Below are 61504 nucleotides of genomic sequence, written 5' to 3'. Positions count from 1 at the left end.
GGCGCTGTTGGCTTCTGCCTGCGGCTTGGCGCTGGCGAGGGGTATCGGTGCGGCGACAGAGGCACCTGCGCGCTTGTCACTCTGCGCGGCCAAGACCACGGGGCCGTCCGTGGCGCTAGGCATTGGGAGGCTTGCTAGGACGCCACGGGGCGCGCCCAAGGGGTCATGGGGCATGGCTGGAAAGCCGCCCATGACATTCTCCCCCACTTGAGTTGGCGACGTCCTCGGCGCCTTACTTGCAAAATAATCTTCAATGAGGCTCTTGTAGGCTTTGAGGTTTGTTCCCCTCTCCCAAGTATTCTCTTCTGCATCACAGCCCTGCCATTTCACCAAAAACTCTTGGTGATCTTTCCTTGAGGCATGAATCACTCTGTCATCAAGGATAACTTCAACACGCCTTTTCCCGGTTGAATTGGGACCTCGAATACTGAGTATTGTGAGCTGGCTCCTTGAAGGATCCACCGTGTCTTCCCGAAAAGGTTTCAGGAGACTGACATGGAAGACAGGATGAATTTTCCACCAAGCTGGGGTATCCACCCGGTATGCAACCTTCCCAATGCGCCTTTCAATGGACAAGGGTCCAATGTATTTTTGCAATAGGCGAGGGTCATGGACCCCTGCAAATAAGTACCGCTTTGGAATTTTGACCATCACTTTGTCTCCTACTTGATATTCAACAAAGCGACGATTCTGATCAGCATGCCTCTTCATCCGCTTTTGGGCTTTAACAAGATAGCTCCACACTATTCCGCCTCCACTCTTTTGAGAAGCTGGCAGCTCGAGGAGATTTAGCCATGTTTGGTGCATTCACAGTGTGTGGGAGTAGCGGTTGCTGTCCGGTAACAATTTCAAAAGCGCTTTTGTTGGTGCTAGAGCTCTTTTGTGAATTGAAACACAGTTGAGCAGCATCCAGAAGCTTCACCCAATTCTTCTGCGATCCGGTTACAAAGTGGCGGAGATATTCCTCTAACATACCACTGAACCGCTCCGTCTGGCCATCAGATTGCAGATGAAAACTTGATCTGTGACTCAATTTTGACCCGAGGCACGTTGAAGAGTTGGGTCCAAAAGTTGCTAGTGAAGCATGAGTCGCGGTCACTAACAATGTCTTTGGGCAGGCCCCAATATTTGACGACATGAGAGAAGAAGAGTCGAGTTGTATCTTCTGCTGATATATATTATGGGGCTGCAATAAAGGTGGCATACTTGGAAAACCGGTCCACCACAACCAAGATGGTTGTGAGATCTCCGACCTTGGGCAATCCGGTGATGAAATCCAGGGAAACGCTTTCCCAAGGTCTCTTTGGGACAGCGAGTGGTTCCAAGAGTCCCGCTTGTGTCAAGCGGTCCGACTTGTCCTTCTGGCATACTAGACAAGTCTTCACATACTGAGCGACATCATCGGCCATTTGAGGCCAATAATAGGCACGACGAAGTAACGCCATGGTGCGTTCTTCACCGGGATGGCCGGCCCACAGAGTGTCATGACATTCCGCTAGAAGAGTCCTCCGCAAATCTCCTCCTTTAGGAACATAAAGTCGGTTCCCTTTTACTTTCAGAAAACCATATTCCATGTAGAACTGGCGAGTCTTGCCCTGTCCTACCAAATCAACCAAATACTGAGCTGCAGGATCCATGATGAGTAGATCCCGTATTTGGTCCTTGATGGATGTGGCTACTTCGCTCCCCCTTAGGGTGGTGAGTAGGCACACCGATGCTAGATCAGCTCTCCGACTGAGCGCATCAGCAACATGATTGGTCTTTCCACTGCGATACTCCAAGTTGAAGTGGAATTCAGCTAGGAGTTCCTGCCACCTGGCCTGTCGACCGTTCAGCTTCGGCTGGGTCATGAAATGGCTAACAGCTGTGTTGTCTGTCTTGACCACGAACGAGGTTCTCAGCAGATAGTGCCTCCAGAGGCGCAAGCAGTGGACGACAGCCAATAATTCTTTCTCATGGGCGGCATAGCGCCGCTCTGCATCCTTCAGCTTCCGACTCTCGTACGCTACAGGGTGCCCTTCTTGTAGCAAGACTCCGCCGAGGGCATAGTCAGATGCATCTGTTTGTACCTCGAACGGCTTGGCCAAATCAGGAAGGGCCAAGACGGGGCTACTAGACATAGCCGCTTTTAATGCGTTGAAGGCCTCTGCTCTCCTTGGTCCCCAGTCCCAAGGTGTGACCTTTTTGAGGAGTTCTGTCAATGGCACTGCGATAAGTGAGTAGTTCTTCACAAACCGCCGGTAGAAGTTGCATAGGCCAAGGAACGCCCTCAAGGCGTGGACATCCTTAGGTGGCGGCCAATCTGTGATGGCCTGGATTTTCTGTTGGTCCATCTTGATGCGTCCTTCCTCGATGACATGTCCGAGGAAATCAATTTGCTTCTGAGCAAAGGAGCACTTGGATAACTTTGCATATAGTTCATGTTCCCGCAACCGAGCTAGGACCTTCCGCAAGTGTACTAGGTGTTCTTCCAATGTCTGGCTATATACCACAATGTCATCTAAGTAGACCACCACAAATTCGTCGATGTACTCTCGGAAGACTTGGTTCATGAGAGTGCAAAACGTAGCAGGGGCGTTGGTCAAGCCGAATGGCATGACCAGGAAGTCGTACGACCCATATCTTGTCACACAAGTCGTCTTGTGTTCATCACCCTCTGCAATCCGAACTTGCCAATAACCTGTCTTCAGATCTATCTTGGTGAACACCGTAGCACCACCCAGTCTATCAAACAAGTCCGCCATTAGGGGAATAGGGTACTTGTTCTTCACGGTGATTTTGTTTAGAGCTCGATAATCCACACAGAGTCGCAGGCTGCCATCATGTTTCTTGGAATAGAACAGGGGACCCATATGGGGACTTGGAGGGTACAATGATCCCTGTATCTAGCATTTCCGTCAATTGTCTCCGAAGCTCGGTGAGTTCGGGTTGTGACATTCTGTAAGGCGCCCGGGCAGGTGGCTTCGCGCCCGGCACCAACTCAATTTCATGGTCCACAGTGCGCCTAGGCGGGAGCCGCTTTGGCATGTCTTGTAGCATGACATCTTCAAACTCCAGTAGTAACTCCTTCACGGGTTCAGGAATGGGACCCGAGGAGCGTTCTATATCTTCAATGCAGAGGGTTGCCAGGAACGTAGGTTCATTCCTTTTGACTCCCTTCTTCAACTGCAAGGCCGAGATGTTCTCAACGGCCATCTTCATGGGCAGGCACGGGATAATGCAGGGCTTGGCCCTATTGGTACCCATCATCAGTAGCATGTCTGCAAATGGTACAGGCATGGTGTTGGTTTGCCTTAGGAATTCCAGCCCAACAATCAACTCGAAGTCATCTATAATCACCACTCGCAGGTTGAATTTTCCTTCGTAAGGCCCAAGCTTCACCGGTACTTCTTTAGCTATTCCACCCACTGGCTGGGGAGGTGAGTTGATAGCCTTGACGCTACCTTTACCTTTCCCTACAACTAGTCCAAGGCGCTCCACCTGAGTCGAGGCTAAGTAGTTATGGGTAGCACCCGTGTCTATCATAGCCCGAATGGGCTTGCCATTCACCTTCATCTCGACGAACATTAAGGTCCTCTCTTGTTTAAGAGGAGTCTCTTCATTCGCCTTCTTTTTCCCTTTCCTGGTGACGGGACATGAGTCCTTCTTCTTACGAATACCAGCACTGGTCTCCGCTAGTGCCTCAGAAATGGAACCCACAATTGCATTTAAGGCACCTACTGGTTCAGTCTGGTCCGCATCGTCTGAGTCGTCATCAGTCCCATCATCAATAGCCTGATGGGCATTCATCTGTGCATGTGGGCACTCATTGTTCCAATGTGGACCGCCGCAGTGACGACATCCTGAAGGAGGCTTTCTCGTCCAATCATTGTTGTTTGACGCAACACTGTTGCTTCCGGAGGAAAGAGCTCTAGATTTGTTTGAGTTCCGATCTCCCCCATTTTTGCTAGGGCTACCATTGCTAGGCTGGCCCCCTTTGAATCCCGCTCGGGCAGGCGGCTGGGGCCTGTCCTTCCGAGCTTCCATTTGGTAGTCCCCAAGGCATTTAGCTGCTTGGATCGCCTTGGGAAGGGTATCTACCCTCTGTCTTTGTAGCTCCACACGGGCATAGGGTTTCAACCCTTCGAGGAAGGTGAAGATCTTGTCTTTGTCCCCCATGTCGCGTATGCTTAGCATGAGCACGGAGAATTCCCGCACGTAGTCCCGCACTGATTTTGTCTGGCGGAGCTCCCGTAGTTTTCTCCTTGCATTGTATTCAACATTTTCGGGGAAGAATTGTAGGCGTATGGCTGGCTTCAGTTCTGCCCATGTCTCGAGAGTATCTTCACCGGCCTTGATGGCTTCGTACTTCACCCGCCACCAGAGCTTAGCATCGCCCTGAAGATACATGGCAGCAGTTGCTACCTTCTTAGCTTCCTCTAGGCCCCCAATCGCATCGAAATATTGTTCGACGTCAAAGATGAAGTTCTCCACTTCCTTGGCATTCCTAGCTCCACTGTATGGCTTTGGCTCAGGAATTTTCAGTTTCTGTGTCGCGGAAGCAGAGTTCACAGTGCCCCCGATTTGGTTTCTACCTCCTCGGAGTAGGCCCTGTAAAGCAGCGTTGACAACATTGAGCTGGTCTGTCAATTTGTCAATAGTTTGTTGCATGGCAGTCACCCTGTCTGCCTCTTGTGCCCTGTGGGCTAAATCCTCGGCGCGCTCCTGCTGGAGCCCCTCGAATTTCTCAAAAATTTCGGCTGCCTCTGTGGCTGTCGTCTGTCGGTCTCCCTTGGAGTCGCGACTGATGTTTTCAATGTCAACTTCGGCCTGGAGCACCCTGCGGTCCAGGTCGTCCAACCTTTGCCCTAGGCTGGTTCTTAGTTCAGGCACCGTATCCACAATAGGCCGTAATACCTCAACCGTCCCTTCGAGAGCCGCAATGCGGTCCCCATGATTCACCATGGCCAGAAATGGTGGTAATGTCAATACGTTCCCTCGTCCGATGTCGAGCCTAGGCTCTGATACCAACTGTTACGCGGCGCCTTCCTGAGATTCCTTGGAAGGGCGACATAAGGCTAGGAAACTGATGTCAGTGCAGTTGTTGTCCGCCAACTGAGGTCCCCTCCGTACGCTAGATGAGATTGTCAGTGCCGTACGGAAAAACCAATGTCAAGAGCAATTGAGAGAAAGAAATGAGAATTCAGAATGAAAGAAAGCTTGATTGCATTAATGAAAGCTATTACAGAAAAGCAACGCGGTGTCGAGGGGGAGAGACACCAGTACAGAGAATTGCTTGCTTGCTAGAAAGTTTTGATTGCTTGATCCCCCCTAATAATACTTAAGAAAAATAATCCAAAGCTACAAGACTAGACTTGACTAAGCTAGAGAAACATAATGGAAGTACATGAATTAAAACTACTCTATATTTACAATGAAAATGACTTAGTTTTCTATAAGGCAGCAGCAGGTCCGTTGTCAGCAGCAGTGTCTTTGGCATCACGGTCTGCGCGCGCGGCGTTGTCTGTGCGCACGGCGCTGTTGGCTTCTGCCTGCGGCTTGGCGCTGGCGAGGGATATCGGTGGGGCGACAGAGGCACCTACGCGCTTGTCACTTGGCGCGGCCAAGACCACGGGGCCGTCCGTGGCGCTAGGCATTGGGAGGCTTGCTAGGACGCCACGGGGCGCGCCCAAGGGGTCATGGGGCATGGCTGGAAAGCCGCCCATGACAATACATATGTGATTATAACTGCTTTACTTTCTGTGACAGTCGCAGCTTAGTTTTTCCTACTAATAGATATCTAAATTGGAGTTTTCAGTCTCAGCAACTTTACCTTCATGGCTTATGCCTGCTCATGTTTTTCTATTTTAGCAAGGCATTCTAGCATTACCTAATAAGACAAGAACTTGATGAGTTATTTTATTGTCTTGGATTCTTTAGTTGCTGAAAGCACTTTTGTATTTTCTGCACAGTGTAGAACAACATACTGGTTCATCTTGTAGCTAAACATGAAAACCTGTAATCTAGCATCTGTATATCTTTTATCTACAGCATACTACATCAACTAGAGTCTTGATTCTGTTGCAATCATCTTTTCCATGTATACTGCTCCATTGGCCTGTTGGAAAAGAATATATTGTACAGTAGAATAGAAAAAAGGCCTTCAATTCGTAAAATTTTGATAGTTTATGTGCTGTCAGAAATCCTCTTTGCCAACTGATTAATTAGAGGACTTCCACCTGAATACCTTTATAACTGCTTTCATAAATAGATCAGTGAAACCTTAGGTTGAACAGGCTTATGGAAATTGATAAAGCGTTAAGGTTTTAAGGTACTATTTCTCATATAATCGCATAAAGTCTTAATACAGTGATCAAAGCGAAAATTTTCATCGTTGATATCATAATCAATTGTTACAAAGAACTGCAGCCAATAACTTTACATACATAGAAGAAATGCTTTTGTAAATGAAATGGATAGAACTATAAAATGAGGAAAGCAAGTTCTAGATTCTATGCATCGGACCAAGTTATAATCAACTTGCCCAATTCATTTTCAGGAACTGCAACCATCTTTTTTGGACCTGAAGGCCTTCTTCTCCTTATTGATTTTGAATTCATCCTGACTCGTTTAATCCAATTCAATATTAGAAAGCCCCTTGCAACAGATTCTGCGACCTCAAAAACCTGCTTGTTACCTTCTCTGAAATCATCACTAAGCCTGCAGAAAATGGCAATTCATGATGCTGTGTATCTACAAAGTATAGCTGGATCAAACTGATAAAGTATGAGTTAGTGTAAAAATAGTCTAACAGATGCAACCACTGAAGGATATACAAGATTTGTATAGCTGAGCTCAACTAAATTGGTTCTGAAGCCTAGTTGACTGATTGATTGATTGATTGAATGATTGATCTTGGTCAAACTGTTGTAGGTTTAGATTAGCCACTGAACCAAGTCATGTTTTTCAGATTTCACTGACCATGTCTCTTTCATAGGCATGAAACTTATTCATATTTCAATGGCTTCAGAAGTTGATATGAAGAGAATAATTTCATTAACTGTAATTTCACAGCAATAACATGAGAATTAAGTAGTATTTTTGCCACATATTACACATAATCTGATTATATACACGATCCTCATATTCTTACAATACCATAGATACTATAACTTAATGCAACTAAGCATCAGACCATGTGATATCATAATCGCCCCAGTCACCTTCAGGTATACCCAAGGCTTCCCACACTGCTTTAGAGGCATCAACAATGTTATTCGGGCATGGAGGCTGATAGTCGTGCTCGTCGTCACATCCCATGGTAGAGTCACACTCATCTACCACTTTAGCCTTCACACTTTTGCCATTAGCACTTACGGTGATATAGTTAAGGCACCTGTCTCCTCCACTATACCATCCGGTTGAAAGGGCAACAACTGGAGTGTCATCAGAATGGTATTGATTATCACATTCTGATGGTCCACCACCATCTCCACCCTTTTGGAAGCTATTCAGAGTTAAAACAGCTTTTGTGTTTCCAGTCACTGGAGGCGAACATTTGTAAGTGGTGTACATCTTGCCTTGTTTGCAACAATCTGAGTCATTTTCCGGGTTACATTGTCCCGGAGGTGGCTTAGTGCCCCTGATTTTGCCACTCGGCTGACAAGACTGTAATCTTGAATCTGAGCAGTAAGTAAGAGTAGCAAAAACCAGCAGGAATAGAAGTGATGTTCCCCCGCTAGAGTTCTTCATGGTTTTTGTTCCTCTTCCTTTCTCTGGTATTGTATTCAAATGTTAGTTGTGTGAAGACTTATAATAATCTAACTGGTTTATATAGTGTTTTGTCCACACAAAATGCCAATATTCTGCTCAACGCATGAAAGGTTTCTTATGATTAAGTATGCACTTATGGAAATTAGCAGTCAAATGGTCTATTGGAGTTCTTATATATTTTTTCCAGTTATTAGGCTATAGTAAAATTGGACATATGTGATAATAATTTCTTTACTTTCCTCGACGGCCACAGCTTTTTTCTCTTCTTTTCTCTGGTATTGTATTCAAATGTTAGACATCTAAATTGGAGTTTTCAGTCTCTGCAACTTTACCTCCACGGCTTAAACCTAATCATGTTTCCTACTGTAGCAAGGCAATATTGTACCACAACATAACAGGACAAGAACTTGAGGATTATTTTGTTGTCTTAGATTCCTTAGTTGCTGAAAACGACATTGTATTTTTCTGCACAGTAATAGAATAACATGTCGTTTCATCTGGTGACTAAACATGGAAACCGGTATATGCATCTGTTTTTCATTTATGTTCTTATAACATAATAGGCTACAACCATTAGTATTGATCTTGTTACAAGTAAACATTTTTTTTTTGAGATGGTAACATATCATATTTTGCTGTGATATCAATTATACTACTACTGAAATCGTGGAGATCACGACGAAGTTAAACATGGTAGTGATGCATCAGTTACTGATATTTCTCATTGCATGCTGACCAATTTAGCTGTTGGAAAAGAAAATATAGTACAGTACAATAGAAAATAAGCCTTCAATTCATCAAATTTTCTCATCTCTGGGCTGTTTCAGTTTAAAATCCTTTTTTCCAGTTGGAATTGATGGACTTTCATCCTAAATACAGTACTTAATTTCACTGCTTTGGTAAATGGTCAAACACGAATGTTATCTCAGATGATATCAAAATCCAAGGAAAAGATGTTACTATCAACTGGACAGTATGCACTTCATAGTAAATAAACAGTACAAATTTGATATACAAACACTGCAGTTCTCAGCATCTTTGCCTAATCCATCTTACATTCCAAGAGTCTTGACAAAACTGCAAAATGTGCTGAGAATGCAACTAACTTGCTGCACAACATATACAAACAAATCAAACTTCAGACCATTCTTTGGTTTCCAAGTCTTATTTTTCAGGCCCCGAGCTCTGTTCAACTCCATGGCTGGAAGGCAAAATTTTCCTTGAGGACAATGACTACAATCAGATTTCAGAAAATATCACAGAAAACTTTCGACATAACACCAGCAACCTATAGCATACTATCAGTCTTAGCTGGAAGTCGGCGAAAGAAATTTAGGGGTGCTGATGGCAATTTGTGACGGAACCTGGGATGCCTCATCGCGTAAAAGCCAGACAGGACACCAAACACTTGAAAAGGTGTAGCATACAACACAATGGCAGCAAGCAGGCAGAATATAATGAATAGTATGGTGGCACGTGGGTCTCGCCAACTCAGCAGTGCCTGGATTCGCTCCCCTTGCGTGGCCACATCTCCTACTACTGTTTGAATTCGACCAGCCAAACTTCTCAGACGATCATACCTCATCCTAACAAGTTCTGAACTCCGTGACGTAGGGAATGTGTCAAATTCCTCATCAAGCTCATCAGGGTGAGTTGAAACAGCATGTGAAATTCTTGTGTCCATGTGAGGAGGGTACCTCGGCCGGTACTGATAGTTCCAAAGCCCTATTAGGCACATGTACAGAAAAATTGTTGGGAGAATTAATTCTGGGAAACAGACAAGCATAAGGAAGAGAACATGTACTAATGATGTCGTGATAGGATTCTTCCACATGCATACATCTCCGAACCATTTCCCAACAGAGAATAATCCATTAAAGACGGACATCAGCCTGAAAAAGTTTGCTTTGCTGCGCCTCATGCTCCAGAGGTGTGCATCTGCATCACTCATGTATTCAACAACTTCTTTCCTGAGAGGAGGTTCTGCACGGCTTAGCCGTGCAGCCACAATATTTACAGCTTGATATCGCAGCAGATCTTGCTGTGCTACAGACAATGGTTTCACATAATGCATTTTTGGTAAAAGGGGTCTAGAGTACAGAAACATCATGTTGACCATCGATGCACATGAAAATCGTATAGCAAGATGCAATTCTCCCATCTTCTTCACACCTGACGGGTGAAGGACAAGCAATGGATAAGAGTGCGTGTATACTCGACCAGTTTCAAGTGTTGACATCCGAATACGAACCTTCCCAATTTTCATGTCTCTTTTGCCATTTGAATCTTTTTCTCCAAGCTGTCCATTGTCAAAAACCCCAACTGTGAGAACAGTAGCTGGATCATAGACTTCCCAAGTGTATTGCTCATTAAACTTCGGGTTTAAGCTGTCAATAACTGTCCTGGTCCGCACCCACTTGTGACCATACTTTGCCACACAATATGTGTCTGTTGTACCCTTTCCATCTCTTGTTTTTGATGGGTGTAGTGCATCAATATTCAGGATACCTAATTCTAATATACCAATTGATGGCTTCCAAAGCTGCTTTGCTGTCGGTCGAAGATCACTACTATAATGAGTTGACTCATCAAGTACATGGTATCCTCCATCTAGTGATACACGAAGATTGATCCTACTGGAAAACTTGTCTTTCCTCTTTGGCTCTTCGATCTCAACTGAACCGGGATCTTGGAGGTTATACCATCTTGATCGAACAAATCGATCATCTGCACGCCTTTCAACAGTGTTTAATGGGATAATGACCACTCCCAGGGCCTCACATTTGTTGGAAGCAACACGATCCTCAACTGACAGAATCAGATGTTCATCAAATGGTTCAGCAGCAACGAACATCAGATCCTCATTCCACAGAGCATTCATTGTTTGAGTTCTAATTGGTTTTGTCTTCAGCACCTGGTTACCAATATGAGCCTTCACATAGACATCAGGAAAACGATTTTTCTCTGACACAACTAAGTCCTGTGCTTCAATAACATTGACACGAACATACCACAGCCTAGGAGAATGATACACTTTTCCGCGGATTTGTGAGGAGGGCACTGACATATCTATTGGACTAGCTACATCTGTATGGAAAGCATCAGGGAATGCTTCGTCAGCTTGTGTACCAATCCACACAGCAAGCATCAGTTCCCCCTTCTTTTTCTCGCCTTTCTTGTTTTCCAGGCGATACCACTCTGGAGCCAATGGACTATCGGGAGGAACTCGGGTTGGAACTTCATGCAGATCAACTCGAACAATCCCAACAAAGTCATCTTTTACCATATCCTTATCCTTAACCACAACATCCAGAACAGAAGACTGCATTCTTTCTTTAGCAAAAGCAAAAACTGTATTCCATTCTGGATCTTGATTCTTCTCGAAGTGCTGTGTGACTCCTTTGTAGTTCCCAACTCTTACTTCAACATAAGGGTCAAGACTTCCCGTGATATCTTTAGAAGGCAGATCTCGTGCTTTCACAACTCTTACAAACAAGAACTGCATAGGCTCAACAAGGTCATATGTGCTGGATGGCCTGCCACCTCGAATAACTCGGCCCCCAACTATACGCCCTCCTCCAAGGACAGGGCTTGTCTCTTTCAGTGAATATTCAACTGGCTGTGAAGATGAACCCGAGTACATCCGCACTACTTTCGGCCCCTGAGAGGTAGATTTCATCTGATCAGACCCAAATCTTGTTGATTGATGGGAACCTGAAAAGGAAGAATACGGCTCCTGTTGCTGGTGCTTTGAGTTTGGCAGGTGGTGGAATGTGCGTCTAGCCTCTTTTCTACCATTAGCAACGGGTTCAGGTGTGAATTCTGGAATTTGTTGTCTAGATTCATCACTTAGGCTTGAAAGGGAACTGATATGTGTTGAAGAATCCATTGCAGGGAACACGTTTGATACCCTAACTGATGGATCATCAGTTATAAAGACTTTCAGGCTAAGCTCTCCCCTAGCACGGGAGAGCAAGCCTGCCCTTTCCAAAGGGTAATGCAAAAGAACAGCATCAGAGTATGGAACAAAGGACGATCCATTGATCTTAACCTTCCCAAGAGATGATTTAGAATTGCTTGCTTTGTTATTGTTGTAAACAAGAGCTTCAAGTACGAGGCTGGACAAGTCATTAGGATCAGAAATGTTGAAATAGAAAGTTTCATTCCAATAAGGGTCCAGATCGTTTTCTTTGATTGTGGTGCGAAACTTTTGGCCATCAAAGTGAAGCTCTACAAAGGGACTAGATGAGCCCTTCCCATCTTTAGACAGGAGATTGTGGGCACTAACAACTTCAATCCCAAGCTTGAGGTTACTCATGGAGTATGATCACGATAGTTCTGAATCAATTCAAGGGGCAGATCGATCAAATCCAATCAAGCAGGAGAAAACTGCAAAACAACATTAATATAATCATAAGGGAATATTCTCGCAATGGAACACTATAAAGCCAACTTAGAAACTATTCTACATGAATAATTAAATGTAGCAGCAAAATAGAAAAGCAAATGCAGCAGCGGCCAAATTACTAATGAATTTCTTAGGATAAGAGACCTGACACTACTGCTAGGTAATATCTGAGAAAAAACCCCAGTGAAGTCCACAAACATTTTACAAGGTATCTTTACCTGGTGACCAAATAACATACAACAACAACACAGTATAATCCCACAAGTGGGATAGAGAGGCTGTTTCCGATAGACGCTCGGCATCCCTCCCTCCAAGAACTCCCCATCTTGCTCTTGGGGTGAACCCAAGACTAGAGCAACCCACTCTTGTTTCAAATAACACAAAAAGACAAAAATAAAACCTCTATGAATGACATAATCATCGTAAGGACATCGGACCAATATAAAAAAACATTATTTATCAGCCAATCATTTCAAGTTTTAACCCACCAGAGAGGTCTCAAGGCAGGGCACACTACTTAAGAGACATTATACTCTGACTCGACAGAAAAGTAACCATATAGTATATAAAGAAGGAGACTGTCCAGAGGTAGTGTTTGTAAAGTAGCTAAGGCAGGGCAGTTGTCAAAAGGGAGAATTTTTGATTCTGGAGAAACAACATATACTTATAAAAAACCAGTAATAGTACAAGTGTTCATAGAAAGAAGAGATGGTTGGCGTCTACCCCTACAGTGACATATCCGGATAACAATACAACGAGCTAAAAGTAGTCAAGAAGTTCACCTTTTGATTCTTTATCTTCTTTTAACATTCAAATTGTAATAGTAGAAGGAGAGGACTTATGAGTCAAAGCAAGAAAATCAACCATCTTTGTAGTTGAAAACTGGACAACGTAATCTCTAATAAGGATATAACTAATCAAGCTAGCTTAACAATAACAAAAGACACCTTTTCTGAAGAAGTCACAGAATATCCTTAAAGTTCTCTTATCAATCTCCAGCTCAAGATAAAGAGACAAGAAGAATCTGAATAAACCATCTTTGAAACTTTTTACCTTTTCTTTCACATATCATTTTTAGGTAAAGGATTTATTTAATTCTTTATTGACGTGACCCCACCTATAAACTAAGGGCCAAAAACTAATGATCCTTCAGAAACTATTATACTTGCAAATCGTGGCAGCCATCAAAGTTGACCTAAAAACTACTAATTTCTGGAAAAAAAAAAAAATCACTAAAAAGCAAAAAATATAAAAACAATAACTCAATTTACATTAAAAAAAAGTATACAGCCTAGCTGATACCCTTTTAGACACCAAACATTAATTAAAAACAAGAAACAAACCTTTTTTTGTGAAAAAAAAAAAAAGTTGAACTCAAACCTCAAAAGCAACAAGACCATAATCCAATTGATTTTCCACTGTTTTAAACAATTATCAACAAGATAATCTAACCAAGAAGAAAACAAAAAGAAAGTACTGTAACAATTACTAGCACAACTGCTCAAAACCAAACAGATATGAAATAGACACAGAGAAACAGAGAAAGATAAATCAAACATTAGATAACACAAGATTCTAGCAGGATAAATGAATAAAAGGAAAACAAAGGGAGACTTTAAAAAATAAAAACTGCACCTTTTTCCTGGTCAACTGAATCTTGTTCTGAATATCTATATTGGTCCAAAAGAATTTTGATTCTCGGCTTCAAAAACACACCTTTATTTGTATTATCAAAAAAAAAAAAAGGGAGGAGGAAAAGGAAGAGAAGAAGAAAATGAAGAGAATGGTTGAAGATGGTACAAGGAAAGAGAGAAAGGAAGAGACAAAGATATATTCAGAGTCGTGGAAAACGAGATAATATTATTGAATTTAGGTCAGAAAATTAAAAAAAAAAAAATGTGTACCTGCCACTGGTTACAGGTTACATGTACACCAGCAAAAAGAAGAAAAAGATTGAATAATAGAAGTTGTAGTACAAAAGACCTTTTAACAGTATGACATAAAAAGACAAGTAGAAGATGACTAAGCACATAAATGGTCTACCAGTTCTCTATTGGTCCATATGAATATATGATATCAGTTTCTTTCGTCACTATTACCTTTTTTTTCTTTTCCTTTTCTCATTTAATTTTTCTTTTATTCTTGTTAGGAAGTTTACATCAATGCGGTAAGAAAGAAAAGGGACATTTTTCCATTGAAACACCGACCACTATCTATAACATCCTTATCTATACTGTGTGTTTGTATAAACGTAAATTAATTTATTATGATACAATATAAATTGAGATAAAAAAAATATACTTATTAATTAGTAATGGTAAATTATGAAATTGTATGTAATAACATGTATTCACCAGTTGATATAATTATTAAGTGCAAATAAATATTTTTAACTACTATAATCAATGATTACCTCTTCATGTCCCTTATGATCCACTTCACAGAGGTTAACACTTCACTTCTCGGGTTTTTACTCGGAGGCGGAGCCAGGATTTAAAATTTATGGGTTCAGTATTCTAATTCTGTTAAGTTACTGGGTTCAAAATTAATAATTTGTACATAATTCAATAATATTTTAAGACAAATACAAAGTTTAGACAAAAATTACTGAGTTCAGCCATACCCGTATGCGAAGAGCTAGCTCCGCCCCTGACCCACTTATAGTATTTCGCGGTAAAACGAGTAATCTTAGTCTTTTGTCTAGAGTCATTCTTTTTTTCCACTCAAACGGAAGATTTCATTGATAAGTACGAAAATTACAGGGGTGATTGTTAGAGTTGCTACTACTAGTTACATAAAAACTACATGCAGACCATAAACATAACAGAAAACATAGTCTTTGACCCTTCATTATAAACTTATAAAGTCACGAAAATGTGACTAAGATGTGCAAATGAGTTCAGAAAATAGCCTGCACTTAGTTCTAACCAAGAGTTCTTTCTATTTTTCTTTTTAAATAATGAGATATCATAGCAACAAGAACGGCCGCAATCTTATTTCTTTTTAGGTCACGTCGTTCCTGTCATAAGTATAATCTATATATTATTAAAAGGAGCGGACAAAGCCCCCTCTTTAAGCTAAGTGACAGCCTAAAAAAAAGCCACATGGCATAATTAGTTATTTAGTTAATAATAAGTTATTATTTTTGAATTTAAATATCTATAAAAACGAAAATAATAAAAAATAAGAAACTACCATCTATATATATATATATATATATATATATATATATATATATATATATACACACACACACACACACACTTTATTTGAATTAATAAATATAAATATCTTATAATTAGTTATAATAAAAAAACAAAAAATATAAATATATATAAAAATAACTACCAATTCAAATTGGGTGGGAGTAGTTTCAAGTTGGAGTTTTAAAATTATTTAAAAAAATAATAATTAACTATAATAAAAAAACGAAAAAAGTGTATTTACTCATTAAAATTCAAACAATATTATTGAGAAAAATATAATAAAATTTGAAATAAAAAAATATTTTCAAGAGTAATAAAATATATATTTTCTATTATAAATATTGGACAATATAATAAACAGAAATACATAGCAAAAAAGTTATTTGATGACTATATAAGTCCTTTTAATTTAATAGAGATTTCTTTCATTAAAATTCAGACAATATCTATTCTATTTATATAGAATAGGAGAAGCAAAGTATTGTGATAATTCCAAATGTAACATCAAAAACTTAACAAAGTGACAAATTTTAGAATAAAGCTCCAACAAATTTGGAGATTCAAAAATTATTTACAAAAAAAATGATAAAAAATATACAACGAAATTAACTACCTAAAATAACTTTTCAAACATGGGTGATATAATAAAGATAAATATATTTTTTTCAAAAAGTTATTCGGTGACTACATAAGTCCCTTTAATTTAATCGAGAATTTGTTCATTAAAATTCAGACAATATTATTGAGAACAATAGAACAAACTTTAAAATAAAAAATATTTCAAGAGTAATAAAATTATATTACAAAAACAAAGTAGCAGAGAAAAATATTAAATAAAGTAATATGCTAATAAAAATTTCTATTAACAATGTAATAATACTAAATATTGGATGATATAATAAAAACAAATACCAAATAAAAAAGTTATTTGCTGCCTGTATAAATCCCTTTAGTTTAATCGAGATTTTATTCATTAAAATTTAGATAATATTATTAAGAACAACAAAATAAAATTCAAAATAAAAAATATTTCAACAGTAATAAATTATATATCTTCTCTTATATTAAAAAAAGAAAGTGAGCAGACAAAAATAGTAAACAAAGTAATATACTAATAAAAATGTCTATTAAGAACGTAATCATACTAAACAACGGATAATGTAATAAAGAAAAATATAGAACAAAAAAGTTATTCACTGACTACGTAAGTATCTTTAATTTAACTGAGTTTATTGGGTATATCGTATTGACAAATAAGATGACAATTTAAATTTATTAAAGCAATACAGTCTAATAGGATCAAACAAGCCTGATCATAATTTAATTTAATTAATTTTTTTTAATATTTACCGCACATCGCGCGGGTACGACTAGTATTTACTAATTAATATGAGTCATTGCAAATAATATTAGATATTTTAGTGCAAACGCTATCATTTGAGATAAGGTTTACCTTTTTGAAGAAAAAAATATTAGAGGAGGAAGAGAGCTAAAAAGACCACCAAATTCAACTTGTGACACTACGATTTAAATTGTGGAGCTTGATCACCAACAAGATTACAAATTAAGCTTTAAACCATCTTGATTTTTGCTATTATTTTTAAACCCTCAATTATCAAGCTTCAAATTGAAGGGCAATATTATATTAAATACAAACTGCAATTAATAGTTTATAAGAAAGATGGTTTTAGAAGATAAAATAAAACACACTTGGTAAAATAAACAAGCAAGCAGTTCACCTACCCATACTTCATAATTTTCTGGTGGACTTGATTTAATTTCTTAAATAAAAGCATTGACTTTGACCGAGTGCAACGCATGCTACTCTTAGGCCCCGTTTGTCCATAAATTTTTTTTCAAAATTTTTTTTTTCAAAAATGTATTTGTCCATGAAAGTTTGCAAATTTTTCGAAAATGAGTTTTTCAAAAACCAAAACTTTTCCCGCACTCACAAAACTTCAATATTTTTTCGAGTAAAATGCATATCAAAACATAATTTCAAATTCAAAGACCTCAACTTAACTCCAAATACCATTTTTTTCAAAATTATAGTACTTTTTATGTCCAAACACCTTCTTAGTAAACAATAATCTGAAGAAGGAAATACCTAGAGAGTTATTTTCAGCATGCTCAAAGTAGTCGTCAATTCTAGTTAGCATTACCATTTCTATTTACTAAAATTATGGTTTTCCACAAATAAATTCAACCACTGGTCCCTAATAATTGACAACTTTAATTTGACGTTTTGGTTTGATTTTTCAAAATCGCTCTTACCATTAATAATGAAGTACAATTACTCAAAAAAGCAGGCCATTGTACTTGCTTTTTTGGAATTGTTTACACAAATCACTCCTTCAGATAAAAGTGTTACTCCCTCCGGTTAAAATAAGTGATATTTTTTAGATGTTTTCATACATATAAAGAAATTCACCTTTTAATATAAATTGCAATGAAATTGCCCATATTAATGTTTACTATCCTTCACATAAACACTTATAACACATATTCCAACACTATTTACTGCAAGGGCAATGTAGGAAAAACATAATTAATTCATTCTTGAAATCTGAAAAAAATCACTTATTTTGGACCACAAAAAAGGCCAAAAAATCACTTATTTTGAACCGAAGGGAGTATGTGTTATGTTTAATTAATCATAGTGTTATGTTACTCAAATTTATTACCAACACATAGAAGTGTTAAGTTTAATTAATTTTTAGAGTACAAGAGTCAAGACATTTAAGTTTCTTGTGAATTCAAATTTGATTTCTCATAACTTTAAGCCAAAAGTTAATAATTTTAGCAAGCACAAAACGACCTATATTTAATACTCCCTCCGTTAACTTTTAGTTGTCCACTTTGGACTTTTCACAAATATCTTTGGTAAATTTTATAAAGGATCATGTAACAATGATTTTTTTTCACCAAAGTCATATAGCTTTATTTTCTCACCCAAAAATCATAAATTTTTTACTGATTAACATAAAAATCATAATGATCGAAAAATACAATTTTCAGTAGTATTTTCTTATTTCGTGATTTTAGATTTTATTTTCAGTCTAATAAATAATAATTCAATTAAAATAAGAATGATCCAGCCCGACCCACCGACGCTATATATTATATTAATATATATATATATATATATATATATATATATATATATATATATATATATATATATATATATGTATATGTATATATTAAAATAATAGTAAAAGTGAATCCTTCAAAACACGATACTTCTATCTTTTATTTTCCTTTTCAAAATTTTTATTCAAATTAATAGCATTTTGTTTCAAGTGCTCTCTAATTATACCTTTTCTTTGTTGTTGTGAAAATCTCATGCATTCCGAACTAAATTTTTTGGGAGGAAGGATTCACTATTAATATTAATTTAATTTAATTTATATATATGGGTATTGGATCGATTGAGTTGGGTATTCCTATTTTAAGAGAAAAATATAAACTTGACTAGTCGGCCGAAACTAATTGCATTCGCTATATATATATTATATTATATATTATATTATATATAATATATATATAATGCATGAGATTCTCACAATAACAAAGAAAATGTATAATTAGAGAGAACTTGAAACAAAAATGCTATCAATTTGAATAGAAATCGGCTATTATTTTTGGGAGCGGCTAAAAAAAAAAATTTCTCTTATTTTAGTTGGGTTACTATTTATTAGACTGAATATGAAAAAAAAATGCGGAATAAGAAAATACTACAAGAAATTTATCTTTTTTGGTCACCACGATTTTTGTGAGTTAGTGAAAGTTGTATGATTTTTATGTGAGAAAAAACAAAATTATATGACTTTGGTGAAAAAAGGAATAATTATATGACCATTTGTGAAATTTAACCATAAAATGCTTTACAATCATAGTTAAAAACGGTGAATTATTACATAATATTAGCGTCACCTGTTTAAACAAAAGGAGTCTTCTAAAACTTAACAAAACAAATTACCTTAAAAGGGTACCAACGTTGTTAGAAGTCGCTCTTCCCCAAAAGGGTCGGTCCATTTGACAACTGAACGCGGAATATGGCTTTAGTTTTAAGGAATTTCTTTTTTTTTTTTGTTTAAGGAATATTCATTTAAAACATACAGAACAAATGCTGCACTTTCACATATGTGTATTGGGAAAAATTGAGTTCGTGTATGGAACTAAATATGAGGTGATATATCATGACACGTGGACTAGTAGAAGAGCGACTGATTGGCAAAGAAAAAAGGCACGAGCTTCAACAGGCACGGGCAGAGGAAGAATAAAAGCTCGTACCTATTGATATTCAGCAGTTATATCAGAAGAATGAACTTTTATAGTAAAAGTTGTACATATACGTATTATTGGTAATTAATAGGCATTAATTACGGAAAGCGTTATGGAATTTGTAGAAAATCAGTTATGATTAACAATTATAACGTTACATAATGCCATTAATTGTCATAAAGACTCTATTACTTCGAGGTAGCTATAAAAGGGAGAAAATTGAACATTTGTAAGGACACGAAAAATACTATTGCAATATACAGATTTATTTTGCTTTCTTCTGCTTATCAAAGTCAATTCCTTTTATTCATTATATATTTGATTATCAGTAACCCGAATTCTTCTAAAACAAAGCTTTGACCGAAATCCCAAATTTTGGTTAAACAAATTGGTTCCGTTACCGGGAATCTGATAATCTAATCCTTCCTACATCAATTTTTTTATTCAATCAATCATGTCAAATGTCAACGACAACAACAACCAACGAGACCGTCAACTCCAGGAGAATTTGCAAAATGATGGAACCCCTGCCCCTTCTCCACAAAGTTCTCCTCGACAATCTCGAGAAGGAACTCCTGATGGATCTCAATCAAATGCAAATAATCAATTGGATAACGATGAGGCAATCAATGAAGCTTTGCAAAAGTTAATCGCCCAACAAGTCAGCAAAGCTCTTGAGGCTTTTGCTAGCCAATTGCCGGTCGCACCACCAACACCAACTCCGAATAATAATACCTTGGAAAACCCATGTTCTGGGCTCGTTAATTCAGGCAGTGGTGAAATTCCCAGCGAATCTCGCGATGGCGAACTAGGTAACCTAGTTAATTCTGATTTATAAAATTTAGTATTAACCTTGCAGAAACAGCTTAAGGAGCAGAGCAATCGCATAGAGCAAATACCTGGAGTACCGCCTGTAATCAAGGGAATAGATATGGATCAATATTCGCAACAACCTTGGAAACCCAGTGCTGCTCCTCTACCGATTCCGAAGAAATTCAAGATGCCCGACATACCAAAATACGATGGCGCAACTGATCCACGAGACCACGTGACTGCATTCACTACTGGCGTAAAGGGTTTAACTAAACAAGAAATTGAATCAGTGCTGGTCAAAAAATTTGGTGAAAAACTTACTAAGGGAGCATTAACCTGGTACTCACTTTTGCCCGAAAATTCTATAAATTCCTTTGCTGAACTTGCAGATTCATTTATTAAAGTACACTCGGGAGCTCAAAAGTCGAAAAGAGAATGGAGGATATTTTCAAAATAAAGCAAGGAGATTCGGAGCTGCTCAGAGAATTCGTAGACAGGTTTCAGCGTAAACGGATGACGTTGCCATGCGTACCTGATAACTGGGCAGCAATGGCATTTACCAGCAATCTAAATGAGAAGAGTTCGGAGGCTACGAGACGACTCAAGGAAAGCCTGCGAGAATTTCCAGCAACAACCTGGAATGACGTTTACCACAGATACAACACAAAGATGCGAATTGAAGAAAATACTATTACCCAGTTTCAAAAAGAAGAGAGGGTAAGTTCAAGGCATGCTGAAACTGAAAAAAGGTCCGGTAAAAACAGGTACGAACCTTATATGGGACCAGCGGGACGAGATTCACAATCGAAACAGGATAATTCAAGGTATGATTGTGAGCACGTGATTTTTTCCCTATATGAATTACTCCCAGAAATTCAAAACAGAATAACTTTTTTCAGTGTTTGCAATTTTGTGGATTTTTTGTGACATTTTCTGTTAATTGTCTGCATTTTTGTTTGTGCATTTTAATTAGTAAAAAATACAAAAAATGTGTTGCATGTGCATTTAGGAGTTAATTTTTGCATTTTAAGAATTATTCAATTTAGTGGCTTTATAAAAAGGAAAATCATACAAAAATAGTTTAAATTGCACTGTTAATTCTAGCTTTGATTTTGAGTAGGTTTTCTGTTTATTTGTTTTCAATTAATTGTGTTAATTATCATGATAGGTTTAATTAGTTTTTTTTAATTAAGTTCTAGAAGTTAATTATGATTTTAATTAATTTTTGTAAAAAAAAAAAAAGAGAGGGAAAAGGGAATTTTGAATTGAATTATCTTGAAATAGAAAAGAAAAGAGTGGGTTTTGGGCTGTTCTCTAAATTCAAATCTCTAGGCCCAACGATTTTGTCCCTCAAATCCGTTTGTCATAGCCCGAACCCGTTCGCAAAACCCGATCCAGTCTCCCCAGGAACCAAAACGACGCCGTTTCAATTAAGCAAATCTTGGCCGTCGAGGTTTTCAGATCTAACAGCTACGAAGTAGGGTCCTCGTGATATAAGAGTGTCTGAAGGGCAACCCCCACCCCTTCATCTCTCATCGACCTCACCCATCCCAAACCCTAGAGATTAGTCGCCCTAATACCCTCCGTCAACCTCGCCGGCGGCGAGGATGCAAACCACTCTGATGAACCCCAAAATCACGCCACAGATGCTCCTCCTCCTCCCCTTTCCATATCTACCTTCCATTTCTTTCGAACATTACCCAAACTGTTCGAATCCTTGAAACCCTATTGCCCTCTCCGCCGCGCATGGCGGCGCCGCCCCCAATCCCAACCAAACTTACACCGTAGGTTCACCTCCACCCCCACATCACAAATCCACACCCCTGTTACTTCAAATGTTCCTTAAACTTCTCAAATATTGAATCTAAATTCGGAACCTGAGCGGGCATCGTTCTTCTCCAATTTCTTCACGAGTTTTAGGCTCAATTTCACCGTGGAATAAGGTTATTTGACTATTCCTGACTAAGAACAGTTGATTGATATTATCCCACGGTTGAAATTGAAAGGTCAACCGTGTTCGAGTCTTAATCAGTAAGTTTTCTTATTCTTGTTTTGTTTATTTCATTTTTTTTATATATATTTGAATTGTTCTTCCGTTTGAAATTAAACCCAGTTCTCCTCTTTAATTTGTTCTTCTCATTTTGACTGTTAGGTTTTACCTTTGTTCATACTACATGATTCTGTTTTCTTTTAGTTTTGTTTGTTTTCTTTTTCTGTTTGACTGATAAGTGATAATAGTAGCTTTTAATTCTTATTTCTAGTAGTTAATACAAGCTTTAAAATTAGAGTGTTGGATTTGCATTCCAATTTTGGGGTTTTGTTTGAATGTCGTTTGGTTGTTGCTGAATAATCCAAAGCCCTTGAAACTAGCCATGGTCAGTAGTGACCAAGTTGAAGGGGTTTGTTTGGACATGTAGGGGTAAAAACAGGGTAATAAAGGGGCATTCTGGGTAATTTGTTTAAGGAAATTTTTTGGTACTGAATTGAGAAGCCCCTAGAAGCTTCTAGGCCGGGGCTTGAATAGCAATTTTTAATTCTTGGTAACATTCCTTAGGTAACAAGTCATGAATTAAGGGACTAATTGGTTAAAAATAGAAATTAAAAAGGACTAAAGGTTAAAAACCTAAGGTCTGAAGTGGCCCTAGTAACTTGCCTATAAAGGCATTGTTACTTAGGGCTGAAGGCAGATTCTAAGCACTAAAAAACTCCTGAAAACTCCTGGCGGCCAAATCTCTAAAGAAATACTGTTCCATTGCCTTTGCTTGGTCCTGAAGCTTTCTTTACATCTGAAGCAATTTTTGTTCACTTAAGGTTAACAATGGATTGAATATTAGCTCTAAGGTTTGATTTAGAGGTGTTGGGTTTGCATTGGATTGAAATCGCTTTGGTTAAATTGGTGGAGCACTGTTTTGGGTTTTATTTCTTAAGAAACTGGTTTGTTGTGGGTATTGTTTGAGTGAGATTGCCTTCTTTCGGATTTTGGCACTCGTTTTGGCTAAGCTGTGTTGCTGCTGATTGTCATTTGCTGCTGCTGACTTCATCTTCTTCTTATTATGTTTTAACTTCCAGGTATTTTCCAATTTCAAAAGATGTGTGAAGAGTTTTGAATCAACAATTTTAACTGAACCGCTGAAGAAATGACATATTATTCACGTTCTTCTCATATTAGTCTACTGGTAGATATGTTAGTTTGAGTTTTAGGTTGTGCAGTAATAGTAGTTGAAATTTACATGAGCTGAACATTCTATTATTTGTACCTAATTGGACTGTATGGATTTTGTCCAGACTTGTATAACTGTGATGTTAGTTAGGGCATAATCAATGTTAATTGCTCATTATGCACATGTTAGAAGTGAAGCTTGGGATAATTAAATTGCTGTTAGCTTTCAGATTTAGCATGTTAAGGTTAGTTTCATGGGTATTAACAGTAGTATCATGAGTATTAACAGGATTAAATTCGATTAGCTGAACTGATTTCATCATATGGTTGATAATCACTTTAGTTAATCATGGCTCCCTATAATTGTTTGTGTTAATTCATAGCTTAACGACTTCACGTGAATAATTGTTTTAATCCTAGTTGATATGTGAAATTGTATCTCAATTCCTAGTCCATTGTTTCATGTACAGCAATTTGAATCATGACGATAGTTTATAGTTTGATAGCTCAATGGATTCCGTTGGGCCTAGTAAAGGCCTGGACTGTCTGGGCCATGGAAAAGTAATTTAACATGGCCCAACTGTGTAAAAACTGTCCAAAACTGGGCGCCAGGCACATTTCCCTTTTGATTCAATTAATCTGAGGCCTAGGCAATCTAGGTTATACTACAACTTCAACCTCTTCATGCTGGGCCCAATGTCAAAATCAGAAGCCCAAAGCTGGGCAAATTCTAATAGAAATAGCAGTATTTTCCTTCTTCCTGGACTAATTTTGAAACCCAAAAAATACTGAAAGTTTGAATTTGTGTTAAGTTTGCGAGATTAATTCTTGTAATACGGGTTTTGGGCCTTTCGAGCTAGGTAGCATATTTGAATTAGGAGGCTTTCCTCTTGTTCGAGTGTGGACCTGAGTTTGAAGCTCGAATCCCGCGAAAGGTTCTCTAATAATAGCAACTGATAAAATTGATTAATTAGGATTCTTTAGAGACAAAATTAGATAGAAAATTATAGCTTGCTCTAGGATGGCCTTTAAATAAAAATGAAACGAGCCTCGCCACACAAAACATATAAATCGCGGGGCCCTCATTAAATGCTTATATCAAAATACTTAGGATTCGGGACGTGCCATTTAGCAAATTTTCATGGCCTCCCGCAAAGTTAATAACACGTTAGTCGCTTTAGGCATGCTCTTTAATAATCTTACCTTCCTAAATTCGGGTGTGCATTTCATGCGACCCAAATCCAAATCCCAAAACGTTGAATAAAAATGTGTCGAGGATCCGGGTGCATTTCATGTGACGTGATCCAAAGATACGTTTTTAAACGACGTTCACTCTCTTAAATTTTTTTAATTAAAAGCGGTTAAATAATTCTAAAAATGCACATAGGTTTGAACATGTACTAAAATCAGATAATTAAGCCGAATATGACAGTTGAGCGACCGTGCTAGAACCACGGAACTCGGGAATGCCTAACACCTTCTCCCGGGTTAACAGAATTCCTTACCCGGATTTCTGGTTCGCGATTGTTAAACAGAGTCAAACCTTTTCCTCGATTCGGGATTCAAACCGGTGACTTGGGACACCATAAATCTCCCAAGTGGCGACTCTGAACTTCTTAATAAACGAATCCCGTTTCGATTGTCCTTTAATTGGAAAAACTCCTTTTATTATACCCTCTCCGGGGGTGTAGTAAGTGAAAAAGGAGGTGTGACAATGATCATAGGTCGAGAGACAGAGGGTCAGGTTCATCATCAAGGTTTAGGAAAGAACAAAACGCACGAGAGACGCGTGATGATGATAGAAGCTCTAGGGCGAAAATCGGCCGTTACAGTTTCAATGTAAGCACAACTGAATCGGTAGAAGTATTAAGAAGCATGGGTGATAAGGTGCGGTGGCCAAAAGAAATGAGATCAAATCCGAATAGGCGCAATCCTGATCACTAGTGTGAGTTTCACAACTATCATGATCATAAAATGGCAGATTGTAGATTGCTACAAGAAGAAGTAGACCATTTATTAAAGCAGGGATATCTTACTGAGTTGTTTAGCGAAAAAGGTAAACAAGCATATATGAAAAACAGGCAGGAACCTCTTAAACCTCCTTCACCAAAAAGGACCGTTAACGTTATAAGCGGGGGAGAAGAAATTAATGACGTGACGTACACGACAGCCAAGAAAGTTTCAAAAGTTTTAGTTACACACGGGAAGCGGGTCCGACATATTTTGGAGGAGGAGAGTATTACATTTGATGATGCAGATGCGGACGGCGTGTTAACTCCACACAACGATGCACTAGTAATATCTCTACTTGTACATGATACTAATGTGAAACGAGTTTTGATTGATCCAGGTAGTTCCGTGAACATCATTTTGCTAAGATTATTAAACGAGATGCAAGCCGAAGATAAGCTAGTACCTAAGGCACATACGTTATCTGGCTTCGAAAATTCAAGCGTCGTGACAAAAAGGGAGGTAGTACTTACAACATTTGCAGAGGGAGTTGTCAAAGATACGAAATTTCAGGTGGTGGAGATGGATATGGCTTATAACGAGATTCTCGGGAGACCATGGATTCACGAAATGGATGCTGTGCCATCTACCTTACATCAAGTCATTAAATTCCTATCACCATGGGGAATCCGTCAAATCCGTGGTGATCAACAGACGCCTGGGATCATCAATTCCGTAGCAGATTCAGAAAAATAGCAATTACAGAATCCAGTTGAGGATACTACGGCGCAAGCCTCAACTGAATATGGGCGAACAGATGTGGATTCAAGGCCCGACTGCATCCGAGAACCGGAAGAAAATGGAAACATCAAAACAACGATTGAGGAGTTGGAGGCTGTAGAACTATTCACACAAAAGCCTGAAAGGAAAGTTTATATTGGGGCTAACTTGAGCCACGAAATGAAAGGTAAGATAACTTAATTTTTGAAATCTAATGTAGATTGTTTTGCCTGGTCCCACTCTGACATGACAGGAATACCTCCGGAAGTAGCGACTCACAAGTTAAATGAAGATCCATCATATACACCTATCAAACAAAAGAAAAGAAAGCAGGGAGCGTTCAAAAATTAGGTGATTCATGATGAGATGCAGAAACTTTTAAAAATTGGGTCTATTCGCGAGGTAAAGTACCCTAATTGGTTAGCTAATACTGTAGTAGTACCAAAAAATAATGGTAAATGGCGAGTTTGTGTAGATTACATTGACCTCAACAAAGCTTGTCCAAAAGATTCTTTTCCATTACCACATATAGTTCAACTAATTGATGCTACTGCAGGGCATGAATTGTTAAGTTTTTTAGATGCATATTCAGGGTATAATCAAATCAAAATGGATCCTCTAGACGAGGAAAAAACTTCATTTATAATAGACAGGGGGACCTACTGTTATAAAGTAATGCCATTTGGCCTCAAGAACGCTAGTGCCACATACCAAAGGTTGGTGACCAAACTGTTCCAAGAACATTTAGGGAAAGCCATGGAAGTCTATATAGATGATATGTTGGTTAAATCCCAACAATCAAGGAATCATATACACCACCTGTCTGATATATTTTAGATTCTCCGTAAATTCAATATGAAGCTGAATCCCGAGAAATGTGCATTTGGCGTTTCATCAGGTAAGTTTTTAGGTTTTCTTGTTTCTAACCGTGACATTGAAGTAAATCCCGCACAGATTAAAGCTATTGAAGAAATTCCTGATATGCTTACAAGTAAGAAAGAGGTACAGAGACTGACGGGAAGAATAGCAGCCTTGGGAAGATTTATTTCCAAGTCATCAGAAAAATGCTTTAAGTTCTTTTCAGCTCTTAAAAAGCAAGATCGGTTCGAATGGTCTGAAGAATGTCAGCAAGCACTCAAAAGCTTGAAAGCATACTTGTCAAATCCACCGTTGCTCGCAAAACCAAAAGAGGGGGAAAGGTTGCTTATCTACCTTGCTGTTTCAGAAGTAGCGGTGAGTGCTGTTTTGGTTCGTGAAGACCAAGGTAAACAATCTCCTATTTACTATGTTAGCAAATTATACTAGATGCTGAGACACGGTATCCTCAACTAGAAAAGCTTACCCTTGCATTAATCATGGCATCTAGGAAGTTAAGGCCCTATTTTCAGTGTCATCCGATCTCTGTAGTAACTGCATATCCCCTACGTAATATACTACATAAACATGAGTTATCAGGTAGGTTAGCCAAGTGGGCCATAGAATTAAGTGAATATGACATCATATATCAACCTAGAACTGCAATAAAGTCACAGGTGTTAGCAGATTTTTTGGCCGATTTTAGCCAAGGGATGCGACCAGAAGCACAAAAAGAACTACAAGTATTCAATGGATCTAATCTAGAAACCTGGACCTTATTTACTGATGGCTCATCAAACGTGAAAGGAGCAGGTCTGGGAATTGTCTTAGTACCACCTACGGGTGAAACCATACGACAAGCTATAACATGTCATCCCGTGACTAACAATGAAGCAGAGTAAGAAGCCGTGATTGCAGGTTTAGAACTGGCACGCGAGCTTGGCATAGAGCAGGTCGTAATCAAAAGCGATTCGCAGCTTGTAGTTAACTAGATGCTGGGGACTCATACAGCCAGGGAGGCAAGAATGCAGCAATATCTGGAGAAGGCACGAGATCTGGTGAGACAATTCCAAACCTAGAAAGTTGTGCAGATACCACGAGAGGAGAATGTTGAGGCAGACGCCTTAGCTAATCTTGCATCTGCGGCAGAAGTAACAAATGATGAAAATGCTTCTGTAATACATCTATACCATTCAGTACTTGATCAAGAAAAAAATAAGGTAAATTTCAGTAATTTAACTTGGGATTGGAGGAACGAGATTGTCGCTTTTTTGCAGTACGGAACTGTCCCTGAAGACAAGAAAAAAGCTCACGCACTTCGCAAAAAAGCTGCTCGCTACTGTTTAAAGCAAGGCAATCTTTATCGTAAAATGTTCGGTGGTCCTTTAGCAAGATGCCTCGGACCTTCTCAAACAGATTATGTGATGAGAGAAATACACGAGGGACATTGTGGAAATCATGCGGGAGGAAGATCTTTAGTGAAAACCATGATTAGAGCAGGCTATTATTGGCCCAAAATGGAAGAAGAAGCAGAAAACTTTGTAGCTAAATGTGACAAATGCCAAAGATACAGTAACAATATGCATAGACCCGCGGAAGTGTTACATCCGGTCATTGCACCGTGGCCTTTTATGAGGTGGGGGATGGATATCGTGGTCCACTACCACAACAAAAGGCAAGGTAAGATTTTTGCTAGTACTCACTGATTACTTTACTAAGTGGGTAGAAGCAGGTGCTTTTAAACAGGTACGAGAAAAAGAGATCAGAGATTTCATTTGGCGAAATATCATATGCCGATTCGGCGTACCAAAGGAAATCGTATGTGACAACGGCCCACAATTTATAGGCGCGCAAATCACGGAGTTTTTTCAAAGTTGGAAAATCAAAAGGATTACCTCAACACCTTATCATCCGGTGGGTAATGGACAAGCTGAATCGACGAATAAAGTCATTATCAACAATATGAAGAAACGATTGGAGGAATCCAAAGGCAATTGGCCAGAGGTGTTACCTGGTGTTTTATGGGCTTATTGCACGACAGCAAAAATAAGTACGGGGGAAACACCATTTTCATTGGTATACGGAGCTGAAGCTTTGATCCCAGTCGAGATAGGGGAGCCGAGCACGAGATATGCACAAGCAACTAAGGAATCCAATGAAGAAGAAATGCGAATAAACTTTGATTTACTTGAGGAAAGGAGGGAAGCTGCGTTAATAAGAATGGCAGCACAAAAACAGGTTATGGAACGATATTATAATCGGAAAGCTCGCCTAAGATACTTCAAGATTGGGGACTTCGTACTCAAAAAGGTTTTTTTAATCCACGAGAGCAGCTAACGCGGGAAAGTTAAGTCCAACTTGGGAAGGACCTTATAAGATTCACGGTATCGCAGGAAAGGGAGCATACGAGCTGGAAATAATGGAGGTAAGATTTTACCTTCACATTGGAATGCTGTTCATCTGAAGAGATATTGTTTCTAAGGAAAAGAAGTATCCACGGGCAGGTACCCTCATTTTCGAATTTTATTTTTTGAATTATTAAAATTTTACTAACGATTTTAGATGATAGGCAAAAAGCTAACCCGTACTAAATGATGAGTCACGACCTGCAAGACACACGGAAAAATATAAATTCCCGGTCTAGGGTTACAATTTATTCTGATAGAAATTCAAATGGGTTTAGCAGTATTCATCTATAATCGCACCTCTGAGTCCCGTATGTTTTTTCCTTTTCAGGAAAAGGACCAAATAAGAGGAGTAAACAAATGCTCGAGATTTCATACTTCAAAGCTCAAACACTTGGGGGACTATATAATATACGACATACGTATAAAGAAGGCAAATAAGACTAAGAAGATAGTCGAAAGTACAAATCAAAGCCTCAAAGTCTACTCATCGAATGAGTCAAGTTCAGAGCAAAGTTACGAGCCAAATAACACAAAGCCATTCGAAAAACCTTGTAGATTTCAAAAATTAGGTTAAAGGCAATGTATAAAAACAGGTTGTAAAGGAAAACCTTGAGTTTTATTTTCTCTTTTGAAATTTGTTGTAAAAGAAAACAGTTACGAGAAAAGTTATAGAAGTTATTTGAACACATGTAAGATGATATTTAAACTTGACAAAGTTCAAATGAAAACTTTATCAAAGTTATTTCAAGAAACATGTGTGTTCCTATTTCTTTTGTCGTATGTTTACACCATTATGAAGTTGAGACGTCTTCTTCATTAAGTGTCGGAAATAAAAGGGCCCTCTTTTATAAAATTCATGTGTGATTCAAAAATCCATGAAGTTAATAAAGTATTTTATAAGACAAACAATGCAAAAAACGGGTAAAACATAAACCGCGAATTAATTAACAAGTCCTTAAAGTATAAAGGCAAAGACGAGCAAAACAGAAGCTCAAAATAACTAAGTTAAAACAGAAAACTTCTTAATATTAAAAAGTTCAGACTAAACTTAGTCATAAACTATTTGTCATTTATACAAAAGTGCCCCGAAAATGTCTGGGGACTTATCATTTCCAAAAAACTGCACCCCCAAATGGGACCGGGGGTTACAACCACATTCACAAAAAAAAGGGGGAAAGTAACATGTCATAAACTTTTCACTGAGGGGTTGAAGAAGGATCTGAAACAGGGTCATTAGCAGCAGAAGGTTCGAGATGGCTTGAAGGAGTTGGAGCATTCACCGTACCCATATCATCTTCAATGTGCTCGGTAATATCAGCCATAGGAGAAGGGAAGTCTTGGTTTTGCTGAGTTTTTTCAATAGTCTCTTTTATTTTGGCTAACTCAGCATCCAAACTAAATCCCTCTTGGCCAACTTCCACTAGGGTATCGTGGCGTGTGTTTAAAATTGCCCAACTCACTTCCATTGCAGTCTTGTCCTCAAGAATCTCGTAATCTTGTTCCCACTGATCAATCTCGTTTTTAAGCTTTTCATTTTCAGCCAGGTGTTGATACCCAATTTTTCCCTATGTATTTATATATACTCAAAATATTCTCAAAATAGTATGTACATGCATATATAAGCATGCCCAAGAGTTTTGGTATTTTTCCCTTATTTTTTAAAGATCTTAAAATCAATTTGTTGTCTATTTTAATAGTACAAAATTCAATAATTATTCCCAAACTAGCATTTTTGGTGAATAATTTATTTCATTCTCATATTTACACTAAGATAATTAAAGTAATTTTTGCGTATTTTTATACATTTGTTTGGTATTTTTTTTAGCTAAATTGCATACAATTGCAATTATGGCCTATTTTACAATTAACAAAATTTCATAATCATAGAATCACTTTTAGTATTTTTACATTAATATTTATTAATTAGTTCAGTACCTGTAATTTATTTTTAAATCACTTCTTACTATTTTTATAAAATAATAAAAGGGGAAAATTGGCTATTTAACAAACAACCCTTATTATTTCAATTATAGCCAATTTAGCCCCATCCCCATCAGATTTTTAATTAAACCCAAATGGCCCAATAACCCGTTTAAACCAGCCCGACCCAAGCCCCCTTTGATCTGAACCGTTGATCTTTGAGATCAACGGCCTCAATTCGCCCTTCCTTAATTAAACCTAATGACTAACCCTAATTCCCTCATTTTCATTTCAGTAGCCGCCCCTGAACACCCTCCCCCTCTCAAACTCTCTCGAGTGTTCTTGAAACCCTAATCACCTTCCCCCCATTTTCGACCTCTAACTCACCAGAACCCATGGCCTCTCAGGCCATGGATGATCTATGCTCACCTCCTATCGCTCCTATGTGCTTGGTACTCGAAGGTTCGAGGCTAGACCTCAAAGGTCTCCACCCAGACCTCCGCCGACTTGAGGTTCCCGGCCATCTCCGGCCTGGCTCCGGCACATCTTAGCCTCCTGAGCCTGTTTCCAGTCTCATCCGACTTAGATCGGACGTTTTCGAAGCCTTTCTCATTCTAGGGTTCATCTGAAAACCCTAACTATCGAGGTTCTTCTCCGGTTATCTCCAGATCTGTGTGTATTCATGCTTTATCTTGAGTTTTCAAGTGGTTTCCCCAATTTTTCTTTTTAAAATCTTACTTTCAAAGTCGCCTCTTTTCTGGTTTAGGGCTTTCCGAAAATGCTTCAGTGTTTTCCGACTTTTCTTCTTCCTTTCTTATGTGTGTTTTATATTCTTATGTGTTTTCATATATACATGTTCTTCTACCATGTTTTCTGTATTTTGTTCTTCTCTCTACTATGTTTTCACATGCTATGTTTATATGCCATGTTTCTATGCTATGTCTCACATGCTATGTTCTGCTACTTGCCTTCCACTATGACTTGATATGATTCGTCTACTGCATTTTTCAACCATGTTCATTAAGTGTTCCTACTATGCCTGCTTAAGCGTATTTGCCTCTACTGTCTCTTCTACTCTCATTGTGTTTCAAATTAATTCCCTTACTCTATTTTACATTAAACTTTCTACTGTATCTGCTTGTTTCTCTTCTTTGCATTTGGTTCAAGTCGAAAACCCTAGGATTTGGGGTTTTTTGACGAGTGTGGTCTTGTATGTTTGGACTAGGGTTCCATTCGAGCCCTGGACTCTCTCAAATTCACTTTGGATCCATATAATAAGTTTGAATCCTTTTGTGTATGAACTCTTCTGATTAGCATGACAACCCCTTTTATATGTGTTAAAATCTTTCTTCAAAAGGTTTTCCAATTTGTGTTCGAATCAGAATCCTTTTTTTTGGGGTTAATTGATTGCTACTGATTCTTCTTAAGTGAAGCCTCCCTTCACCTTTTTCTGACTTGGTTCATTCACATAAAATTTTCGACCCTTGATTGCTTGGCTGTCAACTGATTTCCTTTCCTTAATTTGCATGACCGTGTACTGTCAAAAGCCTTTCCTTAAATAACTATTATGTATTTACCCTTCTTGCATTACTTTGAAAAGTGTTTAATTAACTCCTTTCCTTATTTACCTTGCCCGTTTGAAATCAGAATCCCTTAATTAAAGGGAAACCTTGTGTGATTGATTTTCAAACTATTTTCTTACCTATTTCTGCTTCTCTTCTGCATTATAAATACATGACACAATTTTTTAAACACACACACGATTTTTAATCATCACAACTCTCTTCTAAAAGCTTACACTCTTGCTTCTTGATTGCAACTTGGCTTCCCTGAGTCTACTGCTTCTCCCTACTTGCTTGTTTCTGAAAACTGGTATGCCCTTTCATTTAAACTTTTGCCCCATCCCTATATGTTTATTCTATAGTTTCATTCTTCTGTGTGGTTTGCTGTTCATGCTTCGTAGCTTATGCTGAGTATTTTTCTTTCTTTGCTTCTGCTTTCATATGAATCCCTACCCCTAACCCCCTTTATGTGTTGAGTTGAAACCTTGGCCTGACAGTATCCCAATTACTGCCCAGGCCATGGTTTGACCTTCAATAGGTCCTGGACTCTCCAATGTTTGGCTAGTGGGCTGGTCAGGGGTGTGCCAGCATTTTATGTTGCTGGGCATGACCACCAGCCTGCCTTGGCATCCCTTATATCCCTCTATTGCACTTACACTTGTTCCTAGACTCTAAGTTCTGCCCCCCTCCAATGAGCCTTGCCTTGGGACCTTGAGCTCCCTCTGAACTTGGACATTGGAGGGCTGGCCCTTCCACACTGCACTTTAATTCAGTTCTGTAATGATATCTGGGTGTGAGCATTGCCTGGAGTTCTTGAAACTCCTTGGAACTTTGACACATCCCGGATAAGAGAAAGGCTTTGGAACCTGATCCTGGCAGTTGGCTCATATCATATTGTTAGACCTTGGGTTTGAATTAGGCTCCTTGGATGCAGCTTAAGAGTTCTGATTGTAATTTTATTTCCCGTTTTCGATTCATCTTGGTCTGTAATAAAATTTTGTAATAACCTCTGGGGTGATTAGTGAAAAGGGAAGGGTAACCATGCATGCAAAGGGGTAGATATCATGCTCATAGGGAATTACCACACTTCTGTACTCATGTATCTTGCCTACAGCTTTGCACATTTGCATATCACATGTAGATACCATGTCTATAGGTTTATGCATCCACATAGATATCATGTCTATAAGGTTTCTGCACTTCTCCACATAGATATCATGTCCATAGGGTTTCTGCACTTCTGCACATATAGATACCATGTCTATAGGTTTATGCATCCATATAGATACCATGTCTATAGGAATTTTGCATCTCCATATGGATACCACGCCTATAAGTAACCAGAAATCCAGACTCTACGCATGCATTGGTCACTAGGCAAACCTATTTATAGGATTAAAAACTAACAGTATTCAGATACCATGCCTATAGGATTTCTGCGCTCTTGCTACGCCTGTAAAAAGTGTTTAAATTAACGACGCTAGAAAGCATGCCTATAGGAACTATCAATCAAATCTGAATCACTCGTTTTAAGATTAGCACTAATTACAGAACTCGCACCATTCTGTTAAAACTGGCAACTTTCTTAATCAGTTTGTTTCTTTATTCCTGAAACCAGTAGATGCCATGCCTATAGGTCATCACGTAGGCAAACAAGTATGTAGTTAATTAATTGCACTGGTCTTCGATAAGTTGCAGCCAGGCGAGCCTAATGCGAACTTCTTGCCTGAAAATATGTAATGAACCAGCCTGCCTAACGTTAAGCATAATTTCGACCTAATCAGTACATGTAAGACATGCTAAACTACATGATTTTCTGTGATTAAAGGAGGTTTATCTGAGCCTTAATTGTTTTGTGCTCCCATAACTGCTTTCATGTGTTTTGCTTGACGCCTTAGTATTTTAACCTTTTTAAACCTCTGAAAAGCCAAGCTTCCTCCCTTTAGGATTAGTAGTCCTAAAAGCCTCCAGGACTGATAGGTGGGACGGGTAATAGCATGCAATAAGTAAACGAGACTATTTCGCGCTTAATACCTTAACGGGGTGGGAAGGGTAGACATGGAGATGATGATCACACGATAACACTACGCGTACGATTGATTACCGGTGTTGTGTGGATGATCCATGTGATTTATAAACCTAGGACCCCTTTCCTTATACAACTTTGTTTAATATCAATAAAATCCTGTCCTTTCAATTACTCAAAACTCCTCCTTAATTTTACTGCATTATTCCTTTTCTTCCAAATTTTTCTTCTTTGTTTATTCAATGTATTGATTAATTTTTTGCGTTTAGTCCCCCCTTTAAACGAATTGTAGATCATCTAGACCTTGATCCCACATACTTGTCACGTATCTATTTGCAACCCTTATGTGTAAAATCTTTTGTGTATCTATTTGCATTAAAGTCACAACATAGCATGGCCGGGAACCACACTAGTGGATCTTGAGGGGTGCCTAACACCTTCCCCTTGAGATAATTTCTAGCCCTTACCCGAACTCTAGTTTTCCAACTCAAAAACCCTTAGTGTCCTACTGCACTTAATCATTAGGTGGCGACACTTCAAATCCAAAAAGCCAATTCCCAAACGAGAATAGAGTTGTCTTCCCAAATGTCGTAAACCTAATTTCGCGAGAAAAAGGGGGCGTCGACACCAGGGCATAATCATAAGAAGCTTGCAGAGGAGCGAGTGAACTCTCTAAAAAACTGACCTTGTTAGATGTGACGACCCAAAGGGTCATCACTTATTTCCTTACTCATTCTGTGCTTCTAAGGCCTTGAAAACCTCATTTGAGGTTGCCTCGATATGCGTGCACAGTCCGGGCGCGTAGCCGGAAAGCTTAAATATGAATTCTGTGAAAAAAATGCTAAATTTTGATATTAAATTGGATAAATTTGACTTCGGTCAATATTTTGGGTAAACAGACCCGGACCCGTGATTTGTCGGTCCCGGAGGGTCCGTAGGAAAATATGGGACTTGGGCGTATGCCCGGAATCAAATTCCGAGGTCCAAAGCCCGAGAAATGAATTTTTGTGTGAAATTATTTTCTGGAAATGATTAAGGAAAATGAAAATGAAATTTGATTAAAAGACTATGGTATCGGGCTCGTATTTTGGTTCTGGCGCCCGATACAAGTCTTATATATGGTTTAAGCGAATTCTGTAAAGTTTGGTTGAAATCGGACGTCGTTTGACGTGTTTCGGACTTAAAACTCTAAATTTGAAAGTTTATGAAGTTTGAAGAAAAACTAGTGATTTTGAGGTTTGATTCATTGTTTATGATGTTATTTTGGCAATTTGATCGCACGGATAAGTCCATAGGATGTTTTTGAGGTTGTGTGCATATTTTGTTTGGAGCCCCGAGGGCTCGGGTGAGTTTTGGATAGGTGTCGGATTGCATTTTTGCATTTTTGAAAAATCTGGTGTTTTCAGTTCTGCAACTTTCGCATTTACGAAGTAGGTCTCGCAAATGCGAACTCGCAAATGCGAGCCTGGCATCGCAAATGCGAGAAGAGGGAGTTAGCAGCTGGGGTCGCAAATGCGACCAAATGGTCCGCAAATGCGAAGTCGAGCAGGTCGCAAATGCGACTCTTTTGCTCGCAAATGCGAACCTCCCCTTTTTCCACTTAAGGTCGCAAACGCGAGATATAGTTCGCAAATGCAAAATCTGGGGGAATTCTGCTGGGTTTGCAAATGCGAACCCAAGTTCGCATTTCCCACATCTGCAACCTGCATATTTTACACTTAGCCGGCATTTTGTGTCATTTTAACATTCTTTCAAAACACAAACCTCTTTGGGCGATTTTTCAAGAACAAGACTTCTTCCAAATCATTTGTAAGTTGGTTTTTACTCATTTCTTTCAATCTTAGCATCATTTAACATGTTTTCAACTTAAAATCAAAGATTTTCATGGGTGAAATTGGGGGTTTTGGGTAGAACCTAGATTTTCTAAAAATTGGGGATTTGGACCTCAATTTGAGGTCCGATTTTAAAACAAATTGCATATTTGAGTTCGTGGGGAAATTGGTAACCGGGTTTTGGTTCGAACCTCGGGTTTTGACCACGTGGGCCCGCGGGTGATTTTGGAAATTTTGGGAAAAACTTTGGGAAATTCATTTTTATGCATTCAAATTGATTCATTTAGCGTTTATTAAAGCAATTAAGTAATTTGTGGCAAGATTCGAGTGGAATGGAGGTGGAATCACTGGGTAAAGCCATAGTGGAGGCTTGAGTTGAGTTTAAGGCATCGAGGTAAGTGTTTGGTTTAACCCTAGCTTGAGGGAATAGGAGTTGAGTCTTAATTGTAACTTGTTAATTGTAAAGTACGATGTATAGGCATGGTGACGAGTATCTATACATTGGAGTCTAGCATGACCATGAGTCCTTATTTTGCGAATAGTTTGGTTGTTGTTATGCCTTCCATGCTTAATTGATGACTTCTATATGTTGTAAAGATCTTGTGAAAGAAGTTATGATCTTTGAACTTCGTGGAGCATTGGCTCGGGTTGAAATACAAATTGTGAAGGTATATGCGATAAATAACTCTTTGGAGCATTGGCTCAAGCGATAATGTGAACTATGAAATGAAAGTGAAAGTAAGTGAAAAGTTAATAATTTATTCCCTTGCCGGGACGTTGTTGGTTATTGATGTTGTACCCTTGCCGGGTTTTTAATTGTTTGTTTGTGTACCCTTGTCGGGATGTTCATTATTGTTTTATTATTCCCTTTCCCTTGTTTGTGATTGTTGATTGGGTGAGGAAGAGTGTTAAAGCACGAAGGGTGATGCCATGCATTGTTTGTTTCTCGTGAGGAAAGAGTGTAAAGCACGAAGGGTGATGCCGTGCATTGTTTGTTTATTGTGAGGAAAAGAGAGTAAAGCACGAAGGGTGATGTCGTGCCGCACGATGTGCCATTCCGTGCCTATTCTATTGATTATATGTGAGGAATGAGAGTAAAAACACGAAGGGTGATGCCGTGCATGTTTGTTTATATTATTGCTTGGTGAGGATGAGAGTAAAAGCACGAAGGGTGATGCCGTGCACTTGTTGATCTTCGTTCCTTATTGTTGTATGTGTTGTGCCTTTCCTTTGTATTAGTCAATTAATACTTGAAACTGCTATCTCCCCACAGCATGCTTCCCCTCCCATATTGTTTTACTTGTCTTGTATTTCGATTCCGCTGTATATATATAATTGCACAGGTTTATGTGGTAGTCCAGTCTAGCCTCGTCACTACTTCACCGGGGTTAGGCTAGACACTTACCAGCACATTGGGTCGGTTGTGCTGATACTACACTCTGTGCTATTTTGCACAGATCCAGGTTTCGAGCAGCAGCAGTAGTGCGGGAGCAGGCTTCATTTCAGCGAGACCCGAGGTAGCCTTGCAGGCGTCCGCAGGCCCGGCGTCTCCTCTATCCTTATTTTTATCTGTTATCTCATTGTATTCGAGACAAACACCTTATGTTCTCTTTCAGACGTTGTATGTAGTATTCTTAGCAGTTCGTGAGTACAGTGACACCAGTCTTGGGTAGAGGATTTTGTTGAACTTTCCGCATTCTATTCAGTTTTTATAAAATGTTAAGACTTCCGCTTATTATTGAATTTCGTTGTTTTTTATTATTGTCGTAAATTGTTAAAATGGATTAGATTATTAATGGTCAAGTAAATAAATTTAGCTTGCCTAGCTCTCATTAGTAGGCGCCATGACAACTCCCGAGGGAGGGAAATCCGGGTTGTGACAAGTTGGTATCAGAGCTCTAGGTTACATAGGTCTCACAACTCACGGACAAACTTAGTAGAGTTTGAGGATAGGTACGGAGACGTCTGTATTTATCCCCCAAAGGCTACCGAGTTAGGAAAAGTTTCACATTTGTTCTTTCTTGTCGTGCGGTTTGGTTTCTCCATGCTAATTGAATTTCTACTCTGTTCTTTCGCAGATGGCGAGAACACGTGCTTCTTCATCTTCCGATCAGCAGTCCGAGCCCCATACAGCTCCCGCTAGGGGCAGAGGGCGAGGCCGAGGTAGGGGCGGAGCTCAACCCCGAGCAGCAGCACGAGTGGCAGAGCCTCAGGTTGACATTGACGAGGAGGTTCCGACCCCAGCCCCAGCAGTTCCGGTGGGCCCAGCTCAGGTCCCAAAGGGGTTTATTGCTATCCCAATTCTTCAAGACGCTCTAGTCCGATTGGTGGGCCTCATGGAGAGCGTCACCCAAGCAGGTTTGCTTCCTGTAGCACCAGCCGTCTCTCAGGCTGGAGGAGGGGCCCAGACTCCTGCTACTCGTACTCCGGAGCAGGGAGTTTCCCTGATTCAGACTCCCGCAGTTCAGCCAGTTGGAGCAGCTCAGCCGGGTGTGGTAGCCCAAGCCGATGATGGGGCAGCTATGTCTGCCGATGATTTATGGAGGTTGGATAGGTTCACCAAGCTCTTCACTACTACTTTCAGCGGTGCACCCACCGAGGATCCTCAGGATTATTTGGACAGCTGCCACGAGGTTCTTCGGAACATGGGTATTGTTGAGTCCAATGGAGTGGACTTTGCTGCATTTCACCTATCTGGATCCGCCAAGACTTGGTGGAGGGATTTCTGTTTAGCTAGACCAGCAGGGTCTCCAGCCTTGACCTGGGAGCAGTTCACGCATACCTTTCTGGAGAAGTTTCTCCCGGTCACACAGCGTGAGGCCTATCGGAGGTAGTTTGAGCGTCTGCATCAGGGATCCATGTCAGTCACCCAGTACAAGACCGGGTTTATTGAGTTGGCTCGCCATGCTACTGTCATACTCCCCACTGAGAGGGAGAGGGTGAGACGATTTATTGATGGACTCTTCCAGCCTATTCGTCTCCAGATGGCTAGAGAGGCGGGGAGTGATATTACTTTTCAGGAGGCGGCCAATGTGGCCCGGAGAATCGAGATGGTATTACCACAAGGGGGTGGTCATAGAGCAGACAAGAGACCCCGTCAGTCAGGCCGATTCAGTGGTGCCTCATCTGGAGGCAGAGATTCTTATGAGAGGGGTCAGCCTTCTAGGCCTTTCCAGTCATCCCTCCAGGTTTCTCAGGGTGCCCCAGGTGATCGTGGTTTCCATGGGCATTATTCTGATCAGCAGCCATTCAGTGCACCGTCAGCTCCTATCAGTGCGCCGCCGCTTCAGAGTTTCCGTGGTGGTCATTCAGGTCGACAGGGCCAGCAGACTCAGCAGCCGATGACTTGTTACACGTGTGGTGGCATGGGTCATATTGCCAGATTTTGCCCTCGAGCAGTTCTCAGCACCAGGGTTCTCGTGCCATGGTTCAGGCACCAGCTGCCCCACAGCCCGCCCAGCCAGCTAGAGGTGGGGGTAGAGGTGCCAGAGGTGGAGGTAGAGGTCATAGAGGTGGAGCTCAGACCGCCAGAGGGGGAGGCCAGCCAGCAGCGGGTCGTCCCAGAGAGGTAGATCAGAGTGGTGGGGCCCAGCCCCGATGTCATGCTCTTCAGGCTAGGCCCGAGGCAGAGGCTTTAGATGCAGTCATTACAGGTACGGTTCTGGTTTGTGATATTGATGCTTCAGTGTTGTTTGATCCGGGGTCTACGTATTCGTATGTGTCATCCTATTTTGCCCCGTATTTGATCATGCCTAGTGATGCATTGGGTATTCCTATTTATGTGTCTACGCCGGTGGGTGATTCCATCATGGTTGATCGAGTCCATCGCTCTTGTGTTGTAGTGATTGGGGGTCTGGAGACTCGTGTAGATCTTTTGCTTTTAGATATGGTCGACTTTGATATTATATTGGGGATAGACTGGTTATCACCCTATCACGCTATCTTGGACTGCCATGCTAAGACTGTGACCTTAGCTTTACCGGGTATGCTTCGCTTAGAGTGGAGAGGGACTCCAGGTCATTCTACCCGCAGTTTCATATCATATGTGAAGGCTCGGCGTATGGTCGAGAAGGGGTGTTTGGCTTATTTAGCTTATGTTCGGGATTCCAGTGCTGAGGTTCCCTCTATCGATTCTGTGCCCGTTGTTCGTGATTTTCCTGATGTTTTTCCTTCAGACCTGTCGGGTATGCCACCCAACAGGGATATTGATTTCTGCATCGATCTGGTTCCGGGCACTCAGCCCATTTCTATTCCACCATATCGTATGGCCCCGCTGGAGTTGAAGGAGTTAAAAGAACGGTTGCAGGATTTGCTTGGGAAGGGTTTCATTAGACCCAGTGTCTCTCTTTGGGGTGCGCAGTGTTATTTGTCAAGAAGAAGGATGGGTCAATGAGAATGTGTATTGATTACCCGCAATTGAACAAGGTAACGGTCAAGAATAAGTATCCACTGCCGAGGATTGATGATTTGTTCGACCAGCTTCAGGGTGCCAGGGTATTTTACAAGATTGACTTGCGATCTGGTTACCATCAGTTGAGGATTAGGGCATCCAATGTCCCTAAGACAGCCTTCCGCACTCGGTATGGGCATTATGAGTTCTTGGTTATGTCATTCGGGTTGACAAATGCCCCAGCAGCTTTCATGGACTTGATGAACCGAGTGTTCAGGCCTTATTTGGATTCATTCGTGATAATGTTCATTGATGATATATTGATATATTCCCGTAGCCAGGAGGAGCACGAGCAGCACCTTAGAGTGGTTCTTCAGACTCTGAGGGATAGTCAGTTATATGCGAAGTTCTCGAAGTGTGAATTCTGGTTGGGTTCAGTTGCATTTTTGGGTTATGTTGTATCAGCTGAGGGTATTCAGGTGGACCCAAAGAAGATAGAGGCACTCAAGAACTGGCCTAGACCAGCATCAGCTACAGAGATTCGGAGTTTCTTGGGGTTGGCAGGCTACTACAGACGGTTCGTGGAGGGATTTTCATCTATTGCAGGCCCGATGACCAGATTGACACAGAAGGGTGCCCAGTTCAGATGGTCGGATGAGTGTGAGACGAGCTTTCAGAAGCTCAAGGCAGCTCTGACTACGGCACCGGTGTTGGTTTTGCCCACAGGTTCAGGGCCCTATACAGTTTATTGTGATGCTTCCCGTATTGGGCTTGGAGCAGTGTTGATGCAGGACGGCAAGGTCATTGCCTATGCTTCGAGATAGTTGAAGATTCATGAGAATAACTATCCAGTGCATGATCTAGAGTTGGCAGCCATAGTCCACGCATTAAAGATTTGGAGGCATTATTTGTATGGCGTGGCGTGTAAGGTGTTCACTGGTCACAAGAGTCTTCAGTACTTGTTCAAACAAAAGGAGTTGAATTTGAGGCAGAGGAGGTGGTTGGAGTTGTTGAAGGATTATGATGTCACCATTCTTTATCATCCGGGGAAGGCCAATGTGGTGGCCGATGCTTTGAGTAGGAAGTCAGCCAGTATGGGCAGCCTTGCTTATATTTCGGTCAGCCAAAGGCCGCTTGCTTTGGATGTTCTGGATTTAGCCAATCAGTTCGTGAGACTGGATGTTTCTGAGCCCAGTCGTGTGTTAGCTTGCACGGTCGATCGTTCTTCATTATTGGAGCGTATCCGTGATCGGCAGTTGGATGATCCTCATTTGTGTATCCTTAGAGACACGGTGCAACGAGGAGGTGCCAAGTAGGTTACCTTATATGCGGATGGAGTTTTGAGATTGCAGGGGCGAGTTTGTGTGCCCAATGTGGATGGGCTTCGAGAGTTGATTTTGGAGGAGGCCCATAGTTCCAGGTACTCTATTCATCCGGGCGCCGCAAAGATGTATCAGGATTTGCGGCAACATTATTGGTGGCGTAGAATAAAGAAGGATATCGTAGCATATGTGGCTCGTTGTTTGAATTGTCAGCAGGTTAAGTACGAGCATCAGAGGCCTGGTGGTGTATTCCAGAGGATTGAGCTTCCCGAGTGGAAGTGGGAGCGGATTACTTTGGATTTTGTTACTGGACTTCCGCTGACTCGGAAGAAATTCAATGCGATATGGGCTATTGTTGATAGGCTGACCAAGTCAGCACATTTCATTCCTGTGGCAGTCTCCTATTCTTCTAAGAGATTGGCTGAGATTTATATCCGGGAGATTGTTCGCCTTCATGGTGTGCCGGCATCTATCATTTCGGACCGGGGTATGCAGTTTACCTCGCGCTTCTGGAGAGCAGTTCAGCGAGAGTTGGGCACACGGGTTGAGTTGAGCATAACTTTTCATCCCCAGACGGACGGTCAGTCCGAGCGAACTATTCAGATTCTAGAGGATATGCTTCGAGCTTGTGTTATTGACTTTGGAGGTTCGTGGGATCAGTTCTTGCCTTTAGCGGAGTTTGCCTACAACAACAGCTACCAGTCGAGCATCCAGATGGCTCCTTATGAGGCTTTATATGGTAGGCGGTGTCGGTCTCCAGTTGGATGGTTTGAGTCGGGAGAGGCTCGGTTATTGGGTATAGATTTGGTTCAGGAGGCCTTGGACAAGGTCAAGATCATTCAGGATAGGCTTCGTTCAGCTCAGTCTAGGCAAAAGAGTTATGCAGACCACAAGGTTCGAGATGTGGCATTCATGGTTGGTGAGCGGGTATTGCTCCGAGTTCGCCTATGAAGGGCGTGATGAGATTTGGGAAGAAGGGCAAGCTTAGCCAAAGGTTCATTGGTCCGTTTGAGATTCTTGATCGAGTGGGAGAGGTGGCTTATAGACTTGCATTGCCGCCTAGCTTATCGGCCGTACATCCAGTTTTTCATGTATCCATGTTTCGGAGGTATCACGGCGATCCAGCCCATGTGTTAGACTTCAGTACTGTCCAGTTGGACAAGGACTTGTCTTATGAGGAGGAGCCGGTAGCTATTCTGGACCGGCAGGTTTGTCAGTTGAGATCCAAGAGTTTTCCTTCTGTNGGCGCCCGGTACAAGTCTTATATATGGTTTAAGCGCTTTCTGTAAAGTTTGGTTGAAATCGGACGTCGTTTGACGTGTTTCGGACTTAAAACTCTAAATTTGAAAGTTTATGAAGTTTGAAGAAAAACTAGTGATTTTGAGGTTTGATTCATTGTTTATGATGTTATTTTGGCGATTTGATCGCACGGATAAGTCCATAGGATATTTTTGAGGTTGTGTGCATATTTGGTTTGGAGCCCTGAGGGCTCGGGTGAGTTTTGGATAGGTGTCGGATTGCATTTTTGCATTTTTGAAAAATCTGGTGTTTTCAGTTCTACAACTTTCGCATTTGCGAAGCAGGTCTCGCAAATGCGAACTCGCAAATGCGAGCCTGGCATCGCAAATGCGAGAAGAGGGAGTCAGCAGCTGGGGTCGCAAATGCGACCAAATGGTCCGCAAATGCGAAGTCGAGCAGGTCGCAAATGCGACTCTTTTGCTCGCAAATGCGAACCTCCCCTTTTTCCACTTAAGGTCGCAAATGCGAGATATAGTTCGCAAATGCGAAATCTGGGGGAATTCTGCTGGGTTCGCGAATGCGAACCCAAGTTCGCATTTCCCACATCTGCAACCTGCATATTTTACACTTAGCCGAAATTTTGAGTCATTTTAACATTCTTTCAAAACACAAACCTCTTTGGGCGATTTTCCAAGAACAAGACTTCTTCCAAATCATTTGTAAGTTGGTTTTTACTCATTTCTTTCAATCTTTAACATCATTTAACATGTTTTCAACTTAAAATCAAAGATTTTCATGGGTGAAATTGGGGGTTTTTGGGTAGAACCTAGGTTTTCTAAAAATTGGGGATTTGGACCTCAATTTGAGGTCCGATTTTAAAACAGATTGCATATTTGAGTTCGTGGGGGAATGGGTAACCGGGTTTTGGTTCGAACCTCGGGTTTTGACCACGTGGGCCCGGGGGCGATTTTGGAATTTTTGGGAAATTCATTTTTATGCATTCAAATTGATTCATTTAGCGTTTATTAAAGCAATTAAGTAATTTGTGGCTAGATTCGAGCGGATTGGAGGTGGCATCACGGGGTAAAGCCATAGTGGAGGCTTGAGTTGAGTTCAAGGCATCGAGATAAGTGTTTGGTTTAACCCTAGCTTGAGGGAATAGGAGTTGAGTCTTAATTGTAACTTGTTAATTGTCGAGTACGATGTATAGGCATGGTGACGAGTATCTATACATTGGAGTCTAGCATGACCATGAGTGCTTATTTTGCGAATAGTTTGGTTGTTGTTATGCCTTCCATGGTTAATTGATGACTTCTATATATTGTAAAGATCTTGTGAAAGAAGTTGTGATCTTTGAACTTCGTGGAGCATTGGCTCGGGTTGAAATACAAATTGTGAAGGTATATACGATAAGTAACTCTTTGGAGCATTGGCTCAAGCGATAATGTGAACTATGAAATGAAAGTGAAAGTAAGTGAAGAGTTAATGATTTATTCCCTTGCCGGGACGTTGTTGGTTATTGATGTTGTACCCTTGCCGGGTTTTTAATTGTTTGTTTGTGTACCCTTGTCGGGATGTTCATTATTGTTTTATTATTCCTTTGCTCTTGTTGTGATTGTTGATTGGGTGAGGAAGAGTGTTAAAGTACGAAGGGTGATGCGTGCATTGTTTGTTTCTCGTGAGGAAAGAGTGTAAAGCACGAAGGGTGATGCCGTGCATTGTTTGTTTATTGTGAGGAAAAGAGAGTAAAGCACGAAGCGTGATGTCGTGCCGCACGATGTGCCATTCTGTGCCTATTCTATTGATTATATGTGAGGAATGAGAGTAAAAGCACGAAGGGTGATGCCGTGCATGTTTGTTTATATTATTGCTTGGTGAGGATGAGAGTAAAAGCACGAAGGGTGATGTCGTGCACTTGTTGATATCCGTTCCTTTTTGTATGTGTTGTGCCTTTCCTTTGTATTAGTCAATTTATACTTGAAACTGCTATCTCCCCACAACATGCTTCCCCTCCCATATTGTTTTACTTGTCTTGTATTTCGATTCCGCTTTATATATATAATTGCACAGGTTTATGTGGTAGTCCAGTCCAGCTCGTCACTACTTCGCCGGGGTTAGGCTAGACACTTACCAGCACATTGGGTCGGTTGTGCTGATACTACACTCTGTGCTATTTTGCACAGATCCAGGTTTCGAGCAGCAGCGGTAGTGCGGGAGCAGGCTTCAATTCAGCGAGACCAGAGGTAGCCTTGCAGGCGTCCGCAGGCCCGGCGTCTCCTCTATCCTTATTTTTATCTGTTATCTCATTGTATTCGATACAAACAACTTATGTTCTCTTTCAGACGTTGTATGTAGTATTCTTAGCAGTTCGTGAGTACAGTGACACCAGTCTTGGGTAGAGGATTTTGTTTAACTTTCCGCATTCTATTCAGTTTTTATAAAATGTTAAGACTTCCGCTTATTATTGAATTTCGTTGCTTTGTATTATTGTCGTAAATTGTTAAAATGGATTAGATTATTAATGGTCAAGTAATTAAATTTGGCTTGCCTAGCTCTCATTAGTAGGCGCCATCACGACTCCCGAGGGAGGGAAATCCGGGTCGTGACATTAGAAGACTCACGAAGATCTTCTTGGGTCTGAGAAAGTGTTTGCACGAGTTCACCGGCATATGCTTCCTTCTTGCTTAGCAAAGCCTTCAGTTCTCTGATTTCTTCACTGGCTTTAGAAAGCTGCTCAGAGAAAGATGTTTTGAGGAGATTCTTGTCCTTATCAGCTTGATTTGAGGAAGCCTTCTCGATTGCTAACTCTGAAGTTAAAACCTTCAGTTGCTGCTCTAAGATTGATCTAAAAAAGGAAAAACGGTAAGAACCTTAAATAGAAGAAGGGTGGAGTAAAGTATGAAAAAGAATACCTTTAAAGATGATTGCACTATGTCATTCATCCAAGTCAAAGAGTTGTGACTCTTAAGCTTGGATTTCTCAACTGGACCAATCAGAGGCTTCAACCACACATCAGCCCGACCTGATTTCCTCAAAAGGTTACCATCGGCAGGAACCTCGATGATAACCTGCCTCATAGCTTTACTTCCACTGGAGGAACCAACTTCAGTATGATGGACAACTGTAGGAGGGACTGTGGAAGGAGTCAAAATAGCCTGGGGAGGAGCAGTGACAGCAGCGGTCACAACCGGTAAAGAAGATGCCACAGGAGCAGGCATGGAAAATGAGGCAAGGGGCGCTTCATCAGAAACCGGATCTAAACTTTCACTATCAAACCCACGAGCAAAAAGCTGATCAACAGAATCACGAGCAGCCGCGGGAGTGTCATCATCGGAAATCACCAAAGTGGCTTCAACAGGCTCAATTAAAGGAATAGAACGAGGGGGAGATGCTTCGTCATCTGAAATAATGCATCTTCTAGCTCGTGGCCTTTTTATCAAAGAACCCTCATCTTGTTCTTCCTCTTCTTCAAAATCTTGATCAGCGGAGGCCTTCCTTTTCGATGAAGAACCCAGAACAATCTCTTGGGCTCTTTCCAAAGAAACTCTGGAAGCTATGACGGCCTCAACACTTATGCCTCGAATGGAAAATCCTGATAAAAAGAAGGATTAAAGTAAGTTTTAAGGAAAGAAGTAAATAGAAATACGAAGGATATAAAGGAAAAAAACACTTACCGTGAGTTTTCACTTTCCAACCAAACAGATGAGAAAGGTTTTTCCAAGATCTACCTTCCATCGGAGCAACACTTAACAACTTTTCTACCCAACCACGGAAATTGGGAATTTCATCAACAATTACCATGGTTGCTGAAAAAGAAGAAGAAGTTAAAATGATAATCATCAAAAATAAAAAGAGAGGCATAGAAAAGTTATGAAAAGAAAACTTACGTTCAAAATTCCATTTCTCAGGAAATGGAACATTCTCTTCACCCACTAAACCAACAGTGGGGGCAGCAACAAACCTGGCATACCAGCCACGGTCTTTATCGTCCTCTGGGCTAACCAGAACTCTTTTACTTCTCGCTTCTAAGGTAAAAATTCTATGACGAAAAAGTTTGGGAGAATAAAGATGGATTAAATGGAAGAAAGTAAAAGGCAAGCCAGCCATGTTGGCCAAATGCCTCAAACAACCAACGGCCCTCCACACGATAGGGCCAATTTGTCCTAAGAAAACATCGAAAAAATGACAGAATTCGAGGATAACCGGGTCAACAGGAGGTTTGAAATTCAAAGTAAAAGGGTGTGTATATACGAAAGAAAACTCAATCAAATAAGAAGTGATTCTTTGGTTTGCATTGGGGGATTATAAGTGGGAAAATCATGACTCCAAGTGGACAACTCCNTTGTTGCTAATTGCTATGTGATCGAGTACGATGTATAGGCATGGTGACGAGTATCTATACATTGGTGTCTAGCATGACCGTGAGTCCTAAAAATGCGACTATCATGAACTGATTGTGAATTTCATGTTTATTGGAGTATTTCTATATGTTGTGAACTACATGTGAATGATGATATGATAATTTGATTCCTAGGAGCATTGGCTCGAATTGTGATATGAATATTGAAAGTATATGAAATGACTTGTTTCATTGAGGAGCGTCGGCTCCAGTTGTAGAACGAATTGTGACAGTATAGGTGATGATTGAACCTCTAGAGCATTTACTCGAGTTGTGAAGAGAAAAGATCATTATGTTGCCCTCTTGACGGGCTATTGTTGGGTTGTGATTCCTCTGCATTGTGTTCTTGACGGATACTAGGGTCGCTTAGGTTAATGTTTTCCTTGTGTCGTGGGATGACTATAGTTATAGCTGAGGTGGTTAAGTAACATAATAGGCTAGTTATCAATGGGGTGGTTAGGTGAGGTAATCGGTTAGATATAGCTGAGATGGTTAAGTGTGGTAATAGGTTGGTTATAGCTGTGGTGGTTAGATGTTGGGGCTAATGTGGTTATAGTAATCCCCTTGCCGGAATATTTGAGATGATGTTTTGTCCCCTTACTAGGAAGTCGTTATATTGTTGTTTGTGACGGAATATGAGGTAAGAGATTTCTTGGAGCTTGGGCTCCAGTGATATTGTGGGATAAGAAAAGTAGGAAAGAGAAAGCATTGTTGATTATTCCCTTGCCGGGACGTTTGGTTGAACCTGTTGGATTCTTTCCCTTGCCGGGATGTTTGTCAAATATTTGCTTATTTTTATGCCCCTTTATTGTGACTGTTGTTTGGGGAGTCGGACTGTTAAATGATATTGAGGATCGGGTTGCGCGCCGCAACAATGATATTGAGGATCGGGTTGCGCGCCGCAACAATGATATTGAGGATCGGGTTGCGCGTCGCAACAATGATATTGAGGATCAGGTTGCACGCCGCAATTGTAAAAGGTGAGGATCGGGTTGTGCGCCGCAATAATGATACATGGTAAATGATCTGGGTCGGGTTGCACGCTGCAACAGTGGTATTTGTGGAGCGGGTTGCACGCCGCAACAGTTGTTGAGGCTATGTGTTTGTATTTGAGTATTAATTCTTGTTCATTGTGAACCTAAGCTGTTTTAGTTGTTACTCTGGATTGCTGTTAATATTGTATCTCCCCTTAGCATGTCTCCCCTCCCATGTTGTTAATTACTTGGTATTCGATTTCTGCTGTATACTTATAACTGCACAGGTTTATGTGATGTACAGTCTAGCCTCGTCACTACTTCGCCGGGGTTAGGCTAGACACTTACCAGCACATGGGGTCGGTTGTGCTGATGCTACACTTCTATGCATTTTTGCACAGGTCCAGGTTTTGAGGAGCAGCAACAGCAGTAGTTCGGGAGCAGACTTTCATTATCACGAGACTGAGGTAGCCTTGCAGGCGTCCGCAGGCCCGACGTCTCTTCTTTATGTTTCCTTTTGACTGTTGCCTCATTGTTTTTGAGACAGACAGCTGTTATATTTCTTTCAGACCTTTGTATTTAGTTTATTCTTAGTAGTTCGTGAGTAACGTGACACCAAATCTTGGGTAGAGGCTATTGTTGACTAATTCCGTATTTTGATTCAGACTTATAAATTAGACTTCCGCTATTATTATTATTAAATCCCATATTTCTTATTGATGCTATAGATTGTTAACAGATTTATTTATTAACGAAAGGTAAATAAGTTGGCTTGCCTAGCTACCACGAGTAGGCGACATCACGATCCCGATGGTGGGAAATCCGGGTCGTGACAAGTTGGTATCAGAGTACTAGGTTACATAGGTCTCACAACTCACGGACAAACTTAGTAGAGTCTGAGGGGTAGGTACAGAGACGTCTGTACTTGTTCCCCAGAGTCTATTGAGTTAGGAAAAATCTCTCATTTGTTCTTTCTTGTCGTGCGATTTGGTTTCTTAAATGCCGATTAAATTTCTACTCCGTTCTTTTGCGAATGGCGAGGTCATGTACCGCTTCTTCAGCTGAGCAGCAACACAGACCAGTGATAGATCAGCTACGTCTTCGGAGGCTTTGTGGAGATAAAGGTGTTAGAGGTGGATGTAGAGATGCGAGAGGTGGAGGTAAAGGTATTAGAGGTGGAGGTAGAGATGCGAGAAGTGGAGGTAAAGGTATTAGAGGTGGAGGTGCAGGTACTGTTCTGGTTTGTGGTAGAGAAGCTTCGGTTATATTTTGCGCCGCATTTGGTCATGCCTAATGGTTCATTGANCTAGATGAAGACCTTTGAGAAAGGGAACCTCTAGTTCTAGAAGGTGGAGTTGAACTCGTAGAAGGAAGAGAAGGAACCCGAGAAGATGAAGAACCTAAATTACGAAGTCTTCCTCCTCTCCTACTCCTAATAGGAGCAAGAGGAAGGTTATCAACGATAGGAACTCTACGAGGGTTAGGGTTTGAAGAAGACATAATAGTACGAGGAAGAAGAAGACTAAAGTTGAATATTCTGAACCTTTTGTGAAAAAGACAAAGATGAAGGCTTATATTTATACTCAGAAGCAACTGTCAAAGGAAAAGACGCAATGATAGAAACGTCATGATGAAAGTTGTCATTTCATAATTAATGAAGCCGTAAAAAAGCCCTAAAAAGCGCTGAAAAGTTGCAGAACCAATCGGGAGGTGCCACGTGTCGTGAACATTAAATGGAAGTGACATATGAAGCGTCAGTTCCAGAGAAGAAATAATGGCGGTAAAAATTCCCGCTTTAATGAGATCCACTTCCCAAATATTCTATTGAAGAATAAATGGCAAGTGGGGGGACTATCTGTATTGGGAAAAATTGAGTTCGTGTATGGAATTAAATATGAGGTGATATATCATGACACGTGGACTGGTAGAAGAGTGACTGATTGGCAAAGAAAAAAGGCACGAGCTTCAACACGCACGGGCAGAGGAAGAATAAAAGCTCGTACCTATTGATATTCAGTAGTTATATCAGAAGAATGAACTTTTATAGTAAAAGTTGTACAGATACGTATTATTGGTAATTAATTACGGAAAGCATTATGGAATTTGTAGAGAATCAATTATGATTAACAATTATAATGTTACATTAATGCCATTAATTGTCATAAAGACTCTATTACTTCGAGGTAGCTATAAAAGGGAGAAGATTGAACATTTGTAAGGACACGGAAAATACTATTGCAATATACAGATTTATTTTGCTTTCTTCTGCTTATCAAAGTCAATTCCTTTTATTCATTATATATTTGATTATCAGTAACCCGAATTCTTCTAAAACAAAGCTTTAACCGAAATCCCAAATTTTGGTTAAACAATCTGAATTTTTAGATTTACTGCACTATTATTCTGTCATTCTAGCTTTGCTTAAATGATTTTTTTGCATGGTAGATTTACAAAAAATAATATTTTCCTCATCTCATTTTATATACCATCATTACTATTTACATTAGGAACGGCATAAAAGTACATGAGTCACAATCTCTTACCACAAAAAGTGCTTTTCAACTAATAAAAAAATCATAGTAGTTAAAAATTTGTTTGACTTGTCACTATTGTATTGGCGTCCTAAGGAAAGGAGTACTTTGTAAATTTATTTATATATAATAACAACAAATTTTACCATGTAAGGGGTTGTTTGGCTTGGAAACAAGTTATCCCAGGATTAGTTATCCTATGTGAATAAATAAAGAGAAATTTTCATAAAGCACTATCTTTTAGTTGTAATTAGCCATCTATAGATACCATTTGCTATATTACCGATTATAGATACCTTTTATGTGGTTATAAGATGTATTTGATGTATTTAAGTTATTGTATTCATGAATACAGTAGCAAAAATAGGCGTGAATCAGGGAAGTCCAGCTAATCAGTTGTTGTATTCGAGTGTATTCGACTGTATTCATGGAGTAAAACATGGGATTACAGCTGGACAGATTATTGTATTCAACTGTATTCGACTGTATTCACGGCGTAAAATAAGGGATTACATTGTTTTTAAAACGGAAAGTAAATCAATTAACATAATAGACTCCTAATATAACTCAACAAACTCAATTATAAAAAAGATTCTCAACCGAAAAATATCCCAAAAACATAGCAATCTTCAGAGAAATTATATAATACATCTGAATACATAAATTATATTAATTAAAAAAAATATATGAATACATTCATGGCATATAGCGAGACAGTGAATACAATAAAATACATAGAATACAGCGCGATACATTGAAATACAATGAGAAAAAAGACGGTGAATACAATGAAATACATGGAATACAACGAGATACATTGAATTACAATGAAAAAAAAGACAATGAATACAATGAAATACATGAAAATACAGTGTGGTACGTTGAAAATACATTGAAATATATTAACAGAAAATCAAGTTGCTCAGCCCAAAATCCGTCGTCTTTGTTCAAGAACAAACCCTAATTTCTGGCGATTAGCAATATACTCATTGTACACAACAGTCGCAGCCACACGACTGAAGCGGTGGCTACGCTTCATGTGTTCAAGAAATAAGCTCTCAAATCCAAATAGCCACCGACAATATGATTTGGGTTTTGACCGAAAATTTCCATTTGACGCTGATGAGATTCACTCATACAGTGGCACTTGAATCCATTTTCGTCTCGACATTGCTTCTGACACATTGGCAGTACCATCATAGCTTCCATAAGCCCTTAGCTTTGATTCAATTGGCAATTGCCTTTGGGGTTAATAAAATCGTATCAAACTAAAATCTATATCAATGGCTATTGTTTCAGAAACAAACTAAAATGTGTATCAAAACTAGAGAAACAAAATAATGATATCAAAATCTAAGAATTAAACTTACCCTAAGCACTTGTATCGGCTCTAAAACAGTGATTTTAGAGAGAAAAGAAATGGAGAGTGATAATGGCGGAGACCTAGAGAATTTGGGTGGGAGAAGAGGTATGAATCGTGGGTTTGTGGGAGAAGAGAGTANACTCAGGTACTTCTTTCTTTTGTCCGTTCGAGGACGAACGGTTGTTTTAGAGGTGGAGGATGTGACGACCCAAAGGGTCATCACCTGTTTCCTCATCCGTTCCGTGCTTCCGAGGCCTTGAAAACCTCATTCTTACTTGCCTCGATTTGCGTGCGCAGTCCGGGCGCATAGCCGGAAAGCTTTTATGTTGAAATATGTGAATCCTGTGAAACATTTGAAGAATTTTGATATTAATATGATTACAGTTGACTTTGGTCAACATTTTTGGTAAACGGACCCGGACCCGAGATTGGACGGTCCCGGAAGGTCCGTAGAAAAATATGGGACTCGGGCATGTGCCCGGAGTCGAATTCCGAGGTCTAGAGCCCGAGAAATGAATTTTTCTGTGAAATTGTTTTTATGAAATTATTAAGGAAAATGGAAATGAAAATTTATTAAAAGACTGTGGTATCGGGCTCGTATTTTGGTTCCGACGCCCGGTACAAGTCTTAAATATGTGTTAAGCGCTTTCTGTAAAGTTTGGTCGAAATCGGACGTCGTTTGACGTGTTTCGGACCTAAATATCTAAAGTTGGAAGTTTATGAAGTTTGAAATAGAAATGATGAGTTCGAGGCTTGGTTCAATGATTTTGATGTTATTTTGGCAATTTGATCGCTCGAGTAAGTTCGTAGGATGTTATTGAGTTAGTGTGTGTGATTGGTTAGGAGCCCCGAGGGCTCGGAAGTGAATTGGAGGTGGTTCGGGGTGTTTTTGCACATAGAATGGTAGCCGATTTTTCTGCAATTTTTGCTCAGTGATTTCCTCTTACGCGACCGCAATCTTCAGCCCGCGATCGCGTTCCTTTGGGTCTTTGCTCTTTCGCGTTCGCGTACTTGATCATGCGATCGCACTGCCTCAGCACTTCCTTCAATGCGTTCGCACCAGTAGGGTTGCGATCGCATAGACCAAGTTTTGTAACCCCCAGTTTTCCCCTACGCGATCGCATTACAACCCACGCGATCGCGTTGACCATTCCGTGTAACCCTTCGCGATCGCATCCCTATATCCGCGATCGCGTAGGGCAAATTCGCCCAGTTATTTTAAAGCCTAAAAACAGAACCAGTGACGGGATTTCTTCATTCTTTTCACACGGGCTCTCCTCTTAAACCCTCCATAGACGAAGTTCAAGCTCTCCATCCTCCATAACTCTTTGGGTAAGTAATCTTAACATCTTTCCCTCATTATTTCTTCATCTAATTACTGAAATCCTAGCCCTAAATCATGAAATCAAAGTAGAAATTATGAGTTTTGGGTAGAGTTAGGGTTTTGAGAATTTTGGGTGATTCAACCTCAATTTGGGGTCGAATCTTCAAACAAATTACATATTTGGATTCGTGGGGTTATGGGTGATCGGGTTTTGGTCCGAGCCTCGAGTTTGGACCATGTGGGCCCGGTGTCTAATTTTGGTATTTTTGGAAGAATGCTAGAAAATTCATATCTAGGCTATGGGATGTTGCCATTGAGTCTTTATTGATATTATTGAATTAATCATGCCTAGATATCACTGTTTCGGAGTCGGATTGTAGAGGAAAATCGGTCTTTGAAGGTTGATTGCTATTCTTGGGACCGAGGTAAGTGTTTGGTTTAACCCTAGCTTGAGGGAATATGAGTTGAGTCTTGTTGCTAATTGCTATGTGATCGAGTACGATGTATAGGCATGGTGACGAGTATCTACACATTGGTGTCTAGCATGACCGTGAGTCCTAAAAATGCGATTATCATGAACTGATTGTGAATTCCATGTTTATTGGAGTATTTCTATATGTTGTGAACTATATGTGAATGATGATATGATAATTTGATTCCTAGGAGCATTGGCTCGAATTATGATACGAATATTGAAAGTATATGAAATGACTTGTTTTATTGAGGAGCGTCGGCTCTAGTTATAGAACGAATTGTGACAGTACAGGTGATTATTGAACCTCTAGAGCATTTACTCGAGTTGTGAAGAGAAGAGATCATTATGCTGCCCTCTTGACGGGCTATTGTTGGGTTGTGATTCCTCTGTATTGTGTTCTTGACGGATACTAGGGTCGCTTAGGTTAATGTTTTCCTTGTGTCGTGGGATGACTATAGTTATAGCTGAGGTGGTTAAGTAACATAATAGGATAGTTATCAATGGGGTGGTTAGGTGAGGTAATCGGTTAGATATAGCTGAGATGGTTAAGTGTGGTAATAGGTTGGTTATAGCTGTGGTGGTTAGATGTTGGGGCTAATGTGGTTATAGTAATCCCCTTGCCGGAATATTTGAGATGATGTTTTGTCCCCTTACTAGGAAGTCGTTATATTGTTGTTTGTGACGGAATATGAGGTAAGAGATTTCTTGGAGCTTGGGCTCCAGTGATATTGTGGGATAAGAAAAGTAGGAAAGAGAAAGCATTGTTGATTATTCCCTTGCCGGGACGTTTGGTTGAACCTGTTGGATTCTTTCCCTTGCCGGGATGTTTGTCAAATATTTGCTTATTTTTATGCCCCTTTATTGTGACTGTTGTTTGGGGAGTCGGACTGTTAAATGATATTGAGGATCGGGTTGCGCGCCGCAACAATGATATTGAGGATCGGGTTGCGCGCCGCAACAATGATATTGAGGATCGGGTTGCGCGCCGCAACAATGATAGGTGAGGATCAGGTTGCACGCCGCAATTGTAAAAGGTGAGGATCGGGTTGTGCGCCGCAATAATGATACATGGTAATTGATCTGGAGCGGGTTGCACGCCGCAACAATAGTGATTATGGAGCGGGTTGCACGCCGCAACAGTTATTGAGGCTATGTGTTTGTATTTGAGTATTAATTCTTGTTCATTGTGAACCTAAGCTGTTTTAGTTGTTACTCTGGATTGCTGTTAATATTGTATCTCCCCTTAGCATGTCTCCCCTCCCATGTTGTTAATTACTTGGTATTCGATTTCCGCTGTATACTTATAACTGCACAGGTTTATGTGATGTCCAGTCTAGCCTCGTCACTACTTCGCCGGGGTTAGGCTAGACACTTACCAGCACATGGGGTCGGTTGTGCTGATGCTACACTTCTGTGCATTTTTGCACAGGTCCAGGTTTTGAGGAGCAGCAGCAGCAGTAGTTCGGGAGCAGACTTTCATTATCATGAGACTGAGGTAGCCTTGTAGGCGTCCGCAGGCCCGGCGTCTCTTCTTTATGTTTCCTTTTGACTGTTGCCTCATTGTTTTCGAGACAGACAGCTGTTATATTTCTTTCAGACCTTTGTATTTAGTTTATTCTTAGTAGTTCGTGAGTAACGTGACACCAAATCTTGGGTAGAGGCTATTGTTGACTAATTCCGTGTTTTGATTCAGACTTATAAATTAGACATCCGCTATTATTATTATTGAATCCCATATTTCTTATTGATGCTATAGATTGTTAACAGATTTATTTATTAACGAAAGGTAAATAAGTTGGCTTGCCTAGCTACCACGAGTAGGCGTCATCACGATCCCGATGGTGGGAAATCCGGGTCGTGACAACGAAGGCCCTTAGCGAAATGTCGTTCGCCTTTTTTACTCTTTAAAATATAGAGTTCACATTAGACAAAATAGTAATTTGAGTATTTCATTAATGTTTAGAAATAATTATTTAACTAATTCTCCTCTAATTTAGGAAAGCTATTTAATTATTCTCCTATTATTAACAGCCTAGGAAAGTTAATACTCCCTACGTTGTTAATACCTTTAAGGTTTTGAAGACGTATGATGGAGTATTAAATGTGTTTATTTTGTAGTTAATACCTTTTAGGTTTAGGAGATCTTTTTTATTTAAGTTTTTTGCCTTAAATCTCACACACAATTTTCTTTTTGGTTAGGAGTCTTTATTATTTGGTACTCCCTCCGGTCCACAATAAGTGATTTTTTGACTATTTTCACACAGATAAAGAAATCCACCTTTTAACATTAATTAGCAATGAAATTGACCATATTAACCTTTACTATCTGCACATAAATACTCCTAGCACATACTCCAACACTATTTATTCCAAGGGCAATGTAGGAAAAAATAATTAATTCATTCTTGAAATCTAGAAAAATCACTTATTTTGGACCACAAAAAAATACCAAAGAATCACTTATTGTGGACCGGAGGGAGTAAAATTTACAGTATGTGCGTTGCGTGTATACCTAATCTCAATATGTAAATATACTTACTAAAAATTATATTCGAGTATGTGTGTCACTTTCATGATCAATATTTATCATTTTCTAAGAACTCAAATTTTTACTTCACATATTTTTGTGACTAAACCATGCTTTGAATATTATTTATATTTTTAAAAAATTAATTCTCATTAATATAGGTACACGCGCAACGCGCATACCGTGAGACTAGTACTACTAAAAGTCAACTAAAAGATGTATGTGACATAATTGCACTTTTCACCCCCAAATTCTTAGGCTATTGCACTATTAGTATCTCAACTATGTATTAATTGTAACACCTTGCATGTTAAAGAAAAAATAATATTACAGTCTAAATATTAAAAAAGTCATACTATCGTAACAAAATTAGTAAAATCTAATCTTGCTAAGTATTTGCCTCTTCAGGACCTCCTTCACTGATGATTCCATTATAGTAAATACCCTTATAATATGACTCAATACCCTTATAATATGATTCAATTTCGGATACACACCATATATTTTAGAACTGAATCACTTATACCCCTTATATATAAATATCCTTAACTCTTATTCCATATGAGGTCTATCCGTAACAAACTATATTAAATTATAATTATTAAAAGATAAATTAAAACTATAATGAAAATCTAACACAAATGAAACTTCGTCGAATTAGGGAAAACAGGAATCTTAAAATATGAGTTTAAAATATGAGTTAATTATTATTTTATTTCAGCTTTAGTCCCTATGAAATTTGACTAATTAAATCTAACTTTTAATTAAACATAAAATGTGATTTTACTCTAATAATTAATAGAAGTTAAAAAGACAAAGCAAGGCTTGTGTTATATGAAGAAAAAAAGCGCAAAAGCAGGTCGCTTTAGAAGGAGCGACCTATATGGAAATACTTTGCAAAACGTGAGGGGAGATTTGTGTAATTATCCCAAACTATTTTGAAAGGAAAAAGTTGAGAAATTTCTACTTCAAATGAATGCATTAAATGAACCGGTAATAATTAATGTAAAATTTAAAGTAACGTTCTTCATTTGCATAGTTGGAAATTAGAGCTAATACAATAACAAAATCGGAATATATTGAAACCCAAGCAATTATACAGTTAAAAGATGGCAAAATACCTTATCTCCCCCCTAAACTTGTCATGAATCATTAGTTACAGCCTTAAACTATTCGTGGTCTTAATTACCCTCCTCAACTAGGCCTTTTGAGAGCCATTACCCCCTGGGCGCTGATGTGGCAAATTGTGTGGGTGCACTTGCCTGCACGTGAATTTTTCTGTATATGTGGCATTCTTTTGAAAAATAAAATATATTTTTACCTTTTTAAGTATGTTACTTTTATAGATAATTTGTTTCGAATACAATTTATAATAAAACTTTGATTGAACTACATTATTTAGGCTAAAAATTTTTATTTGGCTAAAAATAATAAAGTTTTAGTTAATCTTTTTTTGAATTTAACCTGAAAATAAAGATTTATACAATTGAAATAAATAGTCAAGGCATCTAAAAAGTTATGAAAATACATAGTTAGAAATTAATTATTTTGGCTATAATTTTTTATACAGCTCTAAATTATGAAAATACACAGTTAGAAATTAATTATCTTGTTCTCGCTCCATTCGAACCTAAGGGTTCGACTATTCCGAGCCCAAATAAAAACTGACTTTACTATGGCTTGGGGACTCATCATTATTCAACACAAACCCTAAAGGGCTTATGCTTCAAGTTCGAACCTTATTTGAACTCGACTATGGTGATTTCGAGGAAGCCACCCAAAATCAAAATCTCGAACGCATCGTTCAAAACATAAGATTGTGCTAAAGTTTTACAAGGCAAAAACGTGTTTGAAGATAAAAATTGAGAAGGCATTCAAAAGAAAATTTCCTTTATATATTGATGAAGAAGGATATGTACAAGAGACCGACAGAGGTCTTACAAAAAAGAAAAGAAACTAAGTCCTAACTACGGCCGAGGGCGACCTCTTTATCGGGGGCAGTTTCTCCTTCGGGCTCCTCGCCATTGTCGGATCCGCCTTGACTGCCTTCATCATCATCAACTTCATTATCGAAGGAGGCAAGCAGCCTGGCATCGGCTTCAAGCGCCTTGGCTTGGGCTATATCCTCAAAGAGGTCAAAACCTCGTGCGTGGATTTCTTCGAGGGTCTCCCTCCGGGATTGGCACTTAGCCAAGTCATTGCTACATCGCTCTCGATTAGAAGCCTCCCTTAGCTGCGTTTGAGCAGCCTCGGCATCGGCCAGGTACACGGCTATGGGCTTGTCAGCCTGACCTTCGTTTTCTCGACCTCCGCCTTGGCCTCCGCAAGCTCGGCTTCAAGCTCCTCGATCCTTTTGGCCTGGGCTGAGCTTTTCTCTTTAATGCTCCGAAGTTGGACCTTGGCCGATGACAATTTGGCCAAGGTAGCCTCTTTCTCCGCAGCGAGGCGGTCCATGTTCTCCTTCACCGATCACAGTCACTTTGATTTGATCGACTTCCCCCCGGAGAAGCTCGATCCTTTCCAACTTTTGCTGCAACTAAGATATAGAAGTATTAGCCTCCACAGTTGGGTCGAGTCCGTACTCTTTCAAAAGGATAGTTACCTGCTCGTCTAGCTCTACCTCTTCCTTACGAGCCTTGGCCAAATCCGCTCGAAGGTCCTTTAGAGCTTCATCCTTTTGGCCGCAAAGAAGCTTTAGTCTCCTCTGAGACTTTCTGGAGCTCGGTTTCGCACTGACTCAGGTCGGATCGAGACTTGGCAAAGGCCTATACAAAAAGAAAAATGCAAGTCAGACTTAAAGAAAGAAGAGTAAGGAAAGGAATTGCAGCAACTAATGCTTACCCGAGATAGGAGACGTTGGGCCTCTTCAAAGAGGATGGACGCATCATTGAGATCAACGACATCATCGACTCATCGACCCCGGTAAAACAATCCCGGAAGGGATCCTCTTCACTGGGGACTCCGCCTATGTCAGGGATCTATAGAGCCCGAGCATCCTTTATAGCCTCCTCAAAAAAGGCCGGTAGAGAAGGAGAGTGACCTACAGTCACAACCCCGAGCGAATCGTTCCGGGCACTCTATTCAGCCCTGGGGGTCTTAGAACCGGCCCCCCCCGGCATGCTTGTTGATGGCCGAGGGATAACCTCAACCTCGGGAGATTTGGGGGTTTTGCTCGAATTTTTCTTCGAAGCCTCCTCATCACGAGGCAGGGTCTCGACAATCGCCTCCAACTTGGAAGGCTTGGCGACCTCGATCGGCTTCCTTGCTCGAACCACCAGCGCCGAATCATCGCCCTCATCTTCCTCCTCTTCTTCCCCTAGCTGGTGGACCAACTCTAGAGTCACATAGATGAGATTTCTCCTGCGTCTTCGAACTGGAGCCCTTTTAGGTTGGGGGTCCTCAGACTCCGAGACCCTCTTCCTCTTGTTATCTTTCCCCGACTTCGGAATCGGGGAATCGGCCTCTCCCCCAGGCGGGGCCGGCCTCATTTTAGCAACATCTCCAAGGCCTGCATAAAAGTGAGTCAAGTATAAATAAAGATAAATGTTACAGAAAAAAGGCATCAAAACCTTACAAGATAAACTTACTATGATTCTTGCCTCCCATCTGCCCCTTGACAAGTCACGCCAGCAACGCTCGACATGGGAGAAAATAGATGAAGGCATTACATAAAGTAAAAAAAAATGGAGTACGGACACTAATGGGTAATACGTCACTTACGATCAGGGTTCCAGTTCTCGGGGAACGACAGTTTCTCCTCTGGGATGAGGTCGGAGGTCCTTACCTGCACGAACCAGCTCATCCAACCCCGATCCTTGTCCTCATCGTTGCTCACAAAAAAGGCCTTCGTCGCTCGGTGTTGGAGTTTGATCAACCCTCGAAAAATCCGAGGTCGATATAACTGTATGAGGTGGTTAAGAGTGAACTCCAGCCCCTCGGACTTGTTGGAAAAGAAGCGGAGCATGATCACTATACGCCAAAATGAGGGGTGAACCTGGCTG

At 40.0% G+C, this 61504-nt stretch overlaps 2 protein-coding genes across 3 annotated transcripts; both read right to left on the bottom strand.

Moving 5' to 3' along the window:
• Positions 1-7161: 7161 nt before the first annotated feature.
• LOC109215986 (putative ripening-related protein 1) lies at positions 7162-7731 on the bottom strand. The gene has a single exon (XM_019380109.1). The coding sequence runs from the start codon at positions 7729-7731 to the stop codon at positions 7162-7164; it is 570 nt and encodes a 189-aa protein (XP_019235654.1).
• Positions 7732-8536: 805 nt separating this feature from the next.
• On the bottom strand, positions 8537-14004 carry LOC109215987 (FT-interacting protein 1-like). Of its 2 annotated transcripts, none has more exons than XM_019380110.1 (2): positions 13796-14004; positions 8537-12141 (listed from the first exon to the last, which is right to left on the bottom strand). In XM_019380110.1, the coding sequence occupies exon 2, from the start codon at positions 12068-12070 to the stop codon at positions 9041-9043; it is 3030 nt and encodes a 1009-aa protein (XP_019235655.1). In that variant the 5' UTR covers positions 12071-12141; positions 13796-14004; the 3' UTR covers positions 8537-9040. The 2 variants fall into 2 exon arrangements, with proteins under 2 accessions (XP_019235655.1, XP_019235656.1); XM_019380111.1 differs by lacking the exon at positions 13796-14004 and adding an exon at positions 12379-12684.
• Positions 14005-61504: the final 47500 nt, after the last annotated feature.

Source organism: Nicotiana attenuata, unplaced genomic scaffold, assembly GCF_001879085.1.
Source record: "Nicotiana attenuata strain UT unplaced genomic scaffold, NIATTr2, whole genome shotgun sequence".
NCBI classification, from domain to species: domain Eukaryota; kingdom Viridiplantae; phylum Streptophyta; class Magnoliopsida; order Solanales; family Solanaceae; genus Nicotiana; species Nicotiana attenuata.
Note: the sequence above shows the minus strand (reverse complement) of the source record. Positions and strands in the feature narration are given on the sequence as shown.

Excerpts from the sequence above, each read along its gene's own strand:
- LOC109215986 (XM_019380109.1), bottom strand. The coding sequence starts at position 7,731 with ATGAAGAACTCTAGCGGGGGAACATCACTTCTATTCCTGCTGGTTTTT.
- LOC109215987 (XM_019380110.1), bottom strand. The coding sequence starts at position 12,070 with ATGAGTAACCTCAAGCTTGGGATTGAAGTTGTTAGTGCCCACAATCTC.